The sequence below is a fragment of the Festucalex cinctus genome, chromosome 7 (genome assembly GCF_051991245.1).
Source record: "Festucalex cinctus isolate MCC-2025b chromosome 7, RoL_Fcin_1.0, whole genome shotgun sequence".
Taxonomy (NCBI): domain Eukaryota; kingdom Metazoa; phylum Chordata; class Actinopteri; order Syngnathiformes; family Syngnathidae; genus Festucalex; species Festucalex cinctus.
Window position 1 is genome coordinate 4,239,218 of NC_135417.1, and position 69,107 is coordinate 4,308,324.

At 39.9% G+C, this 69,107-nt stretch overlaps 7 protein-coding genes and 1 long non-coding RNA gene across 15 annotated transcripts in view; 2 read left to right on the forward strand and 6 right to left on the reverse strand.

Moving 5' to 3' along the window:
- The first annotated feature begins 9,247 nt into the window (after nt 1–9,247).
- On the forward strand, nt 9,248–13,336 carry LOC144022180 (hairy/enhancer-of-split related with YRPW motif protein 1-like). The gene is made up of 5 exons (XM_077526755.1): nt 9,248–9,675; nt 9,753–9,828; nt 9,903–9,986; nt 10,633–10,714; nt 12,391–13,336. The coding sequence occupies exons 1-5, from the start codon at nt 9,590–9,592 to the stop codon at nt 12,951–12,953; spliced, it is 891 nt and encodes a 296-aa protein (XP_077382881.1). The 5' UTR covers nt 9,248–9,589; the 3' UTR covers nt 12,954–13,336.
- Nucleotides 13,337–17,283: 3,947 nt separating this feature from the next.
- stmn2a (stathmin 2a) lies at nt 17,284–24,541 on the reverse strand. 2 transcript variants are annotated; one of them, XM_077526757.1, is made up of 5 exons: nt 24,394–24,541; nt 20,686–20,781; nt 20,431–20,603; nt 20,156–20,347; nt 17,284–18,575 (listed from the first exon to the last, which is right to left on the reverse strand). In XM_077526757.1, exons 1-5 carry the CDS (start codon nt 24,410–24,412, stop codon nt 18,516–18,518), a joined length of 540 nt encoding a protein of 179 aa, XP_077382883.1. In that variant the 5' UTR covers nt 24,413–24,541; the 3' UTR covers nt 17,284–18,515. The 2 variants fall into 2 exon arrangements, with proteins under 2 accessions (XP_077382883.1, XP_077382882.1); XM_077526756.1 differs by having other exon boundaries at nt 20,431–20,606.
- Nucleotides 24,542–25,470: 929 nt separating this feature from the next.
- On the reverse strand, nt 25,471–28,844 carry upp1 (uridine phosphorylase 1). 2 transcript variants are annotated; one of them, XM_077526752.1, is made up of 8 exons: nt 28,241–28,844; nt 27,787–27,837; nt 27,444–27,555; nt 27,188–27,346; nt 27,001–27,115; nt 26,170–26,379; nt 25,913–26,059; nt 25,471–25,848 (listed from the first exon to the last, which is right to left on the reverse strand). In XM_077526752.1, the coding sequence occupies exons 2-8, from the start codon at nt 27,813–27,815 to the stop codon at nt 25,694–25,696; spliced, it is 927 nt and encodes a 308-aa protein (XP_077382878.1). In that variant the 5' UTR covers nt 27,816–27,837; nt 28,241–28,844; the 3' UTR covers nt 25,471–25,693. The 2 variants fall into 2 exon arrangements, with proteins under 2 accessions (XP_077382878.1, XP_077382879.1); XM_077526753.1 differs by lacking the exon at nt 28,241–28,844 and adding an exon at nt 28,015–28,230.
- A 114-nt stretch (nt 28,845–28,958) lies between these two features.
- On the reverse strand, nt 28,959–32,184 carry gra (granulito). 3 transcript variants are annotated; one of them, XM_077526760.1, is made up of 8 exons: nt 32,026–32,184; nt 30,973–31,037; nt 30,748–30,903; nt 30,610–30,668; nt 29,734–29,791; nt 29,523–29,629; nt 29,395–29,448; nt 28,959–29,291 (listed from the first exon to the last, which is right to left on the reverse strand). In XM_077526760.1, the coding sequence occupies exons 3-8, from the start codon at nt 30,839–30,841 to the stop codon at nt 29,178–29,180; spliced, it is 486 nt and encodes a 161-aa protein (XP_077382886.1). In that variant the 5' UTR covers nt 30,842–30,903; nt 30,973–31,037; nt 32,026–32,184; the 3' UTR covers nt 28,959–29,177. The 3 variants fall into 3 exon arrangements, with proteins under 3 accessions (XP_077382886.1, XP_077382885.1, XP_077382884.1); XM_077526759.1 differs by lacking the exon at nt 30,973–31,037 and having other exon boundaries at nt 32,026–32,182; XM_077526758.1 differs by lacking the exon at nt 30,973–31,037 and having other exon boundaries at nt 30,748–30,842; nt 32,026–32,178.
- A 193-nt stretch (nt 32,185–32,377) lies between these two features.
- rbm12bb (RNA binding motif protein 12Bb) lies at nt 32,378–36,895 on the reverse strand. Its single transcript, XM_077527638.1, has 2 exons — nt 36,733–36,895; nt 32,378–34,605 (listed from the first exon to the last, which is right to left on the reverse strand). Exon 2 carries the CDS (start codon nt 34,581–34,583, stop codon nt 32,736–32,738), a length of 1,848 nt encoding a protein of 615 aa, XP_077383764.1. The 5' UTR covers nt 34,584–34,605; nt 36,733–36,895; the 3' UTR covers nt 32,378–32,735.
- Nucleotides 36,896–38,531: 1,636 nt separating this feature from the next.
- setd2 (SET domain containing 2, histone lysine methyltransferase) lies at nt 38,532–56,710 on the forward strand. Of its 4 annotated transcripts, none has more exons than XM_077526685.1 (22): nt 38,532–38,947; nt 40,173–40,295; nt 43,133–43,154; nt 43,812–47,671; nt 47,741–47,872; nt 47,949–48,077; nt 48,169–48,292; nt 48,389–48,466; nt 48,549–48,646; nt 48,728–48,860; nt 49,011–49,145; nt 49,221–49,349; nt 49,443–50,456; nt 50,627–50,675; nt 50,756–51,035; nt 51,116–51,881; nt 52,566–52,691; nt 53,140–53,276; nt 53,474–53,582; nt 54,647–54,721; nt 54,843–54,944; nt 55,598–56,710. In XM_077526685.1, exons 2-22 carry the CDS (start codon nt 40,267–40,269, stop codon nt 55,757–55,759), a joined length of 7,689 nt encoding a protein of 2,562 aa, XP_077382811.1. In that variant the 5' UTR covers nt 38,532–38,947; nt 40,173–40,266; the 3' UTR covers nt 55,760–56,710. The 4 variants fall into 4 exon arrangements, with proteins under 4 accessions (XP_077382811.1, XP_077382813.1, XP_077382809.1 ...); XM_077526687.1 differs by lacking the exon at nt 40,173–40,295 and having other exon boundaries at nt 51,116–51,425; nt 51,561–51,881; XM_077526683.1 differs by lacking the exon at nt 40,173–40,295.
- Nucleotides 56,711–56,731: 21 nt separating this feature from the next.
- Nucleotides 56,732–58,856, reverse strand: LOC144022149 (uncharacterized). Its single transcript, XR_013284275.1, has 3 exons — nt 58,761–58,856; nt 57,906–58,024; nt 56,732–56,937 (listed from the first exon to the last, which is right to left on the reverse strand). It is a non-coding gene; the product is annotated as an uncharacterized LOC144022149 (long non-coding RNA).
- Nucleotides 58,857–61,125: 2,269 nt separating this feature from the next.
- nradd (neurotrophin receptor associated death domain) overlaps nt 61,126–69,107 on the reverse strand; it is a 13,960-nt gene continuing 5,978 nt past the window's right edge. The window contains exons 2-6 of the mRNA XM_077527092.1: nt 66,844–66,976; nt 66,381–66,734; nt 64,149–64,356; nt 63,891–64,033; nt 61,126–62,318 (exon numbers count right to left, since the gene is read on the reverse strand). Coding sequence (XP_077383218.1) covers nt 62,005–62,318; nt 63,891–64,033; nt 64,149–64,356; nt 66,381–66,734; nt 66,844–66,976 — 1,152 coding nt within the window. The 3' untranslated portion in view covers nt 61,126–62,004. The remainder of the gene's footprint in view (nt 62,319–63,890; nt 64,034–64,148; nt 64,357–66,380; nt 66,735–66,843; nt 66,977–69,107) is intronic.

The following is a 69,107-nucleotide window of genomic DNA, read 5'->3' on the forward strand; positions in this document are numbered from 1 at the left end:
CATGAGTAGACGTGAGTATAAAGTGCTTGCTTAATAAAATCTGACCTACAATTGTCTAGGAGTTGAATCAATTGTAACTTTCATACTTTCATACAGTACAGTTGATTCTTTGACAGATTTCATAGACACAGAGAGAGTTAATAGTTCAGACTTTGGGACTGTGCGATGATGCTACATTTCAATTAAGGCTCCAGCATCCCCCCCCCCCCCCCCCCCCCCCCCCCCCACACACACACACACACACTTCAACTCCATTGATATGCAAACAATGTTTTTGCTGCGGGCGACACAATGTGTGGCCTTAAAAGTAGCCGGCTCCACGGTCCTGCTTTCTGTGCGGGGCACATCACGTGCTGTCTCCTGTTGCGCTTATTTGGAAAGCAGCCTTGTGATCTGCCATCTCTCCTTTGTGGACTTGCTAAGTTAAGTGTTAATGGGGAGCATACTTGTAAACGCCATAGGCACGGTCATTGTGGGGGGCGACTGGAAGAGCGTGCACCATTGTGAAAAAGACTTTGGAATGGGTACAATGACACAGTGAAAAAGCTTTTTTTTTCCCCCTTTGCGACTGTGAAAAGTTTCACATCAAGATGGTTATGTTGTGGCAAAAAGTACCTACTCATTCACTGCCATTGACGGCTATCGACGTCAAAGATCCATTTTCGCTGGGCTGGCAGTGAATGAACTGAAATCAAACATTACCTGACAATGAGTCTATAACATTTCTTTGGAGATCAGAATTGCTTTAATTCAAGCAGAAACTGCCTTTTTTTAAAGTCATGTCAGAGCATTTCAATTGGATTCAACTTTGACTGGGCCACTCGAAAACCTCCATTTCTTTTTAAAGCCATTCAGAAGTGTTTTGGCTTGTAGTCTTGCTGCAAATCTCAAGTGCACTTCGCTTGATGTCTCAAACTGATGGCCTAACCAGAGGATTTTCTGGTAAAGAGCAGAATTCCAATCACAGAAAGTCGTCCAGGTCCTGTAGTACCTAAGCAGCCCCAGATCATCATACTACTACCAGCGTGTTCATATCATTTTCTTCTTCTGACATGCTGTGTTACATTTAAAACACACACTTCCCAAAAAGTTAAACTTTCATCTTGTCAGATAGATAGAATATTCTCCCAAAAGTCTTGGCAATCATTCTGATGTTTTTTGTTTGCAAATTAAGACCAGCCTTTATGTTCTTCCTTTATGTTCTACCCTCTTCCTTTTTGTTGAGTCATGAATGAACAGAACTGATGTGAAAGAAGCTTGCAGTTCTCTTGACATGATGAGATACTAGCAAGTTCTTCGTCTTGTACCTCTTAGAAATGACTAAAATAAACACACATCTTTACATTAGACTACGCTGTCACTGGACCTTAGCACTGGACACTGCAGTATCCACATTCTCCACTTTGCTCCTGCGCAAGTTTTCTTGCTACCCTCAGTCTACTCTTAAATGTCCCTTTCTAAAACTTCTTCTTTGCGACCTGTTTCAGAAGTTGGTATCTCCAGGCGGCAAATCAGCTGAATGGACCCCATTTTTAGTCAGTGACTGAAGCGCTTGTGGGGCTCCTGTATCCAGAAGTGGAGAATTCAGGTCTAGAAAGTAAAAACCCTGCCAAGTTTGGCTTTAGCCACAAGTGTTATTTACTTTACCGGAAGGTAAACAAGTTCGCTATCTGTGGTAGGTTCTGGACATCAATTCTCCACCACTGCCCGTATCCCTCTGGGGAACGAACATTTTCGAATGTTTGCCAAGATTTGTAAGGGTTGGTTCAAGGTCGCGAATGTTTACCAGACGTTCACCAACAGTTTTTACTTGCGACCATTAAAGCTGTTGGCGAATGTCTTTGCGGCTTTAAACGAACCCTGACAAACTGATGAAAAATCAATATCAGCTACCCTCGCAAGAACTCGCAAACCTTCTCTGCCATAGTTACTTTGGTTCTAAAGTCCTCAACCATGTCTACCCTTAACACATGAATATCCTCATTTTTGTCAGTCTGTTTTCAAAAACTTCCATTTTGGGGTGACTTTTCATATGTTTGCATTTATTTTTTTCCAGAACTGTCGAGTCAACAGTCCCGACTTTGCGTTTTTAATAACATTTGAACCGGTGCCCAACCGCTATCGTGCACAACGCAGACACATATCCTCCATTTTCACCAACAACCATTTCCAGTATTTACACGGAAACAACGATGTTGTCCAATTCAAAAACATCCACTTGGAAACCTGATTTCGAATGTTTGCATTTCCAGTCCTCATAACGGTTAAGCTGGGCCCCCGATTTCTTGCCGTCAAGACCCGTGGCGTGCAAACGCCTCTTTATGTTAATCAACATTGTTTTGTTTAAACATTCTAACCGATGTACAAAGTGGTCATCCAAACAGTATAGGCTGCTTTGATTTGTTTATGTTGTGTGAGTAACTCAAAACTTTGTTATGGCCGCCTGACGCTGAGATGCCGGTGTCATTTGAACAATATGAGAAACTGTCTTGAGAGGAGGAGGGAAAAAAAAAGATTTTGAGAACAAAACAAAGAAACAAGGAAGTCAACACATCTTACCTATCCAAGAAGCACAATGAGAATTGATGCCAACAAAGGCAGGAAAGTGAAGAATGAGAAGTGGGGGTCGGGAGGGGGGTATGGGTCTCAAGCCTGGTCTTTTCCCTGCCCAATATAGAGCCTGGGTGCTGGCTGGAACCAGAGGGGGCAGCCAGGAAACTGTGCTTCATAGGATAACATTGTTGTGTGGAAGCTGTCTGGGAGACATTTCCCTTTGTGGGACCAGCTATTTACAACCAGCATGGGTGGCATTTGCTTTTTCTTGCATAACGCGCCGTAGCTCAAGAGCGTCCGTAGAAGAATCGCGCACCTTTTGTGCATGCGGCTTCATCGAGTCCGCCGGCCAACACTCGCACACACTCGAGCAGTTGTTGAATGGCAGGTATAAGATATCAGCATTACACGCACACAGGATGCAGGAACGGCTGCGAGCGCCGCTGCTGCCGACAGCCTCAACGGTTGACATAGTAAATCAATCCTGATGGGAGGGCGGGTAGCACGGAGGCCAAGGAAGGGGGGTGGTGGTGGGGGGGTTGGGGGTATTTGGGACTCTGTCAGACACGCTCAGCCACTCGGCCGGCCAGAGAGAGGGGGACTGTCGACGGGTGGGAGAACGCTCGCCGGGAAGCGCTCACACGGAGATTGAGTTACCACGGAATTAGATCAGGGCTGTGGGAAACAGCACCTCCTAAACACACTCACGACCGCACACACATAAACACACGCAGACGCACCGGCGCACACTCGGGCCGCACTCTTTGCACACTATAAAGGGTCACCAAGGGAAACCTGAGGGGAGATGGAGGAAGGCAGCTGGGCACACGCCAGTTTCAAACAAATGCTCGCTTATACCTCTTAGTTTCCTCGCTCGGTTTGAGGAGACGTTTCTGCCCACCGAGTTCAGCCGTGGTCAACAGGCGCCGCTTTAAGAAAAAAAAACAATCGATTATCGCATAAGTCAAGTGGAGATTGAGAAAATGTTTGGATGCGGTGAGGTGAAATGTCAAGGATTCTTTGGGGGAAATCCTAATTATGTTTAATGGGCCGAAGGAATGTCAGCACTAATGTGAAGGACCTTGACAGTCAGGTGTGAGGCGAGTGGTTTGTGTCTGCATATAATGGATACCACATGACCCTTTGTGTCCATTGGAGCTGATACTGCTTTGGTACTATAATAGCATCAAAAACAATGCTGAAGTCGTCCCAAATATACTCAACTGGAAAAGTCATTGAAGGGGCTGTTGATGGTTTTGACTGGGTTAAGGGCAAGGAGAGGGCAGACACTAATGGAGCTGAACCTGTCCCATTACTCGCTGACTTTTTAGGGCGACTTTATATATATGTGGACAAAAGTATTGGGACATCTAGTAATACAGGAAGTGGAAATTGAGGAACATATGCTTGCACTCTTCTGGGAAGAGTTTGAAATTTTTGTCTGACCAAATTTCTCTGTCATCCCAAAAGGGGTCAAAGGATTTGATGTCTGGGATCTGAAGTGCTAAAGACCCCTCCAAAAGTATTCGAACCACAAGGTCAATTTCTTTTGTTTTTGTTGTATACTGAAGACATTTGTGTTTCAGATTAAAGGATAAATATAAGACAAAAGGTCAGAATTCCAGCTTTGCATCAAGATGTGTTAAACAACTCAAGACAGAGCACCTTTTGTTTGAAGCCACCCACTTTTAGGTGAGCAAAAGTGCCATTATTAAATTAACTTTAACTCATTTGCTCCCAAAAATATATAAAAACGTTCTATTTTAAATATTGCCATGGTCCCATGGTTTTTTTTTTTATTTGTATTTTTTATACTTTGATGCAGCCTCTGACCTGAAGAGGTCGCTTAAAGCAGTGGTAGTTATTACAAAAATACGGCCAGCAGGTGGCAACCGAGTATAAGAGATCGGGCCATGTTGCAACAAGCTCTTTTCTCCACTGTTTTCAACAGATTTGTGAAGAATGATGAAACATAGCGATATTCTAATGCTAATTGCTGCAAAACAGAAAGAGAGACAAATATCCTTTTTTTTTCTTGATGAAAGAAGAGACTCCAATCTTTCTTTTGTTAGGTTCCATGTTTTATAGCAATAGAACACAATATTCTGTGGGCCTTGCAAAATCAGTCAAAATCCAGTAAAACAGCCGGGAATCAAATCAAATCAAACTTTATTTATATAGCACCTTTCATACATCCATTTTGTTGAATGATAAGTTGCTCCAGATTAGTTTGCATTTTTATGTAAATTTCCAGACAAAATAATTTTGTTAACTTAATAATTCATTGTGTTGCTACCATCATGTGACGACATCACCTCTGTCCAGGTTCGAGTTCATCTTCCACACTAAACTCATTCAAGATTGATTGCTCCTTTTGTTAGAAACGATGTATTATTGCATCCACATATAAAATGTCCGTAGAAGGAGAGGACATATATAAAAGGTGTATGTACTGTATTCATGTTTTTTAAGGGAAAGTGTGTGCTGACAGGAGGGCGATCGTGTGAACGTCTCCCACCCGCTCCACTCACTACATCAACAGGTCGAATGAAGCTTGCACATTGTATCTGTCACCGCCGCAACCTGGCTGACACTCTGGGAACAGCAACCTGCAGTTGCGCCCTCTCGTCTGCACTTGTCTGGAAAACAACTGACCCGGTAGAGGAGCAGGGTGACAGCTGCTCCTCTACAAGCTACTGCAATGGAAGACAGCAGGAGGGTCAGCCTCACCACTCACCCCTTCCCCCACTGATGGCCTTACCAGACTTGTCAGTGCAGGATTAAGCGCTGACATTGTCTACGTCTTTCGTCTCAACAGAAGGGGAAGTGGAATTTGACTTTTCAATATAGTGCGAGTATTTTATTGACATGTCTGTATTTGGTTTTGGTGTTTTATTATTAAGAAATGAGTTGGAGGTTGGGGGAAATTTCTAATAACATTTCTCCAGAAACTCATAAAAAGAAACTTTTTGTTTTTGAGTTTTATGATTTTATTTATATGCATATATAATTTTTAACAAATTACATTTTGTATCGGTATTATGTTGTTATGATAGGTTCATTGAAGACTTGCCATTAGAGTGAACTCGAGTGTGAATGGTTGTTAGTCTATATGTGCCTTGTGATTAGTTTGCAACCAGTCCAAGGTGGGTGTGCCGCGGCTCTCGCCTGAACTCTACTGGAAGAGTTTCCAACTCACCTTTGACCCTAATGAGGATAAACAGTATAGAAGATGGATGGATGGATGGATGGATGGATGGATGGATGGATGGATGGATGGATGGATGGATGATGGATCAATAATGGATGGATGGATGGATGGATCAATAATGGATGGATGGATGGATGGATTGATGGATGGATGGATGATAGATTAATAACGGACGGATGGATGGATGGATGGATGGATGGATGGATGGATGGATGGATGGATGGATGATAGCTCAATGATGGATGGATGGATGATAGATTAATAATAGATGGATGGATGGATGGATGGATGGATGGATGGATGATGGTAGGTGATAGATGGATGATAGATCAATAATGGATGGATGGATTGATGGATGGATGGATGATAGATTAATAATGGATGGATGGATGGATGGCCCTGCGATTGGTTGGCAACCAGTCCAGGGTGTCCCCCGCCTACTGCCCAGAGCCAGCTGAGATAGGCGCCAGCAGCCCCCGCGACCCTTGTGAGGAATAAGCGGTCAAGAAAATGGATGGATGGATGATAGCTCAATGATGGATGGATGGATGATAGATTAATAATAGATGGATGGATGGATGGATGGATGGATGGATGGATGGATGGATGGATGGATGGATGGATGGATGGATGGATGGATGATGGTAGGTGATAGATGGATGATAGATCAATAATGGATGGATGGATTGATGGATGGATGGATGATAGATTAACTCATTCACTGCCATTGACGGAAAAAGACGTCAAATGATGCAATTTTTTGCTGGTCTGGCAATGAATGTGTTAATAATGGATGGATGGATGGATGGATGATAGCTCAATAATGGATGGATGGATGATGGCTCGATAATAACCTAACCTGTCCTTTGTTCAAATATCAACTGAAGCACTCTTGTGTATAGTTTGTAAACACTCCCTTTGCTGAGGTTTCCCCGTGTGTTTGGTGGTTCTCCAAACATTTCAAAACATGCACGTTATATAAATATTTATTGATTTGCTTGTCTATATGTGCCCTGTAGTTGATTGGCGACCATTCCAGGGTGTACCCTTCCACTTGCTCAAAGTCAATTTGGATAGAATTCATCTCACTCGTGACCCTCAAGAGGACAAGCGCTATAGAAAATGGACGAATGGATGTTACGAGTTCTGTTCCTAGTGTGAATTAAATCCTTGATCAAGTTTGCATTGATAAAAGCAGTCATGTCCATCCATCCATGTTTAAATGTGTTTCTGAACATTGTGGCCCCCAAATCTCAACTAAAAATAAAAGGGGCCACATGACGCAATTCAGGTCACCACCCCAGCATTGCCTACATATACACTTTTATGTATAAACATGAACTCAACATGTATCGGTTACACCTTAGAACACAGACGTGGAAAGCTACTGTGTTTTATATAGTCTGCCCTTTGACCCCGGCAGATTAGCAGGGTCAAAATGTTCTCACCTTCAGGAGACCACCCGTGTCCCCGAGCAGCGCTAGATGACTGACACGCTTTCATAGGGCGACGGTGTACATAAGTCGGCGTGTATGTTTGTTCATGTCGCTCATAAGCAAAACCTCCGTTCACACATACGTGTAGCTTGAGCCTCTAAAAACATTTCTCCTCCTCGTTCCCAGCCCGTAGCGGGGCCAACGCGCTCTGATTTGTGGATGAATGATTCCCTGGGAAGCTCAGTCAGTTGACCTGTTTGCAGTTTCCTAGGAGAGCCCGGGCAACGCCGCCTCGCTAATGTCGGGCCTCCCGACCGATTCAGAGCCGCGGCGGAATCACACAGCTGACGGCAAACAATGAACAACACACTCTGCTAATAGGCCGTGTGTCCTGCACAACAGTAAAGAGGGCGACCGCTGACCCCCCCCACCCCCAAACGCTCAGCAAGAGAAAGAGGGCTTCACGCCAGGAGGAACTGTCAGTGGGAACTTCGGTCTTTCCACAGGGAATTTTATGAGCGTGATTACATTATTTAACTCATTCACTGCCAATGACAACTATAGACGTCAAAAATCCAAGCAAACAGCTAGTGTTAATTTAGAAAAAAATAAAATAAAATTAAAAATTTTATTAAAAAAAAGAAATTTTAATTTAGTTTTAGTTATAGTGTTCTGACTAAATATAATTAAAGCCTTAGTCATAACTTAGTCACCTGATTGTATTTGAGTTTTAATCCAACTTTAGTCAACAAAAATAAGGAGCAATTTTAGGCAACTAAATTGATTTCTGGAGGTCGAGACCCAGTTTGTGGTCTCAGTAAGACCAAGACCGATCACTATGCACGACGGTAGCACTTAGCAATGAAATTGTTGTCATTGTTGTAATTAATAACAATGGGGATTAATAACTATGAATGAAAACAATGAATAACTAAAACTAAATTCAAATTTCTTGTCAAAATTTGTCACTGGCTATTTTCTTGGATTTTTGACGTCTATAGTCGTCATTGGCAGTGAATGAGTTAACAGCAGTCTAGCTGTCTAGTATTTTTGGTGATCTCATTTGGCAATGTGAGCGAGTCCAAAATATTGGCAACAGCACTCAGCGTGATGCAGTAAAATTCGACACCGCTGTAAATTACAACCACAATGATAAATACATTGAAAATTATTAACTCTCTGACACTGCCAATCAAAACAAATCAACTGGTCGGTGTATAATCCTGCTAATTGTTCAATATTGAAAACGGTCAACATAATAAATGTGATTTCCTGTTTTAAGTTTACATTTCTGCCTTAAAAACATACTCAGACTGGATCCAGAATGACGTTAAACTTAGTTTAACGTTTCACCTTTTGACCGTTTGTAAACAAAGAAAATAAACAAATGATTTGATAAAGATATAAAATTGTGTTCCCTTAAACAATTACTTTTGAGTCCATGTGTCAAAATATGAGGTTCAAAAAATAAAAAAATAAAAAGTTGTCGAATGTTAAATTTATTTATTTTTTTTCCAAAATCAATCAGGACTGGAATTAATATTGATGTTATGATATTTTAACTTATTTTAGCTTCAGCTGGGATAGGCTCCAGCACCCCCCGCAACCCTTGTGTGGAGTAAGCGGTTCAGAAAATGGATGGATGGAATATTTTAACTTCTGACCCCTACAAAGCATTAAAAAAAATAATAATATTAAAAAAGTTTTTTTAAATGATTGCAAGTAACAAAATGCCACGTTTAAGTTGCTTTTAATGTTATATTATTTTACTCATAACATCACACATGTGATCATGATTTGGATGAAATTTGTTTAGAATGGTAAATGGCAAGCCGATTTTTATTACAATTTTGATCTAGGTTGATTTAAAAAAAGAGTTTAACATGTTAACAAAAAATCTAAAAAAAATAAAAAAAAACGAATCCGCCTGTATAGTTAACCTTATTATTATTATTATTATTATTATTATTATTATTATTGTTATTATTATTATTATTGTTGTTGTTGTTGTTGTTGTTGTTGTTGTTGTTGTTGTTGTTGTTGTTGTTGTTGTTGGTTCAGTTCCCCCTTATGACAGTTTTTGACCAACTTTTTTTTTTAATTGTAATTAATAATAAATAATTTAAAAAATATATATAAATGAACGAAAACAAACCAGCAGTAATAACCTCCATATTAGACATAAAAATATACACCGAAGCTGAATTAATAAGATTACGTCATCCAGTAACTACACAAATTTAATAGGCTTAAATTTGGGCATTCACCGCCCATGTGACCTTGTGTGCCCCGCCCCCCCCAAGTAGCACGTGAGCCCAGTTAAAGTGACGCTGAGTGGACTTGTTGTCACTTGTGCTCTGGTTTCTCTCTTCACTCCACTAAAGGCATCATGAAGCGCAGCAACAACTACAGCTCGTCCGAGAGCGACTTGGACGACAACATCGAAGTGGAGAAAGACAGCGGCGACGAAAATGGGTTCGTTCTTCTCAAAGCACGACATTTCCCAGCCGTTATTTTGCTTGTTTTGCTCAAATGTGATGACGTTGTTGCAGGCCGGCTGATTCTCACGGCTCAATGTCACCGTCCACGACCACCACTCAAGTTCAAGCCAGAAAACGACGCAGAGGAGTGAGTAGGACGACTTTTTCAACTACGTCGCTTAATTATTGCAACCTCCTAAATGATATTGTTTGTTTTTGTAGATAATTGAGAAAAGAAGACGTGACCGCATCAATAATAGTCTGTCCGAGCTGAGAAGACTTGTACCGAGTGCTTTTGAGAAACAGGTAAAAATGACATTAACGTGCTAGCATGATAAACCTTTGTATCAAGCTAAACAAGTGGCCGTTAAATGTCCTCATTTTACGACGCAGTTTGCACGCAAGTCAGAACGTGCGACATAGACTTTAACCCACCCCAACGTTAGAATGAAAGTAAATGTATGTGTTGTTTAAATATAGCTTATTGTGTTTATGTTTTGGGTATTTTTGTAAATAATTAAATAAAAAAACAGCCCAACCGGTTTTTGATCACCCAGGACAGCTTTTAATGAGTTAATGCAGGGTTACTAACAGTACTACATTTATAATGTTTTTTTTTTTTTCATTCTTTCATATATAATGTATTGACATAACTGGCATATATACAAACAATTCTAAATAACTCAGCAGGCATTCATTTGTAATTATAGACATGAATTTTAAATGACTCTTTGTCTGCTTTATGATTAATGAAGTACTTCATTTTAATTATTTGATCTGCCTAATAAAATAATATCACTTTTTTTTTATTACTTTTTATTTAGCTTGAGCTGCTTGTATGGGACTTTTTTTTTTATATTTTTGCTAAATCTAAATCTAAATCCAATTTTTGTGCTGTGAGGTTTAGTTAAGGAAATGCAAATAACGTCTTTCCACTTGCTTGCCCATGCAGGGATCAGCGAAATTGGAAAAAGCCGAAATACTGCAAATGACTGTGGACCATTTGAAGATGCTGCATGCGTCCGGAGGCAAAGGTACCAACTGACACACGTTGACTTATCAGATGACAGCTTATTGCGTGACAGAGTGGACTTCCCTTTACCACAGGGGATATATTAATTGCTTTTAATTCATTCATTAATTTATTTATTACCTAATAAATTCTTGGCAAAACCAGGAAAACCTGGAGAAAGTATTTTTCTTGAAAAATTAAACAAAACCCAAAAATAAATGTCAAAATATTGAAAAAAAATCTGCAAGTAGTTAATTTTAACTATCAAGTATATCATTTTAATTGTCTCATCAAAGTCTGCTAGCTTAATGCTAACATAATGTGAACCATCATAGATGAGCTAATCGAAAATAGCCTGTGATGTCAACTTTTTATCCCAAGCACCACCTAAAAAAATAAAATAAAATAAAAAATTAGTACCACTACAATTATACCATAGAAGCTGTTTACTTTTTGCTGTACTAAAATGAAGTGTAATTGCACATCCACTACAGTAGGTGGCAGGGGTGCTCACATTTGTTTATATGTTTATTTCATGCGACTGCACTTCAAATTTTTACAATTTTGTTACAAACCTAAAAAAAAAAAAAAAAAAAACCTGTCAACAGAGTTTTGCAGAGGTGTACTGATAACAATTTTATAGATGAGGTGGAGGATTGTGGGACGCAAAATATTTTCGGGGTGGGGCAACAGCAATTAATCAATGAATTGAGAAGCACTAGCTTAAGTATAGCCTGCATTGTAAGTGAATAATGATAAAATTAAAATGTATTTCGCATAAAGCTTCAATAATATGGAACCAAAATAAATGTTTTGAAAAAATCCTTAATGATTTAAATTTATTTAATGTAAAAGTGAAATACTTTTGTGAACCACTAGAGGGAGCCTGTGTACCACTTGCCAACTTAAGGCAACCAATGAAAACACTAAAATTCAACAAACAATTTTAATAAAAATAAAGAAATAAATTAAAATTAAAATGCTTTTTAACTCATTCGCTCCCAAAAACATATAAAAATATTCTATTTTAAAATATTGCTAGGGCCCAAAAACATGTTTATGTTTTTTTTTTTTTATGCGAGAGCACACAGAAGGTAGATGCAGCCTCTGACCAGAAGAGATTGCTTACAGTAATGGTAGTTATTACACAAAACGGCCAGCAGGTGGCATCAGAGTATAAGAGCTCAAACAGGACCATTTTGCAACACAACACACAACACAATATTCTGTGGGCCCTGCGAAATCAGTCAAAATCCAGTAAATCAGCTGGGAGTGAATGAGTTAAAAAACGAAAACTATCTGAAACTACATTTTATGGTTAAAGAAAAAAAAAAAAAACTAACTAAAACTAACTATAATTAATAGCAACAGCCAATAGAAAAGCATCTTCAGAGGACGTCGCTCCCATAGTGTTTTTAAAATATTGCGCACAAGTAATACACATTTTTTTAAACTAAAACAAATAAAAACTAACAGAACCACCCTGAAAACTAATTAAAACGAACTAAATTTAAAAAACAAAACTCAAAACGAAATAAAAACTAATTAAAATGAAAATTCCAAAACTATGATAACCCTGCAATGGCCCAGTTATTGGAATATTGTATAAACGATCTCTGCTCTGAGGGAACAATAAATATTAGAATAGGGATTGATTGTCAGATAATGCGTCTAATGTTGTGAGCGTCCCTCTTCCAGGTTACTTTGAGGCGCACGCCCTGGCGAAGGATTACCGCAGCCTTGGCTTCAGGGAGTGTTTGGCGGAGACGGCTCGCTTCCTGAGCATCGTGGAGGGCCGGGACAGCGCCGACCCCCTCCGCGTGCGCCTGGTGTCCCACCTGAGCAACTACGCGTCCCAGAGGGAGGTGCAGGCCGGTCTGGAACACTTAGCCTGGGGCTCGGCCTATGGCGGCACCCCCGCTCCTATGCCCCACCCCCTCCTCCTGCAACCCCCTCAGGGCAGGACGCCCGCGTCCAGAGGAAACAGCCGCCCGCCCTCCACGTCCTCCTCCTCAGAGAGCTCGGCGACGTCCAGGCTCCTGCCCCCGTCGGAGCCTCTCAGGGCGCCCCCTAGCGGCTCGCTGCCGCTCAGCGTGCCCACGTCCAAGCTCTCGCCGCCCCTGTTGTCGTCCCTCTCCTCGCTGTCGGCCTTCCCGCTCTCCTTCGGCGCTTTCCCGCTCGTGTCCCCGGCGGCCCTCGGCGCCCCCTCCGCCATGTCTAAGCCTTACAGGCCGTGGGGTACGGAGATCGGGGCCTTTTGAAGGCAACAACTGGACTGAGGGGGCAACAGCTGAGCTGGGTCACATGACCACATGACCATCTGTTTTCCCAGCTATAATAAACAGGTGAACACGACAAACTGATGGCCGTTATTTCCTCTTTGTTTCGAAGAAAAACTGAACTTTGGATGATTGTATTTTATCAACTCAAATTGATGACTAATTTAGATAACGTGCACTCTACAGTTGGAGGACCGAGACGCATTAGTGGAACAACATCATGTGCTGTATTTAATATAGAGTGAGATAATTCGGCTGGCTTGTTTATATTGGGACTATTTGGAAAACTAACTTTCTCACATTGGGACACTTGCCTTTTTATATCTGTAATATTTTTGTATCAATAAATCTGAATCTGAATCGTCTTTATTGGCCAAGTATGTTAAAATTTGGACTCTAAAGGATCACATTTTAATGTAGTCAGATTACATTACACCAACGTTGCCAAGTTGTTTTATTCCCCATGCTGGGTAAAAAAATTAATAAATATTTGGTTAAAATAAAAATTGGACTGACCTGCTCTTTCAACTCTCTCTCAACTTTATGGGTTGTTTATATAATTTTTATTTATTTTTTTCTGACTAAAATAGGACCAAAAAAATGATTGATTTTGGACACAAAACAATCCAAAATTGGGTCAATTTTGATACAAAACAACGCAAAATATTGAGTCAGTCCAATTTTTTTTTTACTATAGCTGTCAAATGATTTTTTTTTTTTAATCTGATTAATCACATCTTAGAATTTTGATGAATCTTTATTAATCACTTAATTAACAAGACTTTTTACCATAATTTTTTGCCCACTAAATTTGAAGAGCACTTGCATAATTTAAAAATAGAAAAAAAATATGACCCAATATTGTGACTCAAACAAATATTCAGAATGTCATGTGCAAATATTATGCACACAGTTACAACCTGTGCTACCATTGATGTAACCATCCGCTAAAGGATCGTCTGCAGTCAAAATTAATAGTGCGATTAATCGGCGTTCATACTCTATTAATGCGATATTTTTTTGCGTTGAATCAATGAGTTAATGCTTTAACTTTGACAGCACTATTTTTTACCCAAATTTACTTATGGCCAATGTTTTACGTATTTAAAAATATGTTGATTTTTGGATTTTATCTTAAATTGCGCCATTGAAGAAGTTTTCAGGTCACCAAAAAAATTAATTACTATTATTATGGCCTTCATCTACAATAATAATGATGTTAAATTATTGGTAGTATCACTTGCAGCAGGGGTGTGGTATCTTTTGAAAAGTTAAATATGTTAGTCCATATAAACATGCAATTTTATTATTTCAAAATGTTAAAAAAATCATCTATCTGTTTTATGCAATTAATAATTTATTTGTGATTAATTAGCCAATTATTTAATTGAAACATGTTGAAACAACGTTTTGTTCAAACATTTTATTTAAAAAAAAAAAAAAAAAAAGATGTAAATGTAAAAACTGCTCAATGAATGCAACAAATATGACACAACTCTTCATAATGTAAATCTGTGTGCCGGATTTGAAATCAGCAGGCCTTATGTGGCCCCTGGACCACACTTTGCCCACCCTTCCCTTACAGTATCCCAAATGAGCATTATTGTGGAAGCACCCAATGAAGTGTCCAGTGAGTGTATGCAGGTGCACGGCCACCAAAACCCCCATAAAAGCTAATAAGAACGTAATGAGGTCCCATTTATGGAGAGCAGCGGCCATTCCTTCACTGCGTGCCAGGTAAGTAACCGAATCCAAGAGTATTGTTACCCTTCTGAATAGCCAGGAAATCATTAAGACCCACAGGAAATCCTTTACAATGTTGCCCTGACCTCACCGTCTTGGGTTGGTCCAAAGCGGAGACAATAGTGTGAACAGGATGCGGACATTGGAGGGAAGCGAAGCGGTCACCAGTCAAGGCAACACACGCACGGCAGCTGCGGCTCTAAATCACCGCTACACTCCAAGGGGAGATTGATTGATTTATTTTATTTTATTTTATTTTATGTATTTATTTATTTATTTATTTAATTCATTTCTTCTTCTTCTCCTTCTTCTTCTTCTTCTCCTTCTTCTTCTTCTTCATCTTCTTCTTCTTCTTCTTCTTCATCTTCATCTTCTTCTTCTTCTTCTTCTTCTTCTTCTTCACCTTTTCCTTCTTCTTCACCTTTTCCTTCTTCTTCTTCTTCTTCTTCACCTTTTCCTTCTTCTTCTTCTTCTTCTTCTTCTTCTTCTTCACCTTTTCCTTCTTCTTCTTCTTCTTCTTCTTCTTCTTCTTCTTCTTCTTCTTCTTCTTCTCCTTTTCCTTCTTCTTCTTCTTCTTCTTCACCTTTTCCTTCTTCTTCTTCTTCTTCTTCTTCTTCTTCTTCTTCACCTTTTCCTTCTTCTTCTTCTTCTTCTTCTTCTTCTTCTTCTTCTTCTTCTCCTTTTCCTTCTTCTTCTTCTTCTTCTCCTTTTCCTTCTTCTTCTTCTTCTTCTTCTTCTTCTTCTTCTTCTCCTTTTCCTTCTTCTTCTTCTCCCTTTCCTTCTTCTTCTTCTTCTTCTTCTTCTTCTTCATCTTCTTCTTCTTCTTCTTCATCTTCTTCTTCTTCTTCTTCTCCTTTTCCTTCTTCTTCTTCTCCCTTTCCTTCTTCTTCTTCTTCTTCTTCTTCATCTTCTTCTTCTTCTCCTTTTTCTTCTTCTTCTTCATCTTCTTCTTCTTCATCTTCTTCTTCTTCTTCTTCTTCTTCTTCTTCTTCTTCTTCTTCTTCTTCTTCTTCTTCATCATCTTCTTCTTCTTCTTCTTCTTCTTCTTCTTCTTCTTCTTCTTCTTCTTCTTCTTCTTCTTCTTCTTCTTCTTCTTCTTCTTCTTCTTCTTCTTCTTCTTCTTCTTCTTCTCTTTGAGACTTGACTTTGTCCAAAACCATCCATCTTTCATAGCGCTGGTCCTCTTGAGGGTTAGGATAAGATTTTTATTTTTTTTTATTTTTTTTTATTTTTTTGCTTTGTACACTATATTGTTATTATTATGATAATATATATATAATACGCACTTCATTATGGATTTTTTTTTCCAAGTCCTAATTCTTTCAACATTGAAATTTAGCAGATTTTGCTCCACTTTCTACAGCATTTTTTTTTCTCACCACTTTTAAATGTCAACTTTACAGATGCCATCTGAAAAGTAATTGTGCCATCTAGTGGTACCACCTTTCATTACGTTTGAGGTGCTGCATTTTTTTTTTTCATCAATAGCATGGGCTGCTATTAGAGCAGAGGCCCTAATTGAAAGAAATATAATAGTTATTATGAATTTTCGGTTTTAATTGTTGATCTTCTTTGTTGGTTGGCCAGAATGAATCGGGCATAGCTGCATCATAACAAGTATAATGCAAGCTCCGCTAGAGTCACGAGTGACAAACAAACCGTGCTCATGCTTCACTTCACAAACCCTCTTCATCGTTAAAACCAGTCTTTCATTTTTTTTTCGTTTGTTATGACGTCTTAAAATTTACCAAACTGAACATTTACCCTCATAATGGCACCATCAAATGAATATTTTTACTGCCTCCTCCTGGTGGTTCATTGCACTGGATTTTAATTGTCAACAAAATAATTAGCAAATAATTATCATAACATGTCATTTTTAAAAGTGCATACCTATATAAGGTGACTGGTGCACTAATAAAACAAGAATAGTTACTTATAGTAGTTACTTATTCCCCCAACTTTAGCTATGCTAGCTAACACTGCACTTTTATAGGCTTGGGGGAGAAAACTGGAAATGAGTGAATTAAAAACAATTGCACATATAATAGATTCATTTAAAAAATGCCTAAATGTTTAAAAACAAACAGTTTTTCAAAGTTAGATACAAACGTTAGCTTCAAAATTAAATACTAACCCGAACTTGGACAGTGATTCTTTTGCATGCCACTAGAGGGAGCCTGCGGACCACACTTTGGTCAATCAGTGGCCAAAGACACATTTCCTTCGAAAATACTATTTTTTTGGGTTATTATTTATTTTAAAATCGCTTCCATTATTGTGTTTTATGCTCCATCTGTACAGGACTGTATTATTGATGCATTTAAAAAAAATGCTGTAGAAATAAAGTAATCATGTAATTCTGACATCCTACTTCAGAATTCCTTCCTAGCTACGATTTGAATACATCAAGTGGTGAAAATATGACGATAATATATGTAGTTTGGGCAAAATCACTCCTGCACAGAAAAACTTTCCGAGGATCATAATATTTGACCTTTTATTCGGCAGTTGACACACGCTCACACGCTCGTCTCCTAGCACAAAAAAACTCATTAGATGGTGCATGCCATATTCACAGAACCCCAAATCTTTATTAAGCAAAGCTTTCACAGAGAAATTCATGAAGGACGGGGAAGAAAAAACACAAGCAGCAGAGGTCGCAGGCAGATATCAGCGGTGCTGTATAATAAAAAGAGACTACTAGTTCGGTGTGCTGAATGTATAGTAGCATCCCGCATCCTAAATTCAAGGCCAACCACGCTTCGTGTTAAGCTCTATTCTCTTGCAGCCAAGCAAGCACGCACACTTTTTTTTCGTCTTCACGTAATCAATATTACAATCAGAGAATACTCTCTGAATAGAGATGCATGGTACCGATATGTCAGTACATTCTGGCAAAGGACTCAATAAGGGAAGTGGCCTTTGGAATCTGCATGTATGTATAGAAACAGTTGCCGCCTTTTTTTGTTGTTGTAAAGACATTCTTAATCATAATAAAGCACCAATTAACCATCGGGCTCATTGCAAATGGACATTTTGTATTACATTCCAAGCGTGCGTGAGGAAGATACAGGTGGCTTGTGTTGGTTTCGTCTACTCTAATTACCTCAGGTACACTTTACACCCTACATTCTTCACAAAGACACAAAAACATCATCATCATCATCATCGTTGTCGTCGTGACATCATCGTCATTATCGGGAATACATTGCAAATGTCAGTCTACATCCAACTCACAATTCACAAGAAACGGTGGCATCCAACAAAAATATTGTACAGTGCAGTACACAGAAATCAATAGTTAGCTAGCTAACTAGCTAGCTAGCGAGATAGATAGATAGATAGATAGATAGATAGATAGATAGATAGATAGATAGATAGATAGATAGATAGATAGATAGATAGATAGATAGATAGATAGATAGATAGATAGATAGATAGATAGATAGATAGATAGATAGATAGATAGATAGATAGATAGATAGATAGATAGATAGCCAAAACTAATATTTACAAAATAAGACAGATCCCTCTCTAAAATCAAGAAATCCTTGCAGCTCTCAAAGATGAGTGACACAGATGTTTGTCATCATCGATAATACTGTTTTAATAACCGATTGATTGCTGAGTGTTGTGATGTTGTGGTGAGGGGCTCCTCCACCTGTTGGGGCGCTCCAGGTTTGCATGTCTGTTCGGGAGAGGGTCGGAGCAGGTCAAGGAAGAGGGGATGGATGGATGGATGGATGGATGGATGGATGGATGGATGGATGGATGGAAGTCGGAACTTTTGTGCGGCGTTCATGCTGTCATCACTTCCCTCATCTCTTTGTTTCTGCGCACCAACTCTGCGTGTCTCTCCTAGGAAAGGTCAACACAAATGCTTAGTCATGACTACAGCAAGTGGCCACCAGATGGTGCCATTTCTTCATCTATTTTATATATATTTAATAGCGAGCAATAAGTTATTTATTTTTTTATGGCCAATGAGGCAGCTAATGAATGATGAGCGACAAGTGAATGTTGTGGCTTCATATAGATATTTTAATTTTTCTTTCACTAATTTTACTGTCATGAATTATTAGTGTTTGTTTATAACATTATTGTTGGTGAACAAATGAGACGAAGGGTATCAGATAATACATCAGATAGTAAGAAAGTAAAATATTTTATTCTCGACGATTGATATATAACCCGCTGACTATTCTTTTAGCTGTTCACCTTTACTTAACAGGACTGTCTCAGAAAATTAGAATATTGTGATAAAGTCCATTATTTTCTGTAATGCAATTAAATAAGCAAAAATGCCATACATTCTGGATTCATTACAAATAAACTGAAATATTGCAAGCCTTTTATTGTTTTAATATTAGTGATTAAAAGTTTTGTTTTGTTTTGTTTTTTACTTGGTCTGAGGAAATATTCTAATATTTTGAGATAGGATATTTGAGTTTTCTTAAGCTGTAAGCCATTTTCAGCAATATTAAAAATAATAAAAGGCTTGCAATATTTCAGTTGATTTGTAATGAATCCAGAATGTGTGGCATTTTTGCTTATTTAATTGCATTATAGAAAATAATGGACTTTATCACAATATTCTAATTTTCCGAGACAGTCCTGTATATGTGTGCAGTAGTACATTTATTTATCTATATAGTTTGCCATTCTAATCTGCATATACGGTATTATTCATATACAGTTGCCAAGCAAACTGCTGCTCTGCACATGACCTGATGCTGTAAATACAGTATGTAGAGTATATTTGAATATTTTATATTATTTTAATTGTATGCCGCTGTTATCAATCTTACTGCTATAGAATTTATTCTATTCTATACTATAGTATTCTATTTTATTCTGTAGCCTTCTTGTTATGTGTATGTACAGTGAATCTTAAAAAAAAAAAAAAAAAAAAAAAAAAAAAGGCAGGAAAAGCCTACTAGAACATCTTAACTTTGTTTAGGGTAAATCAGATCACTTTAGAAGGCAGACTCCCATTCAATGTAAGTTTGAAAGTGACTGGTTAATTCTAAACCCGGCTGCACCACCGTTACAAGAGGGTGTGCACACTTTTGCAATAACAGTATTTCAGTTGTTTATTTTTATTTTCCCACTCTAATTTTTTTTTTTCAATTGAGTGATCCAGTTTATAGGTCACATAGATAGAAAAAGCTATGAAATTATTTCTGGTCATATTTTTTAATATCACAAAAACTGGGTATTTGAACAAGGGTGTGCAGACTTTTTATAAACACTGAAGCTATGTCTCGGTTTTGTTCATTGTGCAATTCCTTCTTGAAACAGCAGGGCTGCAATATTACAAATGTGTCTTGTAAAAAAATATGACTTTTCTTATATTACAACTTTGCAACAATTTGTTTTTGATCTATAAATAAATATGACTTGATTTGACTTTTAGGATCGAGTAGCGCATGAGTCACCTTCTCCTGTAGACGCTCCAGCATGGCTGCCAGATGGGCGTCGCGGTTCTCCTTGATCTGCTCCATCTTCATCTGGAGCTTCTCCTCGGCCATCTTGCTGAAGTTGTTGTTCTCCTCCAGCGCCTTGAACAGCACGTCCCGCTCGTGCTCTCGCTTTTCGGCCAAAGCCCTCAGCACCTGTGTCTCTTGGTACTAAAAACAAACGAAAAACACAGTCATTCGTAGCGGGTGCCTCAAAATGGCCGCGTGTCTTCTGGGAGGTCGTAAAAAGTCACCTTTCTCCGCTCTTCGGCCGCCTCCAGTTTCTTCTCAATGTCGTCCAGGGAGATGTCCTTCTTGGGGGGAGAAGCCAGATTGTGGACCACATCTGATACCGGCGACAGGGGCTTGAGAATCACTTCAAACGCCTGCCCGGAGGCTCGCTTGTTTATCGGCTTCACCTCGATGTCTGCTGCCGGTCACGTTCGTTTGGTCAGAAATATCAGAAGGGAGCGGCTGGGGCGCACGTATTTGGAAGATCCGTTCCTTACCTTCCAACTCATTCAGGACCTTGTTGCGTGCTTCCGGGTAAAAGCAGGAGCAGATGAGCGAGAGGACGGAGAGTTCCTTCATCTTCTCCTTGTATGCTGCGGGAGGAACGTCAACGCATCATCCAGGTGAGTCATCGTTACAGGAAAATAACAAAGTCATGAGCCCACCAAAAGCGTACAGTAAAAGACCGTAAGAGCCTTGTTAATAATTCATTGCATGCTATTATTTTATGTCGATGGTTAAGCAAGCGGTTGGCTTTACTATGGGCAGCGTAATGGGAACCCGGGCACTCACGAGCAAATGAAATTAAATACTGAGATGTATGTGAAAGTCTCATTTAAAATAAAATAATTTAAAAAAAAACAGTCCAGTTGTTATTGATTCTATCCCTGAGAAGAAAATGGTTTGGATGAACGGGAATATTTACAAGCAGAACAGTTCTACACCATGACAAAACACATCTGCAATAATAATAATTGAAGCAGCAATAAACAAGCCATCGTTGCACCTATTTCAGAAATTAAGTATGTAAAAAGCAGACAAGGAATTTGCCGAGAAACATGAAAAATAAAATTGACCTCAAAACAATCATCAAACTTCGAAAGCATGCAAAATAAGCATTCGCAATTTTGCGAAACTGTACTGTACTGGGTGGAAAATCCAATTGCACTCGAGTGGTTTGAGTATTATTTATATACACTACAAATATGTACTGTTATCGTCTGTCTATGCCACGTATATTGACAAGCAGATTAATTAAATACTCTTCAAATAGATCAGTGGTTCTTAAACTTTTTTACACCAAGTACAACTTAAAAAAAAAATACTTGGCTCTAGAAAATTACCAACATGAAAATAAAACATTCATTCATTCATTCATTGTTCATTCATTAAAAACAAGGTTGAGGTTTTAGTCCTAAAGTGTTATTGTTTAATAGTTAAATAAAACGTTTATCGAAATACATGTTTGTAAACAGATTAAATGCAACTGAATTCTAGGGCACATAAAATATTACAAGTGTCACCCTATGAGATTTTCTAATGTAAAATATGTGCTCAATATGTAATATTAGCACAATAAATTTGGGGGAAAACACTACTCTAGAATACAATACTTGATTCCAATTGGGGATCATTTGGGTGAATGCCCAAAATGGCTAGCCTACTATAAAACCAAAATGGCTGCTACAAACCAAAATGGCCGCCTTCCTGTTGATTTTTTTATTTTTATTTTTTTTATTATTATTATTGAAAGAACAATACAATAAAACAACAGCCAGGGGGAGACAAATACATATGAAAATAAACTTCTACAAAAATAAATTATACAGTCCACATAAATATAGGGTTTTGCTTGCTTTCTTATTTGTGGAATGACCAATAGACTTAACATATTGTTTGACTTCATTTTCGAACATGAAACTTCCTGTTGAATTCCAGGTAGACTTATGGCTCGATGACACTTTTTCGTACATCCTCTTATGACAGATGAGTCCGCCAAATTTTGTGTTGACCTGTGAAACTGGTTAAGTTTTGAGATTTTGTGCTGAGGAGCTCTATCATACATATATTTTCATTCACAAAATTGTCCAAACTCCAGCTGTTGGATCGTTAAAGCCAAGACAAAAGTTTTCAGGCATGTTTATTTGAACAAGTAGGGCCTATGCGAATATAAATAGTTAAAATTGGCAAAATTACAAAAAGAGACCAATATTTTAAACTTAACAAGATAGATTTATTAATCGATAGCAAGATGAAAGCAGCTAACATTGCACTTCCTGTTATCGCTCTTAATCTGAAACCTATTCATACCACTTCCTGTGTACTTACAGGACTGACGCTAACTTTACGATCACCACCGTCAACGTCATGTTTTGTTGCCGTTCCAAGTAACACTTGTGACTGTGTTTTACCTCTTTAATTTGTTATTTTGTACTAACAGAGTGTAAAATAGTTACAGTGCTGTTATTTCTAGCCGTGTATTAAATTATTGTGACTTGGTGTCATTAGTAGCAAATGTAGACAGCCGGTGCTGTAGTACCGCCCCCAACAGTTTACGGTTCAGCAGAAAATGGCCAGCACGTTTAGATTCGTCACACTAGGCCTGCTCAGCTATAAAAAAAAAATAATAAAAAAATGACGGATGGGTTCCAAACGAGTCTAACTATATTGTCCAATATCTCTTGACAGTGCCAATCAAATGACTGTGCTGGCAATTTTCTAAACATCTATTATATTGGATCTCATTAGATCCCTTTGCGGTCGAGCAGTGGAGTGATAAGGAAGCTGACCATGTGTGTAGTGTAATTTAATTTCCTGCGTCGTGTGCACTTTAATCTGAAGGGCCAGTGTGTCTTCACCTGCTGCTATTGTAAGGTTGTACAGTATGTGATGAGGTTGCCAAATACAAGTGCAGTTCTCACTGCAGGGCTGGCTGGCTCGCTTCCCACCCCCCATTATGGCTTCAATGTTAATTTCTTTTCTTAATCAAGCAAGTTTCATGTTACACTTGTTCCACTGAAGTCCAAAATATATGTGCAAAAATCTTTACCTGCTTACTTGCATGCAGCTAGAATGCACTTGAGAATTATTTACGTTAAAGATAGAGCAAGAGTGGGGAAGACCCAGGAGAGTATTTGATCCGGCTCGCCCACATATACCCATAACACTAATAAACATCCTTTTGATTGTTACATCAAATTTTCTCATTAATGTAGTATGACCCTCTTGAGAATTGAAAAAAAAAATGAAATGGCCCATGATAGGCAAAAAGATTACCTATGATGTTTAGAGCAATTTAATGGAGTCAGCCAACTAATTATCAAAGAAAACAGCCTGTGACACAAAAGACCCCTTTGGGACGAGCATCCCACGCATCATGTTGTCACTTAATGCCCCTTGAGCAAGGCACCTAACCCACTCGACTGCTGGAAATCATTAAGCTCATTTTAGATAGCATTCTATTGTGCAGGTGTCCATTTGGTGTATACAAAAAGCTACACCTTAAGTAAAACCGTTTAAAATGATAATACAACACACTATTGTTGAATTCCCAACAGTTGCTACATGTGAAACAAATGGCAGCTATAATAACAAAGGATCAGAAAGAGATCTTTTTTTAACACCTAAAATGAGTCATTCGTCGTTTCTATCCACAAGAGTTAATGGCAAAAAAAGGTTGTTAAGCGTTCATGTTGGTAGCTTAGCATTTGAAAAAGTGATGACGCCCTCTCAGGCCTCAATGGTGGGCAGCATCAGCATCTTGGGTGGGGTCCGTCTGCATTATGCTGCATATTGGGGCCGATGGAGTGATGGAGCGCGGGTTGTTCAGTAAAACACTTGCTAAAATGCACTACTGCGAACATCTGCACGATATTAATTCGGAGACAAATGGCATAATTGCGCATTTAATCGAGACTAAAATGGCTAATTGGTTCGTGCTTGCGTTGCACGGCCACGGAGGTGATATCATGGAATTATCACCATCATAGTCAAGAATATACATCCATTATATGTTTAAATATCACCGCATGTTTATGCATCTTTCACATATGACACCAAATAGGTGATTTGATTACGCACAATCAGCGGCCGGTAGACGACACACACGGAGAGAACCAGAAATGTAAAAGGAACAATCAACAATTTATCAATTTTTCTTTTCTTTCAACGTGAAATGCAGGATAAAAAAAAAAAATAAAGCTTACCGGTCGCTGTTTTGGCCATGGCTGCGGGGGTTTGTGCGGACTGGATGTGCGTATGCTGCTTGTGCGCTGCTGTGCTGCCTTCAGGTGAACTGCGAGAATGCTCAACCTAGTCGGCACTGAGTCAGCGGCAGAACGGGTGGCGGCGAGGGGGCGGGCCCATGTCCTTTGACGCACGCGCACACGGATGCACAGTGCACAGGATGAACCCACTGAACCTAAAGTCAACCTTAGAAATTAGCCCAAGGCAATACAGTAGATTATCAATTAAATTAGAGAAAAATTGTAGCATACTAAAAATAAGGGCAGAAACATGTTTGTTGGGCCATTAAAATGGTATCGTCAAGCTGTAATAACAAAATGACGCGCCTGGAGAAAGACCAACAGCATTCATTTTTGAAAAAATATATGACGTCGACCAAATTTGGACGTCGGTTTCAGCTGACACCCCCGATATGTGCCTCCCACTTTTTATGGGACCGAAAATAATGTGACAATTGGTTGCAAAATGTATGGCTGCCAATTGAATTAATGACTTAGATATCTGCACATGTTCAAAATGCTTGAGAATGCAATGGACGGCGGTTCACAGTGCAGATGGACAATGACCCACGAAATACTGCAAACGCAAGTCAAGAGTTTCATAATACTGTACACATAAAAATTCACCAGTAAAGTTTAGCTTAAAAATTGATAACAAAAAAGATTTTTTTAAATAACTATCTTATACTTAAATATAGTTAACTAATTTGCTCCCAAAAATGCATAATTATGTTCTATTTAAAATGTAAGTGTCCCAAAGACATACTTATACGTTTTTTATGTTTTGTTTTGTGTTTTAATGCTAGACAATACAAAAGGCTTTAATGCAGCCTCTCAACTGCAGAGAACGTATGAAAACTGGTAATAATTACAAAAATGGCCAGCAGATGGCAGCAGAGTATAATAGAGCAAACCAGGGCCATGATGAAAACAAGCTGTTTCCCCACAATTCTAAGCAAATTTGTGAATAACGATAAAACTTAGCTATATTCTAATGCTAATTGCGGCAAAACGGAAACAGATAGAAATATACTTACATACGGTAGTATCTTTTTATTAAACTGATACGTTGCAGTCAAATAAAAGCAAAGCAATGTGTAACAATACTGAGAAATTGCGATGCTTCTCTTGAATATGAAAGCACCAGCACAAAAGACATTTCATCAAGTAAAATCTGCATTTATATTTCAAGTTAAGACCTCAGGAAGTCACAGTTAAGATCACAAAATGTAGTCATAAAAGTGTGGTAAAACCAAAGTGGTCATCCCTGAAGTGCTTTCAGTGCCTTGAGCTGCTTCTTAATGTAATGTCCCACGAGGATCTGAGGCCGCTGCTCGTAGCTGTGGAGTTCGTCCTGAGAGCTGCTCAGCTGGTCTCCTTTCAGACGGTCCAGTAACGTTGTGCAAACTACAGCCGCTTCAATGTTACAAAAAAAAGTCAAGGTTGTCACCCGTGAAATTTTGCTGACGTCATTTCTCACCTCGCAGGCCGCTCAGTTTGCACATGGCAGCAAAAACGGTCGACTCCATCTCGATATTGCAGACTCCTGCTTCCTTGGCTTTCGTCAAATATTTGTGCTTGTCCTTCTCCGTGTACAAGCAGAACGCTCCGTCTAAACGGCCTTGACCTACTTGACACCACAAAATGTGATTCAAGTTATTTCCGGGACGATTGTGGATTTTTCTTTGATATCAACAATTCTGTCCGCGTCTACACGTCAACATGAGTGCGTCGGACCTTCATAGAAATCCAGCGTGCACATGGTGTTGCCCACCACCGTGTTGAACTGGCCCAGCTCCTTGCTGCACTGAAGCAGTTCCTGGGCCAGGTTGTAGTCCAGGTCGGTGTCGCGGACCACCAACTCCCCCAAGATCAGCTGCTCAAATTTGGGCGCGAATGTGGCGTCCACCGACTGTTTGGTAATCACGACAGTACCAGGCTCAAGCCCTTGAAACCAAACGAGAAAATTAATACGGTGGAATACATGAAAAATAAAGTACACATTTGTTTTACACTAGTATGACAGTGATGGGAAAAAAAAACAACTTTAAATTGTCTGTACTGCTAGTAAATCTCTCAAAACATAGGCTTAAAAAAAAAATGTCTACTGTTGACATTGTTCAAGTGTAAGAGCTCCCTCTTGTGGCAATTAGTTGAAGTCCAGGTTGGCAATGGGTTATGGAGGACCAAAACTGCCAAAATACTAAATAAATAAAAGACTCAATAAAGAAATAAATAAATGACTAAAATTTAAAATAAAAATGAATATAAAAATATAATTCGAAAACTATATCTAAAAAAATAAATATAAATGAAAATAAATCAGTTTTTATTTTCACTTTTAGTCATTTATTTATTTACTAATTTATTTATTTATTTATTTAGTCATATTTTTTTATATCAATTTTTATTTTCACTTTTAGTCATTTATTTTTTTATTTAGTCATTTATTTACTTCGAATTTCGGCAGTTTTGGTCCTCCATAATGGGTTGCCAATTAAAAAAATAATAATAATCCTACCCTGTCTATCAACAAATAAAGACAAATACAGTATTAATTAAGCTTACCTATACCACCTGATGTTCCTATGCGTATGATTGTCACGTCTGTGCAACGTGCATGATGGAGGAGCTTTATAAGCTCATGCAGCATTATTGATATGGATGGGATTCCAATTCCATGCTGCAAAAATACATACACTATATACTATACACAACATATGTCATCACATTTTACTCATGTAGTTCCACTTACACTAACAGAGAGCACAGGACCAACTTTGTACATGGCATAACGGTCAGTTCCAGCACAAATATTGGGGTAGTCTGATTGGGGGTCTTGCATCCCGAGCTCTGCGGCGATGTACTCAATGAACTCTTTCATTCGCCAAGCACTGCCCCCAACACACACAAACTGGAGGGGGAAAAAAACACACAAAAACGATTATTCAATTGTGAAGTTTATTTTTTTTTTTTTTTTTTTTTTTAATTTAATAATGAAAAATTCTTACTCTGACGTCCCCAAAGAGAGCAGGAAGGTTGTGGGTTCCTGTTCCCAGGTTGAAGTGGTACAGGATGTCATCTTTCAGGCCACAGAGGTGAGGGTTGTGTACAATTACAGGACTTGAAGGTGGGGAAAACGGGAAAATTATACTGACAGACAAATGCGCATTTACTGTTTATTTACAGTTATGTCATTATGTCTTTCAGCATTCCCACAATTAAACCTGCACTCGTTTTACCAGAATATTTTTACACAGTTACTCTAAGGCTAACACTGTCACTTGACAAAGTTTCTTACAAACATTGTAATACAACTATTCGATTTGATAAAAATGTGACGGATGACCTTACCTGCTCGTTTCCTTGATCTTCGTGTTCATCTTCTATGTCGGGAAAAATGAGCTAAACAACCAAAATCATAACAAACAAATTAAAATACACGATTGATCGCCTGTGGAACGTTCAGCCATTTAAAATAAACTTCCCTGTGACCAGCAGGCGAAATTTAAGAGATAAAACCGCATTTTCAAGGCATCGCTGGATGCGGTATTTGCTTATCCCCATTCAAAAATGGATCACCTGAATGCACCGTGAACCCGGATGGTCAACTCGGAAAGTTGGAGAAAGTTCGCGACCCCTGACCTGACCTCAAGGTGGCTGTCTACATGTCAACAACTAACCAACTGAAATGTGGACATATCTATATATTAATTTTATAAGAGAAAGGCCGTAAATGTAACTTGGCTGAAGCAAAACGGTGCTTTGCTGCTCTTAGCTCACGTTTTAGTTTTAAGTAAATACATACCTTTTAATTTAGCCGTTTAATTAATCGATCACGTTAGTTTTGTCTACTCAATCCAATGATCTTTGAGAAAGTTTTCTTTCATCTTTTTTTTCATTCACACGTCAGTTTTTGCAAATTGCATGCTTCTTTAATCACTTTCATCAGCCTAAAACTAGATCTGTATTAATTCCCAAGCTTGATACATTCACATTACAAAAAAAATTACTTTAAATTCACAAAAAAAATTACTTTTATCTCATCTTAATGTACTCACAAATTAAGCGTTTTCCTCATTAAGCAAACTTCTTTCTGTAAGTGTCTATGTAGAGGAAGACATTTAATGTTGATATAAATATTGGGACAATTGTAATAGGCTACTTGCAGTGATATGAGTAGAGATGTGCACATAAATGTGGATTTATATTTTTGGGACATCAAATGACATTAAGCTTAATGCGAAAGAGAAGGCTTAATTCTCATAAAAATCCTAAATTTGGGGGCAATAATTTCTAATATTTGAATTGCACATGAATGTGTAAAATTATGTTAAAGCATGCAAAGGACCAAGAAAGTACCTAACAAGACAAGTGAAGTCCACATGATGCAATAAGTAGAAAAGGACATTGTCAAAACAAAGAGGTTGAATAAAATTCCTAAGATTTTAAAACGATTCTGAGGCCTAGATTAAAAAAAAGAAAAAAAGAAAAAAAAAGAAGCCACAATCATGAAGCCATCCATCTTGGGTCTATGACACATTTCACAAATGTTTTATTGAACATTGTAACAGAATACGAAGTGGCAAAAATCAAAATGTGCAAAGATACGAGATGTAATGGAACACTCTTTCTTGGAAAGAAAACAAATATGGGTAAGTAAACAATGGGAAACTACAAAAACTACCAAGGTGCATCACTGATGGTGTAGTGATGTGGCAAACAAACGTGGGTTCACTTCCCACTCAGTGACGGTGTGAATGGTCGTCACCATGATGTGCTGTGACTGGCGACCAATCCACCCTGTAGTCGGCCTTTCGCCAGAAGTCAGACGAGATGGGCTGCAGCTCACCGTGACCCTGAAACAGGATAAACAGCCAAAGCTAATAAATACAAGTTAGGTCTCATGATTATTCATAATTTGGATCTGCAATCAATGTTGAAAAACAAAACAAAACTCACACTTCTTCCTTTGTTCCCACTGGTTTCATTTACCCTCAAATAACTTGGATCTCTCTGTTGAGGCAGTATCAACAAATACACTTTCCATCCAGACATAAATGACATTTTTGTTTTTCATGTGGACTTACTGCATGCGCTAAGACTATGGGGTGCTCTGGTAAAAACTCAGGCCTCTTCCTGGCTGCAGGGCAACTCGCGAGACCGATTAAAAAATCTCGAGAATAACACAATCTCACTGCAAAAACATATTGGGAATTAATAACAAAACAAAAAAAAAGCATCAAGATGAGACAAATCAGTAATAAATAAATAAATAAATACATAAACCATGGATGTCACCTTTTTTCTGGTCTTGGAGGTTGACAATCTTGAGGAACTGCTCAACTGTAATATTTGACTGCAAAATACAAATAATGATTAAAACTAAGTTTCATTAAGTGAACGTAAAGCCAAGAGAAGCCATGGCAAATTGATGGAAGATCATTAATCCGTGTATAAATGAGGAATTTGTGGGTGATTGAGCGTTGTGACCTTTGGAAAGGAAGAAAAAAATAAAAATTAAATAATTAGAAACAAAGGCAAAAAGTAACTGTAAAATGTCCAAAAAAAAAAACAAGAGAAATCCCCAAAATTATCATATAATGTACACGAAATTGTCAGAAAATGTATTTTTAAAGTCAGAAAAGAAAATGTTTAAAACGTAACTATAAAATGTCCAAAAACAAAAGAAGAAATTCAAAAATATTGCCATAAAATGTCAGAAAAAAATGAAACTGAGAAAGACAGAAAAAATGTAAAAAATAAAAATAAAAAATAGCCATAAAATATCCAAAAAATGGAAGAAGAGAGGCAAAAAACAAAACCATAAGTCCATACTGTTTTGTTTATCACAATGTTCATAGGTTTTGCGGCTCCAGGCAGATATATATATATTTTTTTTTTCATTTATTTGGCCTAAAATGGCTGTTTTGACAGTAAAGGTTGCTGACCCCTGAGGTAGAAGCAAATTGCCACAAAGAGAGTAAACGGGCGCAAATAATAATTGTGTGGATATTTTGAGAGCCTGTTGGCAATAATCGATTGCCCCACTCATTGACTATACTGTACCTGTATTTCGTAAGGGATTTAAAAATATATATTACTATTCTTTAAAGGCGAACAAAGCTGAAGTTGACCACATTCCGATAGTTTGCACTGCCCTGAAGCTTTTCTTACCTTTTCAGCCATAATGTCAAACAATGACTGTCCACACAGAGCAGCATTTTCTGTGTGTTCTAAACCAAAAATTACACATTAGAGGGAGAGGAACTTGATGATAAATACACAAACGCCCTTCACGGATGTGTGTTTTACCTGTTGATCCACCGGTGTCAAGAGGAAGGAGGCGGCGAAGGGGTCTTGCAGGCTCCAGGTTCCTGCGGAGATTTGGTCGCCTCGATACCTCCATTCTGATGTCAGTCAGGTTCAAATGTGCTTTTAGTCTTGCTCATGACAGTTTATCTGGCATTTCTAGAAGTGACAATCAGCCTTTGTGTTTGCCGTAACTGGGGTTTAGTAGTAGCAGCATCTGTTGCTCACCATTATCTATTACTAGATTCATAAACACATCCATATCTCTGCAGGGTGCTGATGAGCTGAGGGGCCTGACAAATTTACAGATTTTTAATGAGTAACTCCTTGAATTCTTGTGAATGAGAAAAGAATGTATTCAAATTAATCATTACTTGTTGGGGCGTGCTTCTGGTATGAATTTGATGACAAAGGATTATTTTGTGGGAGTAGTTTGAAGTATAATTTGATATGAAACAGTGATTATGAAATTAACAAGGTTTTCTAACAAATGAGGTCAGGTGGTACAAATGAGGTCAGGTGTTGAGCATGTACCTCCATGCTGCCCCCCAAAAATGTTTTACGTTTTTGAAACAAAGTAGACTTTAACAAATGGAGCTAAGCAACTGATATTTACATTTTGAACCGAAAGTTATTGCCTGCTCATTTAGTTTACAGATGACTGCCATGTTAGTTTCTTCATGGACTGTGTTGCACATCACTCGAGGCTAAAGCGTGACTTTCACACAAGTGTTGGGAAATGTAGTTTGTCAGTTTTAACTGTATTTCACAAGTTGTGCTTCGTAGTGAGCGTTAAGTACCAACATTGAGAACTTATTGTATCAAAAGTTGACCGTTTCTTTACGCAGTGCAAAATTGTGCTTAGTTAGTAGCTACGTTAGCTAAAAGATGGAGCCCCTAACACGGTCGCTACGTTAAATGTTGTTCCATTCCAATGTTAAATGGGATTTTACTTTTATAGGAAGCATTCGATAATAGGCTTTTACATTTTAAAATGTTTATCATGTGTTGTTGGATAAACGCGACCGTCCTTGATCTAAGTGCGTGTTGCAAGGATGAATGCTAGTTCTGTTTTTTAGAAGTTGGGAGTTTACTTACGAACGTGTTTACACGGTATTTTTCCATTTTTTAACGATTAATTTAGAACTACAAAGTTTGAGGGTACTCTTTACTGTTCGGAGATATTAAAAATGTATGCTTATGTAAAACCTATGTCAGAGTTTTTGTTGCAGGCCCACGTTAACTTCTTGACTTACACTTTATAAATATGTCTTAAATCACCTGCAGTGGGATTTCAGTCGCTCCTCCGTGTTTAGTCTGGTACCTCACCTACAGCGGCAGAAAGCTACTAAAACACGTGACATCCGGTATAGTTTCAAAATAAAGCAACGCTTCAAAATAATGCTAATTTGTCTATTATGCTCTCGTAATTTGTTCTCTACATACGACAGCTATCACGTATTTTATGTAACTTAAAAGCTTTATGTAATTCAAAATGCCTCCAGTTTTTTTTTTTTTATGTTAGCGTATCAAATTAGTTGGGTTAAACATGCAAATTTATTTCTTGTTTTTTAGTTTTTTGTAAAATGTTTATTTTGTAAAAGCAGAAGCAAAAAGTCAGGACAAGAACCAATGGAGAACAATGTCTTTTTAATAAACATCACAATAAGCATACAGAGCTCGATGAACTGTATAACCCTCAAACAGTAAACAATAACATAATGGGACTCCCCTTGGATGCAGTCAAACACCATGCAAGATGGTAAAAGTAATTGGAAATGCACACATGAACAATAAACAGCATTGTACTACCAGTTACCATAAAAAAGGACACAGGAGATAAAAAAAAATAACAAATTAGAGGGTGGGGGAAAATTAGAGGGGGTTGAAAAAAAAAAAATGAAAAAAAAGTCCTCAAACCGCATATCCCACTGGAAGTGTTCAAACCCAACCATTTGAGCCTGCTGGCCATCAAAATCCCAAAGTCACTCTCAAACCAACAGTAGTTGAATCTTTCGAGCGCCGATTGGCCTCCCATTCAGTTCCTCAACTGCTATTACCGCCTCCTCTCGAGTCTCAAATACCACAGTTGCGGTACCTTTAAATGCCCTGCTCCTATCATACTGCAAGGTGATGGATCCTGGGATAAGACGATATCCATGGCAAAAATCATAGATTTCTTCTATTTTTATTTGGAATGGTAAATTAATTAGCTTTACGCAGGAGGGCTCGGTAAGCTGCTGGCTTGATGGACCACCACTGCTATGCGCACCGTTGCCTTTGTCAAGTGGGTCACCGTAAGACTCGTAGCCTCCTTGGCTTTGAGGCCCCGCATTCATTGGCATATTACCAGCATGAGAACCCCGGAAGTCAGAGTACTCGCTGTCACTGGCACCTTGGAACTCCGTGAATCGTTGCTGTGGCCCGGCGATCAACTCCCGCATCTGATCCCGTGTAATGTATTTGAGAGCAATCTTTTCTCCCAGAAACCTTTGTCCGTCGAGAGAGAGGGCATTCATGAAAGCTGACTCGGAATGGAAGAGAACCAAAGCCTTGCCGGTCCCTGCACCTGTATTGTCACGGAGCAAGTGCACGTCATCTTCAGGGACACCCATCCCACAAAAGAAGTCCATGACCTCCACTTTATGCACATCGAAGGGAAGATTTTGCACAAGCAAGCACTTCTCGGGGTCAGAATTATCCCTGGGGTAGGATGGAGGCCTCTCATTCCCCCTGGAGTTTGCATAAGAGTCGACATCCACTTTGTGAGAATCCATGATGACTCTCATTTTTTCTCTCGAGATTGGCCGGATTTGAATCATTCGATTGAAAAAGGGTTTCGTCTCCTGGTCTAATGCCTCGCGATACTCTCGCAGAGTCTTGAAGAGTACAAACGCAGACCTACTTTTCCGATCGTCAAAATTCATGAACAAGATCTGGTCATCATCGAGTCTTGCGTGCTGAAAAAGTCTTTTCATGTCATCGGTTTCCACTGCAAAAGAGAGATTTTCCACCATGATGCAGTACTCCTCACTGGACGATGACACCCTCTGGCCCACAGGTGACTGTGACCTCATTTGGTGTTGGAAATTCCTCTGACCATATGGAGGCGATCCACGTCTTTCAGTGTGGTTGCTTCGTGGGGATGCGCTCATGTGTTGCTGTCTTCTGCTTGACCGACGCCAGTCGTCTTCTGACGTCGGACAAATCTCCACATACCGGGGACCGATGTACCCCCGATCCTTCTTTAAGGCTTCCGATACTTCTGCAGGGCTTGAAAATCTCACCAGACCCATTCCGTTATGTTTTCCGGCTCCATTTTTCAAGAGGATAATGTCAACGATATGTAAACCACTGAAAAACTCCGTAATCTCTCTTTCGGACACACGGAATGGCAGTCCTTTGAGGAACACACACATGGTTTCTTCATTTGCGTTTGATGTTCTCTTTTGGCGGGGGGGAGAAGTGATATCGGCTCTACTTGCCGACGACCTCTTGTTCGTGTCCGCCTCCGCAGACCTTCGGGCGCGCCTTGCGTCACTTTCAGCATTTTTCTTTTGCACCGTCTCCGCATTGATAGCACTTCGCTCAAACACATTCTGCATCTCTGCTTTGCTACTGAGCATCAAAGTCACCGTCCCCCCCCTGATTTGCCCCCCTGAGCGCGTCATGGCTCTTCTCGCATCTTCGTCGGAGGCAAAAATTATGAAAGCTTCATCCTGCTCGCCTCCAATTATGTGCACACCACCGTCTGGAATTTTGAGTCCTGTGAAGAATTTGCGAATATCCTGAGGACCCGCAGTGATCCTCAATCCCTGTAAACGGATGACGACTGCCATGCTGAAGCACAAACAACAGCACCTGCAGACAGAAGGGTATAGAATATAGAATTATTCCCTTCTTAGCTCTACACTCGCTGCCATTCCAACATGTCACCACATAACCTGATAAGCAACTAGTTCTGAGGGATTTAATTTAAGACAGTAAAAAAATGTATTGACGCCCAAAGATCAAAATGGCAACACTTTGCACAACAACACTGAAGTACTGCAGTGGACAACTGACCCTAAGATTAGCCCCCAAGTATCAATCCCTTTGTTTTCAAGGGACTATATTCACAAAGAACCTAATAACGAGATTCATGTGACTGCCCACCTGTGACTCCACTTTACTCACTCACACAGACGCTGGTAGCACACCAAACAGTGGTGCCTTGATAGTCCATAAGAAAAAAAAAACAGACATTTTCAAATATATATATATATAAATATTATACGGCTGAGAAACTAATCAACATTTATTTCAATCGCACCACTGCTATTGCCCAATACGTAGCTTGGAAACAGAACGAGGTAACTGGTTTGGTGAGGAAACTTCAATATGATTCGAGTCCATAAACATGAGACCCAATAAAGCAACCATTTCCCCAAATGTCTCCCATCCACAGAGAAATCATAACCACCTCTTGTACAACCCTTTCTCAAACCATGACTGATTGATGAGCCACCCAGAAGTTGTCCATCATGCTACAAAAGTATTTTTTAGGAATCTACTACAATTGTCTTTTGGGAAGAAAAAAAAACAAAACAAAAAAAAACCTTCCATACATCATGCATTCAGACAGGAAAAGCAACTGGAAGACCATCCTAAAATGTTCAACATTTCCTTCCAGGCCAGCCCAAAATAATTTCATATATAATCAAAGCAGGTCTGTACATGTAGTTCAAACACCTAAAAAAATAAATAAAAAATCAGTCCTGCATATCAAATTCACCCGAAACATATTTACACTGTTTGTACATTTTCCAGCACTTGCCTATTTAAATACTGCAGATTTCAAAACAAAAACTAACCAACCAATTGTCAAAACTGAATTGTGTGTGACTGTGACCACCTCTGTCCATACCACCATCAGTACCAACGAAATCCTCCGTGTCCCACAATAGAACATAAAATTCCAGTCGCAACCAGTCACAATTAAGCAATGCGGGTACCCTCCCTTTTGTTCACCAATGTAATCACCACACAATAGGGTAATAAAGGGCACAGGAGAATATGACCCTCCACCACTTGGGTCAAGTGACGCTCCATTACATACACAATTCTTCAACTACTGCAATACGGACCAGTAAGTCATTGTCATGCACAAGTGACTCCCAACCACGATGTGCCAAAGCTATCATTAGGTGTGGCACAGGATTAGGGTTTAACAATTTTGAAAAATAGTCAAATGCTATTTATCCACCCTCATTTTTTTTTCAAGGTCGTCCCCCAACTTTAAAAAATAAAAATAAAAATCTGTAATACCATAAACAGTACCATCTTTATTATAGGGCTGAGCAATTAATTGCAATCATTTCCATGTTGCATTCTCTTGATTGTAAAAACAAAAGAAAAAGGATTGTGCCAAACAGCATGGAGTACCCTGAAGGCACTATGTTACTTGCGCAGCAAGCATGTGAAGTTATGTGATTCTGAGCTCTCTGAAAGACATCTTGGCTCAGTAATGGTTGGGAATCACCATCACCACGCATTTGTATTCAAAAACCAAAGGATAAGCTTAGAATGCAAATTATGACCTTTAAATAACAATCCGGGGATCTTCCTCAGCATACATTCAATAAAAACTCCACAAGATGCCAGTTCTACCCTGCACGTTACTGCAAAGATGACGTCATATCCACAAGCCTTTATCCGCCATTACAAACGTTGAGCACGCCCCAACAACACACATCCAGAAAGCAACGTTGTTTATCCAATACCCATCCATCCATCCATCCAGCACCGCCCATCCCACTTGTCGAAGAAATTACTTGAGCGAACCCAACGCTGAAATGGTGCTTGATCGTCAGACAAAACGACTTAGCAAAATGCTAACACACGTTAGCCACAACCTCACCAAGGCCTCTCGCAACAATTCATTCCAGATCCAAACAATAGGTACAGTATAACAGTAAAATACCCACATTAACCAACAACACAACTTACACAAGCGACAAGGGGAGTCTTGTGCAAGTATTTGGAACAATGCTAGGAATATTTAGCACCGCCTCGATTCGCCTGTTTCTCCACAGCCGTCGTTGCTCGTCTTCTTCGGTCGGAAAAAAAATGCTTGCAACATTTCAGAACACGTATACGCGGCGCCATCCGCTGGCCACAAAGCGCAACAAGCATACAGTACTTGTATTTCAGGACATTGTGGAAAAGGGTATCTCTTATTTATGTATTTATTTATTTATTCATTTATTTTCACATCCCTTTGACCTCCGTATCCACAACATCCGCAACAACACAATCGTGCTGATATCTAGCCCAAATATTTTTTTTTTCCCACTATAGGCATGATGTAGTGCTGCATATTTTTTTAATTTTCAAGTTGTTGAATCTGTTTCATCAGTCCACGAAACAGTTTGTCAGTACAGCTGTGAAGTGACTCTGAAAATTTCAGGCATGCAGCAGTGTTCTTTTTAATATCTCCTAAAATGTCTATTTATAAATTGTTTTTATTAACTCTGGAATGAATTACCAAAGTTGCTAAAGACTATAAGTTGTTTTTGGAGAAAAATCTTTAACATTACATCACAAAATATTTACATACTTTCTTGCTATTGCCCCCTGTTAGGAAACCCCAAAGCAATGAATGGTATCACTCTTTTGGGATGCAAAAACTCTGCCTGCCAACAAGTCGTTTGGTGGTTGTCAATTGTCATTCTGGTGAATATTCCATTTAGTTGTAAAAATGGATGTGGAGACACCTGAAGGCTAAGGGGATCTTGGGATGTGGCTCAATAAAAGTTGAGGTTTTTCAGGAATCTGTGTTTCACTTGCATATTTATTTTTCTAACAACTTGTTCCTTACATTTGAAAACATGTGTACTTTCTGCTCCTGTCTTTGTCAAACTAGGCTTGTGTATCCCCCCCCCCCCCTTCCATGGATGAACACATGGCATAAAAAGATGTAAATAGAAAGAAGTATAAGTTGTGTTTTTGTTTTCAGTTGTGTTGTTGTTTTGTTTTGCTCATGCACGACATGTCAGTTCAGTCTGATTATCCTTAGTTAACATTGTAGTAAAAATTACAAACAGAAATCTACTGTCTATAGACTACCATCTACCCAGAATGGAGAACAGTAAATATTGATCAAATGTTACAGATGGCTGACAATAGTCTTGGAATAATCTCCAATCTAAACTCAGTCACTCTTTCATCTATTTGGCCAGCTTCAAACTTAAAGATAGCAGCGATATGTACCAGTACCACTAGCTGCTCCTGTCGTATAGTGTAATTTTGAGAATTTTACACTGTGTTGATTCCTTACTGGTTTGCAATACTATAAATGGGGACATGGGCTAAAAGCACACCTACAAGGCACTCAAAAGTGCTTTAACACTGACTCCTCATTCACATATGACGCAGGATGGTTTAGTATCTTGCTAAAGGAGATTTAGACATGGTACACAAGGCCCAGGGATCGAAAACAACAACCTCTGGTTTTGGGAGATGACCACTCTACCACCTGAGCCATGCAGCCCATACTACCTTTATTTATTTATTTATTTATTTATTTTAGATTGTAGGCCACTTGGTGAGAACCAAGAAAGTTTGAGAACCACTGTGCTAAAAATGTTTTGTTTGTTTTTTTCTCAACGTGTTTCATCGGACTATTATTATTATTTATTTGTTTATTTATTTATTTATTGTATATTTCAGAGTGTGTACTTTTTCCAACCCACAATGACCGGCCGGTGTTGAGTGTTTTATTGTTCAGTGTTGACGCCAGGCCAGGCCAGCTGTGTCTGTGCATCATGTGACTTCGCCGCAACAAGACACATATGCTGCAAAGGAAAATGTAAACGGGGATATATGTATCTCGTCCTGCCTCGTTTGTTCCAAGTGGACCGAAGCGTCGGATAGGTCGAGGGAGGCATATCGTGGGAGGGCTTGTTATAATGTGGATAGAATTACTTTGGATAGGCACTACTAGTACGCTCAAGTGTTAGCTAAGTGTGAGCTAATGCTAGCTGGGTAGCACAACATTCACTGAGGCGCAGCGGAGCCACTCAGCAGTAGCCGGAGCCTCAGCCGACCATCACCTGCCTTCGACAGCCCCGGACGGATTTGACGTCGGCACGCATTGGGGCTTGATGTTCGTCTTGGGAATTTCGAAAATGGAAGAGTCTCTTCACCTTAAACACTTTCTAAAGTGAGTAACCCATAAAAGAGACGTCTGTTTACTTACGTTGTATAGATTCAAACGAAGCATACACGCAAGTGAGCTAAGACAAAACCCTCCCCCCTGCTAGCATGTGTGGTGATACCGGATGGACGGTTTAATGAAACGAGGATGTGCGCTTATGTATAACACCGGCATAACAAAATTCTGCAAACTTTTAACCAAACAATGCTTGAAAATCAAACGAGATGAAGAACAAGCTCTGGAAACGGTTCCCCCGTTAGCCTACATGCTGCCAGTAACATGTAACCTAGTTAGCCGCTAATGCTCGCCCAAGATTAGCCTTCTAGGCACAGAAAGACAACCGATTGTTCCCCTCTTCGGCCAATAAACACAGAAATACACAGATCGCCTATTCAAGCATAACATGTAGACTTATTGGACACATTTGAACCACAACAAGCGAATTAACCACGTCGCTGCTAATGTTAGCTTACCCAAGTTAGCTTGGTTTGGACATTTTTATTTTATTTTTTGGTGTGTGTAATTAACATCAAAACGTAACTGGTACGGTATTAATGCGCCTGGTTGCCCATTACGTATAATCACACTTTATATTTAAAGTACAACATTCACAGCGGAATGATGTGGAATTGGATGAATTGCCTTGTTGTAGCCTACATTGCACACTCGTTTTGAAAATGGACAGGAACTGGCTTTTAAAAGGCCATGTTGGGCTGCACCAAGGCTTCCCGCACGGGCCATGTTGTGCCTCCTTGCTCGTTGCAAACAGCCGCTGTTTATTTAACAACGTGCTATTTTTGTATGGTAACAACGAGTTATGTAACATTACCTTTTACATTCTAGAGGCAGTTTATTAGTTTTACCACTAATAATCTTGACTCTATTTTTCATCTTTCTGATTTAATCTTGGGACCAATTTTGTTTTTGTATTTATTTTTCGTGATGCAACGCCACATTCACGCTGAATAAAACCGATCAAAATAGAGTGATAAAGTCTGCATGAAAGTGTGCAACGGCTTTGCTCTGCAGCCATTGATAACCATCTTGAGAGAAGGTTTCAGTGGAAGTTAGCCAACCCAACGGTCAACAGCATGTGCTCTCTCGACATGCATAAGCTAACACTATTCACTAAGTTCCCCTGTTTGATCAGGCAAAAAGCTTGTTGGACTTATTGTTAGCTATTCTGGACACACACCACAGTTCATTGCAAACCTATCTTTCTTTTTGCCAGGTGTGGCGTCACTTTGGAGGGTTCGTTTCTCTGATTTGGATTATTCTTGGCCAAGCAACGTCTTCAGGCCCACTAATCCTAGACGAGTTTCTCAATGGACACTCGGCTCAAGTCAGAAATCAGGTATTAGATGGCCGACAACACAGAATTCACTGTGTATGAGTTGTTTCGATTGGAAAACGTGGACGTGAGCGCCATGTGACTAGGATAGGGTATTGTTAAGAACCTCATGATTCACTTTTGATTCTTTAGGTTGTGACTCAATTTCATATTGATTCAGTAATAAGTAATAATACACAAATAGGATTAAATTGTGACAATTTTGCTGAAGGTCATCTGGAGGTGTTGTGATCTACCGACCCGTGACCTTTCTTTTAAATGAGACACCACCTGGCGACCATGTGGCCAAATGAAGTCTCTGCAACTGTTCCAGAGGAGTACGTAACTGCCATGATTTGGGAATATATTAAATCCATTTTCATGTTTGGAACTGTGTTGGTGGAGAGGACTAGTAAATCGGCAAGTGTAAAATGTCTTATAGGTGTTCAGTTCTTTTGAAAGCTGTTGGTTACTTATGCCAATGTGCAATTTCTTACAATTGCAGGCATTCGTTGAACTCATTTTTGATATGCGCTCATAGTTGATCCGGTTGAATCTGTTCTCGGATACTTTTATGTTGACTTCTAATTTGGAGAGATTTTATTTTCCCCCTTGAAATGAATGGAAGGAATAAACTCCAGTAGGAATGGGTGAGGCCGATACTCGGCCTTATTTCAAGGTATTGGTACTCGCGACGTGGCCGTGTTCTTGTGGACATTTTAGGATCAGGGACTTAAGGCACTCATATCTGACAGATGACCATTAAAAATGTATTTATCTAATTTCATTTTATTGTGTGTTCTATACAAATTGTATAGTTTATGAACAAATGTAAAAAGGATAATAGAAAATTGCCTTAAATGTCATGCAATTTTAAGGAATAATGCTAGATTGCGATTCCTTTAAAATGATCTCTTATTGGTTTTTTGGGATTTTTTTTTTTCTATCAACGGTACTAGTGGTATCGTATCAGTATCCACTCAAGAGTTTAGTGTATCGGTCTGAAAAAAGATCGTATCGAATAGGGCTGTGCAATTAATCTAAATTCAATTACAATTTCAGTTACGCTCCACAATTACAAAATCAGCATGATTGTAAACAAAAATAAAAGATTATACTAATTTTGAGTTTGTTTAAATTTATATATTTGCACCTTTTATTTTAAAATGACTAATTTAATCTTGTTTGAACCAAAAGGAACTAAGATGAGTACGAAGAGCCCTGACTGTTTTACTCTGCACCTATCAGCTTTTATCTTCCCTTTACAGTAGAATGTGCCGACCCCGCACACTCCACAGTGTCTTTGGGGAGGGGAGGGGTGGAGTGGTGGAGGGTGACGTCATGCGCGTCCCCGCAGAGTAGCGGACATGTGGCGTGCACTTAAGATCGAGCACGTACTCACACGCGCGTCATGAATGAGCCTGACACAGATGCTGCAGTTACGCTTTGGGCCAGAGTTGGCAGTCAGGGGTAAAAAAGTGACAAACTGCACAAAGATCCTTGTAACGAATATTCTCTATTGTCAAAAAATTAGCAACCATTAATAGTAAAATTTAAAAGCGATAAAACATGTATTTTAACTTGATAACCTTGACAACATGTATGTATGGTGGTGCTGAAGCTTTACTGTTTTGATTGTGAGACTACTCCGAGCAACTTGTGGTGCATCATTGCACATGTTGATGAGGCTGCTTGTTCTTTTGGAATAAGTGTCACCTTAATCGCTGGTCAAAGGTTACCTACAAAACGTCATCTTGAAAGATTGCTGTACCTTGGTGCCAAGTCATATATGTACCTGTGTGATGAGGGGTGTGTGCATATAATGTTGGCAGTAAGGGTCAGTCGGGTCAGCGTCTAGGTTGCATAAGTTTAGCCTTAGAATAGTGTACGTGTAGGCTTTTTCTCGTGCTTTCCTGCAAATTCGTCTTGAATGCTGCATTGGCGATTGTGGAAAAATCCTAAAGGATCAAATGACCCAGATACCAAGCACACATACTGAGCCTGCCCCAAGGAAAACACTCGACACTTTTATCAGCTAAATGAGAGCGAAAGAAACATAAGCTATTTAATTGCATTTTCTTTTTACATACACAGACATCTCTTTGATATTTTGTCAGGTGTTATCAACGCTGTTCAAGGTTGGGCTTTCAAAATCTTTAAAAGGGTTACATCTCGATTTCTCTGAACCATATTTACATAAGCTGTTGTACTTTCCATTATTCAACTTTGTCTTTTAAAGGCCTTGATACACCAAGCCGACGTTGATAAGCGTCCGGGTGTCGGTATGCGCCATCTGATGACCATCGTAATGTTAGGTCCCGTTGGGTAGCAGCTAGCATCATTTTCGGCAGATTCAACATGTCAAATTGGCGTCGGCCTTGCTATGATATTTGATCATTATCTGATTGGCTGTTAGCTAGCAAATCAGCACTTGGCCCAAGAACAGGATGTGACAAATGCGGATAAACAGGAAGCCTTTACAATGCACAGACTTTCATATGTAAGTCCATGTCACGATATCGCTCGTTTTGCACATTATTACCCTTCGCATTTGGACCTAAAGAAGAGAAGATGTATTCATCACTATATGATATATCATGGACTTTTATAGTACACAATACTCTGTAAAAAGCCTGAAGGTTGTGCTTTGCGTGGGAATACATTGTAGGTATGCATTGTTTACATTTTTATATCCTGCCCCCGTAACAGCTCTTCGAACTTAGTAATACACATTCCATGCATTCTTGGGCAAAATGTGCATAAAATGCAAAAATATTGGTGAAAAGTCTACTAGGGGACGTGTATTCATAAATGTTCTTCTCTGTTTTTTTATGTCTCCATGCTCTTCCCATGTATCTCAGAGACGAAGGAAGTGGTGCATCGGTAAGTGCATTTGATGAATATTTTTGGGGACCCGAATTTTACTGTTTCATAGAAGTTAAGAATAAAAAAGCCTCTAAAAATGTGTGTACAGTATGTTAAAAATGCATTTTCAAATTTGTTTGATTGACCGGCAAATTCAAACAGCTAGCTATGACGTCCGCTACAGCATTATATTTGTTTACAGAGTAGCTACTAGCTAGTGACTAGAGCACAAGTGAATAACATAGAACTAGGGCTGTCACAATAGAATATTTTTAGAATCAATTATTCTATTGATTATTCCATCGACACAATTCCAAAACCTGGGCATAATCCAGAGAGAGATAATTACTGGAAGAGCACAACGTGCAACCGACGGCCACAGCAACAATTGTCCATGCAGAAAAGCGTAACGCCTTAACATTATTATACAGGGTCGACCAATTTTAGTGGTCGACGCAAGCAAGTTTTTTGATTCTACAGCCCCCACATCCCCTCCCTGGCCCTATCTGCGACACCCAAATTGGGTCTGTGGCGCGCTTTTGGGTCCCGTCCCGTGAGTTGAGAATGACTGTCATAGACAAGCCAATGTTCTCATCAGTGCAATTTTTTATTGTACTGTATAGTGTGAATAATCGATTCAAAGAGTTATAGCTTCTATGTCTCTTTTGACTGTAGGTAAAGGTGGAGGGCCTTTCTAAGGCAGCCCTCATCAAAAGTCTATCTCCTAGAGTCATGCTGTCCAACCATCTCTTGCCTAAAGGGACCAAGATGAAGGTCAACCTCGAGGATCAGAGTCGTCAGAAAGTGTCCTTCAGCTTCTCGCAGACCAAGAAGCCACTGCACAGCATTTTTGTTATCCCTTCCAGCCCTGAAAAGTCTGACACTGAACCTCACACTGCCTCGTCACAGCCCACAATCAACAAAGGAAGGGCTAGTGACAGTAAAAATGAACAAAAGCAGACGCGTGCAGTGCCAATTTCAATAGAACAGACATCTTCCCCCGTTCAAAGCTTTGCTGCTAAACTGAAACTGGACTTAGCGAAGATCCATTTCAAGAAGCAAATACTTAGTGTGTCTGTGACTAGAGAAAATCTAACATCTTTTCTTCGAGAGGATACACCCACGTCTGTTTTGCAGAAACCGGCAAGTAACAGCGAAACCAAATGTCCAACTTTGCAGCATCAGAACCCTGTAGGTGTCTGTGCTTCTGAGGATTCTCACCGTCATTCCTCTGAGAGTCGAACAGTATCAAGTCTCAAGAAATCTGCTGTATCCTCAGGAAAAGAGGAAGAAAATTCCAGTTATGAGCAGGATAAAAATGTATACAAAAGGAAAACCAGGTCACAAACTGACACGCGAACAGAGACTGAAGATCCAGTCCCGATGTCTTCCAGACGCAAATCAGTTGATTCCAAAAGTAAAACAAATTTGGAAAGCGGGAGCAAAGCAGTAACAAAAAGGTCTTCCTCTCGCTCACAAGGGGAAGAAAATGAAAAAAACTCATCAAAGCGATCTGAGAATCATGAAAGGTCATCCAGTTATACAAAATCAGACCGTGATTCTAGATACACATCGCGGTCACTACGATCAGGCAAAGATCGTAGAAGATCCCGATCAAGGTCTAGATCAAGGTCTAAATCTAAAGGCTCTCGTACCAGTTCATCTCACACAAGATCTGACAGATCAAGAGGCGATAGAGGGTACCGCTCGGAAAGGTCTTATTATCATGATTCCGATCGCAGATCGTACAGAAGTTCTCCGCGAAGAGATAGACGACGATCTCGTTCTCGCAACGACAGAACTCGGGACAGTTCGGACTCTGAAGATGACCATCGCAAAATGAGGACAAGGACAAGTGACTCCAGTAGATCATCCACCTATTCAAAGTCCTCTTCCTACTCAAAATCGGACAAAGCATCTAAATCTAGTGATTTGCCACATTCGTCAGACTCGGCTAAAAGAAATCAAACCTCATCTTCAACGTCAGAAAGGACTCCTTCAAAGCGACTGTCAGACTCTGACCACCAGCGCAAATGCTCTCCAAGTGTAGAAGCAAGGCATCATAAGCCTAGCACCCATCATACAGTAGAGACCAACAGAAAATCCAACTCTTCCACTCAAAATACTCATGTGGATATTGAAAAACATGAACATGAGAATCGCCGGAAAAGCAACCCTAGTGACACAGAGTCTGATCAAAGGACAAAAACACAGGCAGGCGCTGTTTTAGAGGAGACATGTAAAGAAGAGAAAATTACCCAGGTCGACTCTAAACAGACCACCTGCTCCAGATCTTCAGAGGACACCAGTGAACATGATAGACAATCAGAAGACAGATTTCAAAACCCCAGTGATGAACCAAAACTTGAAGCTAACATAGAATCATGTTTGCTAGGTGAAAAAGAAAAGGGCAATGTCAGTTGTACTCAAGAGACAAGTCGAGATAACCATCAGGATAGTGAGTTAACAGATACACATTGTGAGAGATTAGATGGACCAAGCTCAAATCTGGAAGTGGAGAAAGAAATAGCACCAGCTATAAGCTCAAGCGAAAGCATGCTGCATGTAAATGACACCCTTGAAAATGTAAACAATGTAAAGGATAGTCTTTCGCCTGAAAATATACCACATGTGACTTCAAATGCAGCTGCTGAAAGTTTATACATTAGTAGTGATGGTGTAGTGTGCAGCATGGACATCAAAGATGTTGACTCTCCTCCACAAGGGTCACCGTCTACTGTAGTTGATGTACCCGCCTCACATGATCCTCAGACCTGTAAAGCACAAGATGAGCTGTGTATAGTTGCGACTGCCACTGACCCAGCGCAAACAAATGCACCACTGCAATCAGAGCAACTATGTAAAATTGAGAATCTGATGACACCTGAACAAAACATAGACAATGCTAAACAGAGCAGTCCTACTAAAAAGTCCCGGTGGGATATCGTTGGGCAGAAAAGTGCAGTGAGTGAAGATTCACAGCAGACACTTTGTGCTGAACAACCGAAAAAGATGGTCTGTGTGAAAAAAATTGAGTTTTCCATAAATCAAAGTCAGATAGAAATTATACAAAACACGCAGGAAACTGAAAGACATTCCATACCTGGGCAGGAGATTGAAAGCCTAAAGCAAGCAGATGGTTATGACCATGGGGAGTCTACACAGGGTATCACTGGCATTGACCATACTCAGAAAACGAACTTAGACCAGTCTCTGTGCAACCGTCATGTAATACAGGTCAACAGTGCGGCAAAGATGGAGAGCTGGAATGGTAATATTCCAGAGAAATCTGAAGATAATACCCACAAGAATGAATTAAATAATACCAGTCTGGAATTCGGAGAAGGACTGAGTGAGGCAAGTGATAGTGACAATTCTGAGTATGACTCTGATTGCGATGAGGCAGTCAAACGATTGCAGTCTGTAGTGGTTGTGCCAAAGAATTCTACCGTAACAAGTGAATCACATGCCACTGGACCTTCCTCGTGCAGTCCAGTTATCTCAGAATCCCTCATTACTAATGACATGACCAATGTCAATAGTCAGAAAGTCCAATATCAAGTCAGCTCTCAACAAAGACTAGAGGGTGTTTCGTATCACACTAGTGCTCCTTGTCAATCCCAGAGTAATATGATTGACAGCACTAGTCACTTAGAGAGATCCAGTGCTACTGGTGTTTCACAGACTTTTGTGACTTGTCCTACCAATGTCCACCAAGGTATCACTAATTTAACGCACAGTCTTGACGGTTCTGGACATTATGACCAACTGCAAGGCCAGCATTATGTTAACAATGGAGGTGAACTGATGCTCGCACATTACCATCATTCTACCAGTGTTGACGTCAATGACGGAGGTGGATTCAACCCAAGCTGGAGTTTTACACAGCCAGAGCAACCCAGTAGTACATATCAACAGCCAGACAGCAGTCATGGACCATTATTACCAAAATCAAAACTTTCAGAAACCTTTCCTAGTGCACAGCAACACGGAAACAACAGTGTCTCTTGGAACCACCAAACCTCAGACATGCAGACGAGCAAAACTCCCTACCTCCAGCCTTATCAGGACCTTGCAAGTGAAATCCACCCGGACTCACTCACTAATGACCATGACGATTATTGCCGAGCTAAACCATCCAATCAAAGCAAAGCGACTGTCACCCAGGAACCTCCGGGGGTGTCCGGTTTTGTACAAGGTCACGAAATAAGCAGCAACAGCAAGTGCTCTACTGTGCCTGACCCCCCAAGGGAGGACAGCTTCAAGACCCACAGAAGCAGGGGTCCTCCCAAGAAAAGACGGCCAGAGATAGAGTCCGATTCGGACAATGAGGCTGAAGCTGGACCTGCTGCCAAGAAGGAGCGTCAAGGAGAAACTGTGGATGTTAAAGAAACTCAAGTCAAAGTTGAGGTGGTCCGTCCATCACTCACTCTCCAGCACTTTCAAGACGCTAATCGATGGAAAGATTTTGCCAAGACAAAGAAGATGCCCCCTTATTTTGACCTTATTGAAGAGAATCTGTACCTAACTGAACGGTAAGATTTTGTCAACAAATTCAAATGATCAGATAGTTTCAGACTTAGAAAGTTTTTAAATGTTTCTAGAAAGAAGAGCAAATCTCATCGCGATATCAAGAGGATGCAGTGTGAGTGCCCAGTACTGCCCAAACAGGACCGTTTAAGGGGAATGATGGCATGCGGGGATGACTGTTTGAATCGGCTGCTCATGATTGAATGGTGAGTTAAGATGCACAGAAAGCGTCATGTAAGCTCTACAGATAAATAGAAATATTATATATATTTTTAACCTTAGCTCCTCACGGTGTCTGAATGGACACTACTGCTCAAATCGACGCTTTCAAATGAAGCAGCATGCAGACTTTGAAGTCATCCTCACTGAAGATAAGGGCTGGGGTCTCCGTGCAGCTAAGGACTTGCCTTCGTAAGAATTCCATCTGCAGGGATAGCGGTTTCATCTGCACTGTGGAATGTCACCATTATCTTTACGTACATGTGTTTTGATTCTATCACAGAAATACCTTTGTGCTAGAATACTGTGGAGAAGTGTTGGACCACAAAGAGTTTAAAGCAAGAGTAAAAGAATACGCACGCAACAAAAACATCCACTACTATTTTATGGCTCTAAAGAATAACGAGGTAAGTCAAATGAATTCAGAGCACATTCATATTTTTCATACAATTACCTGATTTAGTCAATCAGAAATGCTAGATGGTGCAATATGTCTTCTCCAGATCATCGACGCAACACTGAAGGGTAATTGCTCTCGGTTTATGAACCATAGCTGTGAGCCCAACTGTGAGACCCAAAAGGTACGTCAGCCAAAGGAAGTAGTTTGATAATACTGTTGTTGACATGCTCATTCACTGACTATTGATTTGATTCTCACTTCAGTGGACGGTCAATGGCCAGCTGAGAGTCGGGTTCTTCACCACCAAGGAAGTCAGTGCCGGAACTGAGCTGACATTTGACTACCAGTTTCAGAGATACGGGTATTTCGTTTATTTAGTCTTGTGAAATCATAGCAGCATATTTAAATGTGTAACTAATACTTTAATTGTCCTCTGCTTTAGGAAAGAAGCCCAGAAGTGCTTCTGTGGAGCTCCCAGCTGCAGAGGCTTCCTGGGAGGGGAGAACAGAGTCAGCGTCCGTGCGGCTGGAGGGAAGATGAAGAAAGACCGGACTCGAAAGAATGCTCTCACCACAGTCAGTTCACTTACTTCTGGAAGCGGTTCAAATCGCTTCTTTGTAATATTTTTGGTTTGTGTATTGACATATTGAATACAATGTTTGAGGTAATTTGAACAAATAGAAAAGGATTTTCACTTATCAGCTTTGATCCCTGTTGTTCTTTAGGTTGACGAGGAACTGGAGGCGCTACTGGAGAATGGCGAAGGACTCTATGATGGCAAACAAGTTGTGTCCCTGTGCAGGCTTATGGTCCGCGTAGAAAACATGGAGCAGAAGCTCACCTGTCTCAAGCTCATACATGTAAATCAACGTAAAAAGAAGGTTAATGTACAAGGTGCAAATTGCTTTACATAATCATGTGTTTGTGCCATGCAGGATACACAAAATCCGTCATGTTTGAAGCAGTTCTTAGATCATCACGGCTTGTCTTTGCTTTGGATATTCATGGTTGAGATTTCTGAAGCCAAGGGCAACTGTGCCAATAACATCAAACTACAATCCGAGGTGAAATAATTGTAGTCTTGCCGTACATTCATTTGTTGTGTAATTTATGTATTTTTTTAGTAATATAAAAATGTACAATCCATTTGTCTCCAGATTATCAAGACCTTGGCTGTGCTACCCATCTCCACTAAGAACATGCTGGAAGAGAGTAAAGTCCTGACCTTCATTCAGCGATGGGCCCAAACAAAAGCACTCCCTCAGCCCACTGAGATGGACGGTTACTCCAGCGAGAACACTTCTCGTGCTCAGACGCCACTCAACACCCCTGATGTTTCCTCCTCCAAATTGGGACCAGAATCTGACAGGGACCCCTCCAAACCTGCTGTTGATCGCCGCCTTAAAATCATCAGTGAAAACAGTCTGGACAGTGCACTCTCAGATGCCAGCAAAGCATCTGATGGCAAGGAGGAGGAAGAGGAGGATGATGATGAGGAAGAAGAAGACTCTGAAGACAAACAACAAAAGGTAGACACTGTCAATGAGGCTGCTAATCCAGTGAAAGAAAGTTCAGAAGAGGTGGTGAAAGATGTCAAAGTTGAGAAACCGGAAGAGACGGAAATGTCTTTAGACAGTCGGGAACAAGTTCAGGTAGATGAGGTAAAAGACCAAGTTGAGTTGGAGGAGAAACCCTGTGAGGTGAAAGTGGACATGAATGATGAGCCAAAGGAGGAACTTGAGGTATCTGACAAAACTAGCGGAGAAGAGCAAACCATCCAGACACCAAGCGAAATGGCTGAAATTGAGATTGAGATTCAGCACTCTGAAATTGAGTCTGTTCAAATGGATGTTCCTGAGGCTCCAACTGAACAGTCAGTTGAGCAGGTAGTAGCCAAGATGGAAACGGCTGTGACTCCTCCTACTGGTCCTGAGGCCCAACTGGATGAACCTGCCCCTGTCGCTCCCCCAAGCTCTGATACCCCAGAGGCCAGTATGCCATCTGAAGACACACCAGCACCTACGGAACCTCCAGCGATAGAAACACCTTCTCAGGATGAAGAGGAGGGTGTTTCCGATGTTGAGAGTGAGCGGAGTCAGGAGCCGCAAGTCAGTGCTTTGGACATTAGCAGCATGGCAGCCAAGCTGTTGGAGAGCTGGAAGGATCTCAAGGTGAGCTCGAGAGTCGAAGTGAAACACAGACAAATGAGTTTGTCTGTAATTTCTTTGATTATAAACTGGTAGTGCTGCGGTACATTCTGAAGCCTTTCACGCAAATGGTGTAGATTGATGGCCATATTTATTCTTGAGAAAGTCAACAATTTTTCTTTTTTGTCTTTCAGGAGGTGTACAGAATACCAAAAAAGAGTCAGGTAGAAAAGGAAGCCAATGGTAAGTGAATTTTCCAACTCTTCTATCAGTTTCGTAATTATTTGCGAAGTGTGATTTGTACCAACTGCATTATCTCACAGCAGATCGCAGTCGAGATCGTGACACAACTTTGACTCCACGCAACACCTCAGGTAGTCGCGAGCGTGAAAGGGAGCGTGACAAGGAACGGGACAGGGATAGAGACCATGACCGGGATTGGGAAAGGGACAGGGATCGAGACAGGGACCGGGAACGGGAGAGAGAAAGGGACCGAGACAGGGAACGTGATCGAGACAAAACTCCACGCAGCACTGAGAGACGGAGGCGCAGGTCCACATCCCCACCCTCCTATGAGCGCAGCAGCCGACGCACTGAGGAACGGTAAGAATTCCTGACATTTTTTACCTTTCTGTTCACCGGACTATCGAGCAGTGTTGTTTTTGTACTGTGGATTCTTTCAGTTTTGACCCGTCAAAGACACCGAGGGGAGTTAGCAGCAAGGAGCGCAACAAGCTGTCTACAGAGGAACGCAGGAAGCTGTTTGAGCAGGAGGTCGCTCAGCGGGAAGCCCAGAAGCAGCAACAGCAACTTCAGCAACAGCAACAACAGCAGCAGCAACAACAACAGCAGCAGCAACAGCAGCAGCAGCAGATCCAAGCTATGACCTATGACCCTGCCGTGGCCTATGCCTCCACATCTGGCTTCATCACCTACCCACCTGGTTACCCCCTCCAGACATTTGTGGATCCCACCAACCCCAACGCAGGCAAAGTACTACTACCCACGCCTACCGCTGACCCCAACATGACCTATGAACAGACTCCACCCCAAAGACTTGTCTCAGAGCTTGGGCTTCCGTCGCCATCATCAACTTCACAAGCCACTCCTGTTTCTAATATCTCTCAGCACATCGCCACCGCCAACCTCCCGCCTGCAGACACCAGGCAGTACGCCCAGCCCGCCGTCGCAGCCCAGGACCCCAGCGTGCCTGTCCTCTCCGTGCCCGCCCAGACGACGCCCCAGGTCCAGGGCCAGCAAGGCTTCGCCACTCTGTGGGATCCCACCACCCAGCAGGCAGTGACCGTGCAGACGCAGCCAGCACAGCAGTACGCCGCAGCCCCGGCGCAGGGTGCCACGCAAACAGCCATCTACTACCAAGGCCAGCCGTGCCAAGCCATCTACAGCATCCCCACCGCATACCCTCAGACCAACACGCCAGTCATACAGGTGGGCTCGTCATCATAATACATACTGTAGTTACTTAAGGCTCAAAATAACTTTTTTTTTTTTTTTTTTTTTTTTTTTTTTTTTTTTTGCTATGAGTAGCTAATTTTGCTAATAAACAACGTTGAGGAGCAATTTAGTAATTTTGAAGAGCAATTTTTTGCAGGTTTGATTAAATGAGACAAATACAACAATATAATGGGAATATATATATTTTACTTCATACATTTAGCTTTATAACAAACAACCAATTCATTATCTTTTTTTTTTTTTTTGGAAGTGGCCCTCGACTCATTTTCTAAAAATTAGACTCTATCGTACCTGATCAGTTTTGAGTTGTAGTAATTCACCAAGAAGTGGGGTGCATCACTTCCGATTGCATCCACTCTGTCTATTCCATCAGAGCGGAAGGGAAGGCATATACAGAACAGCAAAAGTAAAATAGAGAAAGAACATAATGTCTTAGACTTGACTTGACTTCTGAAGATGCCTTTGGTGACGTAAGGATCATGTCTCTATTTGTTAAAAGTGTATTTAAATCGAAAAATATAACATTGGGTCAATTATTATTACAAATTCAAAATAGAATTGTGACCCGTATTTACAAAGCCTCTAATGAATTTAAATAACGTCTTCAATGTCGTCCTACCGGTAATTTGTTAGTCTTTATTTGATGTGCTTTTGCAGGCGTACTCTGACCCTTCAACCAGCTACTTACACGGTCAGACGGTGTATCCTGGCCATCAGCAGGGTGTGGTGGTGCAACAGGGAGGCACCGTCACCACCATTGTTACCTCCCAAACTGTACAGCAGGTAATAAGGCCACTTCCATTCACAGTCACAATTATTTTCTTAATTTCTAAAAACATGTCTACATTTTTTCCATTTATTGTAGCTGAAACATGAAGAAGAGAAACTTCTTTTTGCAGATTCATTGGGCAATATATTGGATTTACTCTTTTATAATTTTTTTCTGTGGCACTGCCAAGGCTGTTGCCAGTTACAACAAATGGCAGGTGGGGTCAGAGTATTTGAGCAAAAACCACTAGTTTGCAGCATGCTGCATTTGGTCACAAGGGGGTAGTATACATCTAAATTTCTGAACACTACCAAGTGATTTGTGTAGTCATGGAAGACTTTAAACCACAGTGGTCAAGTATAATATTTCTTGTATGATGATTATCTGATGATTCTCATTTTCCATGGCAGGCGCAGTAGTAATTACAGGTGGTAAAAATTGACGACTGTTTCTTTCCTCTAGGAAATGATCGTACCCAACAATGTGATAGATCTGCCTCCTCCCTCTCCCCCGAAACCCAAAACTATCGTTCTACCTCCCAACTGGAAAGTGGCGCGGGACCCTGAGGGAAAGATCTACTATTACCATATTGCAACAAGGTGAGTCATGTGTTTCTATAGAGTCCTGTATGTAATTTAAACTGTTTTTTTTTGTTTGTTTGTTTTTTATTTTACTGTATTTTATTTTTTGTTATTTTTATTTATTTTGTTATTTTTTGTTATTATTATTATTATTATTATTTATTCAAGATGTTATTTATTTCCCTCTAATTTATTTATTTGTTTGTTTGTTTTAGGCAAACTCAGTGGGATCCTCCAACCTGGGACGGAAGTAGCGACACCAATCTGGACCATGACTCTGAGATGGACCTGGGCACTCCCACTTATGATGAAAATCCCTCCAAGGTCAGCTCTTAAAAAACACATGGGAGTGTTAAAAAAAAAAGAAGAAGAAAAAAGTGTAATCTTAACTGTGTGTTTAACTTGTTGGTAAATCTTCCTTGTTGGGGATGCGTCTTCTTTGCTTTTCCATTCGCTTCCCAGACAGTTTGAGGTTGGATGCGAAACATGATTATAGCGTTTGTTCTTTGGGGCCATTTAAGATGGCGGACTACTGATTACTTTCAGCTGTGTTTTATGGTGGGGAACAAACGTCATCACGGCACCATCTCCAGGCGCTTATATGAGCTTCTCCTCGCATATTTGTCTCACAAAGACAGTCTCTAAACCATGTTCACCACTTAGCTGAATGTCCCCTAGGCTCAGGGTCATAAAGTCAGAATGAGATTTTGCTCTTCTTGTCTTCCACCACCTCATTTGTGTGCCCCTTTTCTCGTCTATCCCCGCTGGGGATAATGAAAAGCATCTGGACTAGCCAGAAGTCATTTTGTGGCGCTGTCTTAAATGTCCCCTCATTGTCTCTCTGTACTCTTACGGCAGAAACGAAACCGAGATGCATGTTTACATGAACACGTGCAACAATGTCACGCAGATTTCATTTCACAGCACTTGAACTTGTGACACATGCGTCTTATTATAAACTACTTGACTGTCCCAGCACTGTGCATGTGCACGCTGTTTTTTTTTTGTTTGTTTTTTAATCATCACACTTGGCCAAGCCTCAGCTGTTCTTTTCTTCTGGGTGGTTGTCACGGCGATTGGACATCCTGCCAAGGATATCCTCGCTTTGTGTCAGGTGCTGTTTGATGGCATCGGCTGAACTCCATGGCTACTTTTCGGGACGCCAGCTGCCATGTTGGATTGGTGGCACAGTTGCGCTCGCTCTAGATTTGAATTAGAGATGGCCACCACTGTGCTACTTTTTAACCTTTTCGTCATAACATCAGCTGCAGCTGAGAAAATGCCTGAAGGAAGTTCAAATTACACTTTTAAGGCCTGTCACGTGAAATCTTATATGAACCTGAAGACATATAAAATATTAAATGGTTGCTGTTTTATTTTTCCCTCAGTTCTCAACCAAAACAGCTGAAGCAGACACTTCCAGCGAATTGGCTAAAAAAAGTAAAGAGACATTCCGCAAAGAGGTAGGCAATATACCCTTATGTGCTCGCATTTTTTTTAAATTTATTTATTTATTTATTTTTTTTGGGGGGGATTTGTAATATCACTTCTTAACATGTATGCATATGTGTTTATGTCACTCAGATGTCCCAGTTTATTGTGCAATGTTTAAATCCTTACCGGAAGCCAGATTGCAAACACGGCCGCATCAGCAATACAGACGACTTCAAACACCTGGCAAGAAAGGTAACATTTTACATGATTAATAATTGGCTTGCTATGAAAAATGGTGCTTCTTTAAACTCAATTGTAAAACGTTATGGATAAAGAGTCCATGGCAATGAATGTGCAAATCACAAGCACTGTCTCAAATCTCAGGAGAAAACCCTGTTCAGATTATAACAAATAATTTAGATTGCAAATACAGTAAAAGCAAAATTAGGCAAATAATAAAAAACACAATTTAAGCAAAAATTGACGTTGCTGGATACAAAACACTTTTGATGTTAATTTTGTTTGTTTTTGTATTCTTTTTCTGCTCCGTATCTGTTTAATATTTCAGTTTTAAAGATGTATTCAATCCCACCTATTGTTTTACATGATTTCAGTTCATCACTGCAGCTGTTCCATAGTCTAACTCCTTTCATTGAGACACAGTGAAGCTTCAGATTTGTTCTAACTGGTTGTTTTTTAAACATTAAAAATCCTCTGAGATTGTTTGCTTTCTCTCAGTTAAAAAAAAAACAACCCCTTGGTATCTGCTGATTTTTTTAACTTTATACCTCACCTGGATCTATTTATTTATTTATTTATTTTACATCACCAGTCAAAGGTTTGGACTCATGTTCTCATTTTAATGGACACGTAGCCTACTAACACAATGTGTTTTTCTGCGCCAGCTAACCCACGGCGTCATGAACAAGGAACTGAAAGCGTGCACCAACCCTGAGGACCTGGACTGCAACGAGAACGTCAAGCACAAAACCAAGGAGTACATCAAGAAATACATGCAGAGGTTCGGCGCCGTCTACCGACCCAAGGAGGACACGGACGTCTACTGAGCGCACACGTTTGCCTTTTCCCACCCGTGACCTCCGATCGCGCTTTATTTATGATGCTACGCTGAACCCCGGAAGAGGTCCCGGACACAGACGGGGTGCTACATACAGTTTCCATGGATTGATTGCGTTGTAGTTCCTTTTTGTTTGTGCTTTTTAAATGGCTGTGAATGAAGAACAAGCCAACTTGGTTTCTGTGACACTTTCCACTGTTGAAAATGGATCAATGAACAGTCTGCTTCATTTTCTGGTGCTGCTTTTAACCGCGGAGGTCCAAGCTTCCACTCGGCGAAAAACGCCTGCAGGACCTTTGAGAGACGCTTTCCGAGCATCTGTCCACTCCAGTGGTCTGGTCATCCATATTTTGTCACGAATTTGATCTTTTTATCTTTTACGGCACCGGGAGCACGGTTTGATTGCTATGTTTGATGTGCCACGCCCCCTCCTTGTACTCACCCACTCTTAACTTCCTCTTCGGACTGGACTCATGCAGAAGAGTGTAGCATTGCAGTTTTAACTTATACGCTTTAGTTTTTAATGTCAATATGAGGAACTCGGCCTTTTTATTCATTCTGCCCCTTTATATCTCACACACCATCGCAGCCTATTGCATTGAGTGTTGATATATTAAATAGTAGTTTTGGGAATGTTTAAATTAACAGGAAACTTTGTAAAATGACTATCAGTTCATGGTTCTCAAGTGTAAATATGTTGTTACAAAATGTGTATGCAGGAGCCACAAGTGACCAGCTCGACCCTTACATTAAGACTTTTCACCCTCGCTGGCACATGCCAGCAAAGGGGTGACAACTTCATTTCCCCCCCCCCCCTTATTTTTTAATGTACAAAGTAATTTTCACCCTACTCGACTGTAAGTATTGTGCAAGCACATTGTCATACTGAGTGTACAAACATTTTAAAAGATAATAAACAGTTGCTTTTGTACACCCTTGATTTACCTTGTGAAGTGGGACGTTCACTCACGGGTGTCAGTGGAGCCAACCCCTTTTTGATGCAGTGATGGAAATTGCTGCATGGTGAAGATTAAGCCATTTATCGCCTTGGCCCCTTTAAACTGAACCCTTTGAAGGGACCACCAGAACTGGGACCCAGCATGGATGTGTGGTGTGACATCAGCATCCGGTATGAGGTGTTAAATAGGAGGAAAAATCTTCAATAGGCTGTGTAAAAATAAATAAATAAATAAATATACATGGACGGACAGGCCAGGTAAAGGCTAGTCGTTGCCATTGCTACCATATATAGCCCTCTCGTTTATAGCTGTCAATGGCAGAGAATTTTAATGAACCAATTTCAGGAATAAAGGACCACATTAATGCATTAAATGCTTTCAGCACAAAAGGCTAGGAGAAGCGTGACATTTTAAACGCATCTGGCCTGGCGTTTCCTCGGAATTCCCCCCACAAGTGTTTTTGCATATCCATTATGCCTCTGATACTAAGGACTGGAAAAATTCCTGGGTTGACTTTGAGCCACATTCTGTGTCAGGGCCAAGTATTCCCTTGGAAATGGGCAGTGTGAGAGGGGCTAGAGACACGGCATCGTACATTGGGTAGATTTAAAGCTTGACAATGTTTCACTACTTCGTAGTAAAACGTTGTCCCCCATTTTGTGTCGGTACAGTTTATTTAAAACAGCGACCTGATGGGGAAAGCTGGAAAAATGGCTTTTGCAGGTGGTGTGAAAGGAAGTTGTGAGTCTCCAGCCAGGTGTTTGGCCATAGTCTGGAATCCAAGTGACGACCTTCATTAGAGACATTAGCTTCTTTTTTACTGCCAACATTTTTTTTCTGACGATTTTCTTCCCACATCGTTCTTTAGAAACGGCGCTGAGATGGAAAGGAAGTGATGACGTCAACATGATTGATTTTTTTCCTGAATTTGGTGCTAGTACCAGTGTGCTTTGTGTTCGGGTAAGATGACAGGTGTAAAGTTTATTCTAGCTTCTCCCGCCCTGTTTTGCTGACAGCAATTTTCACTTTCCAACAATAATTTCTGCGTCACACCAACTCTGGCACTGACTGATGTCATCCATCATCCATTTTATGTAGTACAGCGCTTGCCCTCAAGTGGTGCACTTTTCTGCTGGCCTAAACTATCAAAAGCACTGACTTAAAATTACAACTTACCTGAGTTTTGTATTAATTTATTTCCAAAAATCTTCTCTCTTCATGGCGTGAGTCTTGGCTGTGCAGCGTCCTGTTGTTTATGGGTTAATTTTTTTTATTGTCCAATCAGATTTCAGCTTCTATACGTTGCCATGTAAAGACAACAACAAAGAAAACAGAAGAGGACAAAATGTTGGACATTAAAAAGTCGTTTTCAATGCGGTCTTTTCCTCCCCAAGTTTAAATGGACATTTTGAGGAAACTTCAATGCTGGCTGGCGATACAATTTGCCACTTCCAGACTTGCTAGCTAACACAGCTAGCAAAAGCGGATGGATTTAGTCTAAAATAATGAGCCTCTGTTGAGTACGATGTTAAACTTTTGAGGTTTTTGTCATGGGGTAGTATGTGTCTTCCTCTCCAGTACATAGGTTTTAAGTTCATGGTTCACACTGGGTACAATCGGAACTAAATGTAAAACCAACCGTTTTATGTTTTGTCTAAACAGGGACAGATTTAAAGGCATTAAAAACGAAATATCGACAGCTTTATTCTTTTTCTGTTTAGGAAAGTGTAACAATTATTTTTAAGAAATAGATGACAGTCACAGATTTAAAATTGAGTCATTATGCCTTAAAAACACATTATACAATACCGGTATATATATATATATATATATTATTAGAATTTCTCACAAAGGAGTTAATATATATATATATATATATATATATATATATATAAAGATCTTATCCCCTCCCTACCTTGTGGGAACCTCGTTTAAGGCTAACTAAGGTAGCGCTAACTAGCGGTGTTTATACTACAGGTTCCCAGGGGTTAACATTAACATAAAATAATTTAACCTGACAGACCAATTTACCTTCACAACTTATCTTGCGACGCGGACTTTCTCCTCCACCTTCTATGGGGGAAAATGCGCGAAATGCCCGCGGTTGTTCCTTCTTGTTCTTCTTCCTATTAATGTCGGATTGACATTGCATACCGCCACCTACTGTACAGGAGTGTATAGCACTTCCGGGTGGGAATGTTGTGTTGTGACGTAAAGTAGGGAAGAGTTAGCCTGTTAGCTTGCCGGAGAGTGAGAAGTTCCTTTTTCTTTTCTTTTTTTTTCTTTTTTTTTTTTTACTACCCTTATGTCAATAAAACGTCAGCCTTTAGCGTTGTGTTTCAACACTCCGCCTCCGGCCGTCACTACACGTACATAATCTTGTCCGCAAATAATTCCATAAAAATACATTAGTTTTATCACAGAACATCGAAATTGATACTAAATTGATTAAATAATATTAACAATGATGATATTTGTCATTTAAAAAAAAAATCATAACATGACGTCCCATTGATGTCCAAATGAGGTCATAATTAGACGTCTAAATTTTGGACGTAATTTGCACGTCGTTTTGTAGTCCAGACTGGTCTTCGACCGACCGACGTAATATGGACATGATCTGCACGTCCATAGGACGTCCAATGTTTAGTGGACACGCACACAAACAAAGACATTTCTTATTTCTAGCTAGAACCTGAGCAGCTACGTGTTTGTTTACAGTGTGTGGATAGAGCACCTGACAGTTCCACTTCCTGTCCTCTACGTAATACGGCTCTGTGTGGGAAGTCTACTAATTGCGGACTTTGATTGACACGTGGGCATTACCCCATCAGTGCACACAACTGTGGCAATATCCCACCTTTGCTTTGTTCGGCGTGAAAAGGGAAAGACGGATCAATGGCTCACTGCAAAAGAGTCTTTTGAAGGCTCTCTCTCTTAAAAAAAAAAAAAGTAAAAGTGAGAGAGGTGTCAGAGGAGACCTTGCCTTTATCCAGCCACATGAGAAGAGAAAGGAAAAAGATCATTAACATATTGGAGCTGTGAGAAGAAACTTTCCTCCACTCTACAGTATTTTCATTACAGCCTTATTAAATACCACTCTCCCTTAGGCTTCTATTGGATAGGAAATGTTCTGATGCACTTAAATCCCTTGATATGGGGCAGCGCAGTCCAAATACGTTTGGACTTAGCCCAATCCTCGACCCCTCCTCACTGTGTAATCCATCAAGTCGGTGTGAGTGACAGTTGGAGGCTGCAGGCCAACTCGACAATCACTTTCACATTTCCAAGAAGGTCAAGAGCAAAACGAAGGAGAAGAGTGTGCTCGGATGACAGGAACGAACACTGTGAAATATTCAGCAAGAAGCTTGATAGGCTAACACTGAAGCCTGCGATTAAAACTAAGTGACTCAGAGTTACTGGGCTTGTTGAATCATCTGCAGGTACACCTGCACATTATTACAAGAACTCTTGCCGCAAGGAAAGAGAAACAGATTGGTCAAAGATCTTGTCCAAACAAGACATAGGTCATCAACAGTTCTTTCTAGTACCGGGAAACTGAACTGCATCACACCAGTCCTAAATTGTATACACTGACTTCCAGTGTAATATACATAATTAGTTTGCAGTGGTGCTGTTTCTAACTCAGTATGTTGACCCTCATGTACCAAATGAGGTAATTAGCACTGAACAAGTAATCCAATTCAAATTAACATTTACAATGTTGATTACAAAATTTACAAAGGCTAGAAAATATTTCGAAAAATAGCGAAACAAAACTCATATTCATTTATTGGTAGGTTGGTCTACTTTATTTTTTATTATATAAAAAAATGTGTCGTAATGTGATTGATTATGTTTATGCTGTACTTGTTTGGTAGAACTTTGAAAAGATTTTATAATCAAGGTTTAAATGTTTACTAAGTTAATAACTCTAAATGAAGTAGATAAACTTTCTTTCATGTTAATTCTTTGTCAAAAGCCTAACCTATCGCACCAAAAGTTTATGTAAAGTAAATCTGATATTATTATAATACAGATTAAACCATTGCTTGTTTTTGTTTAAAACAAAATCCTGTAGGATCATGTATAATAAAACTGATTTATTATAATACCTACTAATTTATTGTTTGTATTTGTAAAAAAAAAAATACATGGGAAGAGGACCTTGAAAAAAATATTCACATATGCTAAATTGCAATATAGAGCAAAAAAAAACAACACACACAATTAGATTATATTTCAAAATCGTTCAACATGATGCAGTACAGATCTGCAAACACATACAGTACATGTATTGCTACATTAATACATCTCAAAATGTCTTTATGGTTACAAAATGTCATTATACTGTATACTAACGTTTATTAAATAATAATAATAATAAAAAAGACAATTCAGTTTTATTACAAATTATTTATTCACTGAATGACACAAAACAGGAACAGTAAAATGAACTACACACAAAAACAAACAAACATATATGACCGGCATCAGAAAAAAATAACCTAAACAATATGAGACACATAGTGTCGCATACAAAGATGTTTTGGAGTTGGAAGGCTTGAAATGGTAGTAAAATAAATACAGGAAGCAAAAAGGGAAGATGTTCAGTCGTAATATAATCCCTTACATCATAATTTGAACCTCACTGCATGCTACTGAGAAAAAAAAATCGGATATTAATGATAGTGAGGAAGAGCTCATACCTGATGGTGTTACTATCATCCATTAAACTGCCTCATTCTTCATGTTTGCTCGTTGTAAACAAATACCAACACAGAACAAAACAATAAAACATGTCACACACCAATAAGGATATTTTAAGTGTTTTATGTCATTATGATCTCCTTTCTACATGCAATCTAGTTTGGAGTCTTGAACAATTGTCACGTTATATTAGACTCCCTTGTGAGAAATTCTAATAATTGATTATCAATCACTTTGTGGCCACGTACGACTTAAAAATGGCCTCCCGTGTAGAACTTAAGACGTGGAGAGAAAAAAAAATATTACAAAAGAATGAAATGTCCACATTGACAGTACAGATTGTAGATACAATGTATGGTATATTATTATAGATGAAAACAAAAGGAAATAGTTTGTTGATTTAGGATTATGTTGATGAAGGCACTTGTGAAGATTCGTAAGAAAAACGGCACTTTGTGGATATATTATTTTTTTCTGTTGAACAAAATGACTCATAATGGCGTGTTCCATAGTCATAATGATGCAAGTGGGCCTGTGAATATGTGCGTTGGGTGCGGGTGCTGCGTCACACGAGCGAGACGCCCTGCGAGGGCGAGTTGAGGGCCGAGACCACGTCAGGCCTCTCGATGCGAGCCAGCGCCGAGCACAGCAGTCCCAGAGTGGAGCCTTCTTTCAGGGCCCAGTTGGAGAGCAGCGTGTGCGCGGGGGCCTCGCCGCGCCCAAACAGGTCCAGCTGTTCGCTTTCGCACCCCAGCGCCTGGCCCAGTTGCCGCCAGCCGCGGCCGGCTCCTTCCTGCAGGAGGCGCTCCACTTCTTCCTGTCTGTGGGGCGCCAGGTTGATGTACAGGCGGGTGTCCTGCTTGCTGTCCCTCTTTGTGCCTGTCGGGGTCAGGGGGGGGAATAATAACATATGAAGAAGCCAGTACGCTAATGGCTGTAATTTGTTTCATTGTAATATTTTGACTTTTTTTCAAAGATCATTTTGGCAGTTTCACCTAGGGGTGTATTCACTTTTGTTGCCAAATATTTACACTTTAATTGCTGTGGGTTGTTATATTGAAGGGATAGTAAATATACATTATTACACAAGCTGTAAAATTACTAATTAATCGTAATTAACTCATTTGCTCTCCAAAACGTATAAATACATTCTATTTTAATTATTACCATGTTCCCAAAGACGTATTTATACGTTAAAAAAAAAAAAAAAAAAATTATTTTATGCAAGAGCATACAGAAGGCTTTGATGCAGCCTCTAAACTGAAGAGAATGCTTGAAGCAATGGCAGTTATTACAAAAACGACCAATAGGTGGCAGCCGAGTATAAGAGACCAACCAAGGCCATGTTGTAACAACTTCTTTTCCCCACAGTTTTAAAAAGTTTTGTGGATAATGATGAAACTATATTCTAATGCTAATAGTTTTTTTCTGGGGAAAGAAGAGACTTTAATCTTTCTTTTGGTAGGTTCCATGTTTTTATAGCAATAGAACACAATATTCTGTGGGCAGTCAAAATCCAGTAAAACAGCCGGGAGCAAAGGGGATTGCTTCAGTGAAAATGGCTGGTAGTGAATGAGTTAATCACATGACTTCAATAATCAACTCACGATTAATCGCAAATTTTATATCTGTTCTAAATTTACAATAAAATGTAAAATAAGACTAGATGGCATTATTGCATTTGTAGGACATTGGTGACAGCTCAGTGCATGTTTTTCATATTAAGAAGAAACTTGTGAAATTCTGCACATTTTTAAAATTGTAAAATAAAACCTGACCCCTGTCTCCACAAATATATGCATTATTATTACATTTATTACTGCTAAATTTTGACGTGGATGTGCCTACTGCATTGCGACTGAAATTCCAAAGGTTAGTGGCATTAAAGGAACTTTAACTCCAAATTAATGCATTAATTTTGACACTCCTATTTAATGTATGCATTTTTAGTAGGGATGTAACGATATCCAAACATCACGATACAATATTATTACGATATGAAGGATAAAACAAAAAATATATACAATAAAAGGTCAGAATATTGTAAAATAATATTGCCAAAAAAATTAGCTCATACTACAAAAAAAAAAAAAACACATAAAATTGTGCTTTTGTACATAACAACAATGCATATAAACAAAGTACAATCTCAATGTGTGCTTGCATTAGACTCGGTTCACAAGCATTACGTGCCCCTTCATCTGAGCATCAGCGTGGATTTTAAACATAGAAGGGCCAAAACAAGCCCTGTGAAAATTCAACTGCACTAAAAAAAAACAGCCACCAGAGGTTGCTAGAACTGCACAAATGAAAATCAACCTGACTTCTTTAACAGATGCCGTTATTGTTGCATCCTCAATTTTTAGTCGGTAAAAGATGGAATTTTTCTTTAAAACATTTTAAAAAATAAAATAAAATAAAATAAAAAAAACTAATATAATTGTACCGCACCTTTAGAGGTCTGATTGTCTTGCAAACTCTGTGAGTCGAGAAAAACTCCACTGTCACTTTGCAACTTCTCTCCCTCTGGAGACGCCCCCAACTCGGCCGCACGCGCCTTGGACAGGGCCTTCTTCTGTTTACACGATCTATAGCTGCGACCAGCATAGAAAACCATGTCAGGAAAACTAGCTGCAGTTTTTTTTTTCTTTTCTAGAATCCTTCTTATGCCCGTATAAGGACACACGCATGTCGCTGATAAAGACTTACCACTTGTAAGCCACGTAGACGAGCAGGCCCAGGACCACCGCGGCCAACACGGACACGTAGATCAGGATGTTGTTGCTACCTTTCTCATCCTGGGGGGTAAACTTGGGCGTCCCTGGTGCAAAACTTTCTCCGCCTGGTGTCACATCTTCCACACCGGACCAGCTCGGGGTGTCACGGGATCCATCAGAGAGAATGTGCAGCTGTTTATCTGGCGACATAAGTGCAGTTATAGCATCTGTAGATCAGGACTTGTGAAATGTGTTCATAGAGACCTTCCTTTGCTTCTCTGCATTTTGGCCGTAGAGACAGAAAATAACATGAAAACGCGGTGGAGGAATCAATGCATTCAAGTTAGGCGCACTTAGCAAGTGGCAACGTAAGATGGCCGCCGGTGGCTTCACTTCTCACTAAGGTGAGCCAGTCACATTTGTGGCCCATTCATATGCAAGTCCGTGCCATTGATGAGCTCCTTCTGGTGTGTGCACCTTGGCCACCAGGGGGCAGTATAATACAGATGAACAAAACGCAAAGACGAATTTCAATACTAAGTGACTCAGTTAACTGCAGTAAAAGTCATTTCTTTCACAAAGGAGAAAGTATTTTGTTTGTCTACACAATTTATCTATGATGTTTAACAATGTGTGTTAGCATTGCACATGCAGACTTTTGTAAGTTGTGATTTTTACTTGAGACACCAACAACAACAAAATCAGTGTCTTGTATTTTCAAAAAGTCGTAAGTTGGGTCATTCTAGGTCGAGGTGTTAACAGCTGTTCTGTTTCTTTAACGGTTAAAGGTGGTGGTGAATATGATTGACTTTATTTTAAGATTTCATGTGTTTTGTCAAGTTTTTAGCCAAGTATTGGCTAAAGGTCCATTACCAAATGCACAACGCACCATTGATTGATAATATCAGCTGTTGAGCTCCATTGAGGTTTGAAAACCTTCCATTACCACTTTCCCCCCCCCCCCCCAACAACGGTCACCCTCCTGTGGTTAGACTATTTTAGGCTCAAACACCACCGGCTACTGTGGTGACCCCTCGTAGGTCAAGGAGTCATGACATGTGTACTAAAGATGACCTTACGCCTGTAGAGTCGTAGTAATTTGGAAGCCAAGAGACGAGCTGGCTGGCTCGTCTCCGATTTGGCCCTGGGAGCAGTTAACCCCCAAGCACTTAACTAGTGCTCTTTTCTTCACTGCCGCTGCTTGCTGGTTCTGCAGTTCTGGTGAGGTGTGGATTCAGATGTTGACCACATGTCCATGTTTTTCCTCTGAAGCCCTCCCACTACTTTTGAATTTTTTTTATCTCTCAGAGGCCATTTTCGTGACACTCATTTCAAGTGATCGAAACTGTCGTTTTGGCCGTTGCTTCACACGACATCAGCACTTTGGAACGTACATGTGAAAACAGTTTTCAAAGAGGATGTTTTTGAAAACAAGATCATTACTATTTCTAAATGAAAACGGCCATCTGCGAAAACGAAGGGCACGCACATGAGGGTCACAATGGAGGAGCCCAGCCTGGTAAAACTAAGTGAAATTGGATTATATGCCATGACACGCTAATGAGTTAGCTAGCTAGTTAGCTAGCGATAGATAGATAGATAGATAGATAGATAGATAGATAGATAGATAGATAGATAGATAGATAGATAGATAGATAGATAGATAGATAGATAGATAGATAGATAGATAGATAGATAGATAGATAGATAGATAGCCTGATGATCTCTTATGACACTCTAATGAGCTAGGTAGATGGAAAGCTAGCAAAACAAGAAAAAAAAAAAGATGGAAAGCTAGCTGTCTAGCTTTTAGCTAGCTAGCTAGCTAGATAGATATATAGATAGATATATAGCTAGATAGATAGATAGATAGATAGATAGATAGATAGATAGATAGATAGATAGATAGATAGATAGATAGATAGATAGATAGATAGATAGTCAAAGAATTTATTAATTGTTAGCTTGTCCCATAGATGGTCAATGCGCATCCCTATTTACAGTAAAATGGAAGGAAATTAAAACATTTGTCATGTAACTTTTTTGTTTCATTAAATTTCAAATTACAAAGTTTCTCTGGTTTGCCATAATGTCTCTTTATGGTGTTTACACTGCTCCATGGTGGACAGAAGTGTAGAGCTTTGTTGTTGTTTCTCCAAGGTCATTGTGGTGTAAACACGCCCATAGTGTGCTGCCTTTTCTTCTTATTTTCCTCATAACTTACCCATGCAGAGTGTGTCCGAGTTGGCCATGCAGGCCCGGATCTCCACCTCGCTGTCCGTGCACTGGGTGCAGGCCTGGCACGGTTTGGTGTGAGCGTGCTCTTCGGAGAAGGTTCCCAAGCCGCAGATCCGGCACTGCGTGTCCCCCTTGGGGCCGCACTGCTGCGCCGCGCCCTCGCCACGCTTGCATTTGGAACAAGGCGCGCACAGGCCGTAGGCTCGGAAGTAGAAGAAGCCGCTGTCGCACTCGCATTGCGTGTCTTCAGCGGCGGAGCACGAGGCCAGTGTAGGGACCCCGAACGGGCATTGCGAGCACGGGAGGCAACGGCCGAGGTCTTCAGAAGAGGAGAAAGTTCCTGGGAGGAAGATGACACCGGCGGCGTTAGTCTGACATGTGCCTCTTGCACAGACAAAGGCAGCAATTGATCTGTATTAGTAGGGTAACATAAGAAAATAATTGCTTACCCTGCGGGCATGGTGCACATTTGGTATCTTCTTTTCCACACTCCACCGCCACTCTAAAACCCGCAGGACACACACTGCAACACTCGCCGGATTCGGTCAACTGTCCGCTGGCGCAAGCATCAGCAAAGACAACCTAGGAGAAAAAAAAAGTATTATTATATCTATCAAGGAGGTTATGGTGTGGCCAAGTTATTTAACAAATAAAACAATGTCAGTTTAAAGGGGAAGTCAACCCCCAATTTTTTGACAATAATATGTTGTATGCAGCCCGACTCATCTAAATATGGTATTCTGGTTAATATTGCGTTAGTGGAATATGAGTTAAGCAACAAAATCCAGTTGTTTTTATCCATATCAGGGGGCGGCCATTTTGCCACTTGCTGTCGACTGAAGATGACATCACAGTTGATCAGGTCTGAGGTAACAACAAATCTTAGCTCAGCTTCAGAAAAGTGGTGAGTTGTGATTGGTCATTGCCAGAGCCCTGAGCAACTGTGACGTCATCTTTGGTAGACAGCAATTGGCAAAATGGCCGCCTCCTGAAATGGACAAAAAAACGGCTAGATTTTGCTTCATAACATATTCCACAAATGTAATATTAATCAGAATGTCATGTTTAAACTAGTGAGGTTACATGTAACATATTATTGTCAAAGAATGATTAAAGGGATACTTGACTCATTGAGCCATTTTTAGCAGTAAAAAGTTAACATTTTGTCTATAATTAATGCGGTAATTTCATTATTTTTCTTGTATAATTAAAACCTTTAAAAAGTAATTTTTCTACTTGCTGTCGACTGATGATGACATCACCTGTGCTGAGGAAGTAGGTAATGACCAATCATGGCTCTGTTTACTGACCAAACCCAGAAAACAGGTGACCTACTTACTTCCTCAGCACAGGTGATGTCATCATTCGTCGACAGCAAGTAGAAAAATTACTGTTTGAAAGTATTAATTGTACATGAAACATAATGAAGTTATCTAATTAATTCTGGACAAAATATGAACATTTCACTGCCGAAAATTGTTCAATGAATAAATTATCCCTTAAGGATAACTTCCACTTTATTAAGCCTTTGTACTGTGAAGCAAAAATAATTAGTAAACACGTGTAAATCCCATCAAATTAATTTTCTGGGTAGTATTTTGTGAACAGTTATAAACTAAACTAAACAAAAAACAAATTTGCTCTAACATATTCATTCATTCATTCATTCATTCATTCATTCATTCATTCATTCATTCATTTAATCTGATCGGAACAGATGAGTAGCCTGTATAGCTCACAAGGGATCGGACATAGTGATTTACAAGGAATGTTTCAGAAGTGATCTGTTAATCATTGTTAATCATTACTGTGAGAAATTAATAATAATAATGTGTAATTTGAGCACATTTGTTATTTCAGAAGTATGTATGAAACTGGTAGCCTATTACAAGCCAATAAGTAGCTTTCAGTTTTTTAAAGTAAAGTTGGTGACCCCTTATTTAGATGCTAGATAACTTATTTCATCATCTTTTTATTATTTATTATCTAGGATTTCATTTTTTACTTACATTTTTTAGTAAATAATGCACACATGTCAATGAAAAAAAAAACTACAACAACCTTCCAAAAATGCATTATGCATTGCCATTTTAAAAAGCATATTATAACTGGCATGTGGTTTAAGAAATTTATAGTTTAATTTTAATGAAGCCCAGTTTTTGTCTGCTCATCATTTTGGGTTATTTGCTCTTTTTTGGCCTTACCCACATGTGGGAAATGACACTCCTGAGCAATAAAAAATCAGGGCAGTGGGTGACTGGAATGGGGTCTTTTTTCCCCTCCCCCTCTGTTTAATCTTTCCATCTGCCACGGTTTTGGCCCCCAAAGTGCTCGGAGCCCTTATCTACAAGTGGGTAATGGAGAGCCCAGCGTGAATTATGACATGAGGGATAGATCAGACATTCCTAACAGATTGTGCAGTGGGGTTTGGCGCCTGACAGCAGAGGCTGGCTTTAATCAGATGGCTTTGGAGCGCTGCGAAGAATAAGGGGGGGTTGGCGGAGGGGTAAAAGAAGGAAGGAAGAAGAGCTTCGACACCTCCGGCTCACCGAATGACAATGGCTGGACTTTTTTTGTGTGTGTGATTTCTCCGGAGAAAGAGGTGGGAGGCGGGGGGAGGCATATCAAGGGGACACCAGCAGCCTGAGGCCCGGGTGTCGGTTGCAGGCGGCTAGCCCAGCATGCGAGTGTCTGTCTGGGGGAGAGCGAGACC

What these genes read in the sequence shown, in the direction of transcription:
- stmn2a (XM_077526756.1), bottom strand. An exon ending in CGGCCGAAGAGCGGAGAAAG is followed by an intron (nt 20,348 to 20,430) that starts GTGACTTTTTAC and finishes GTTTGTTTTTAG; the next exon opens with TACCAAGAGACACAGGTGCT. An exon ending in TGGAGCGTCTACAGGAGAAG is followed by an intron (nt 18,576 to 20,155) that starts GTGACTCATGCG and finishes GACCTTTCCTAG; the next exon opens with GAGAGACACGCAGAGTTGGT.
- rbm12bb (XM_077527638.1), bottom strand. Translation starts at nt 34,583, where the DNA reads ATGGCAGTCGTCATCCGTTTACAGGGATTGAGGATCACTGCGGGTCCT.
- LOC144022180 (XM_077526755.1), top strand. Translation starts at nt 9,590, where the DNA reads ATGAAGCGCAGCAACAACTACAGCTCGTCCGAGAGCGACTTGGACGAC. An exon ending in CCAGAAAACGACGCAGAGGA is followed by an intron (nt 9,829 to 9,902) that starts GTGAGTAGGACG and finishes TTGTTTTTGTAG; the next exon opens with ATAATTGAGAAAAGAAGACG. An exon ending in CGAGTGCTTTTGAGAAACAG is followed by an intron (nt 9,987 to 10,632) that starts GTAAAAATGACA and finishes TTGCCCATGCAG; the next exon opens with GGATCAGCGAAATTGGAAAA.
- upp1 (XM_077526752.1), bottom strand. Translation starts at nt 27,815, where the DNA reads ATGAACACGAAGATCAAGGAAACGAGCAG. An exon ending in AAGATCAAGGAAACGAGCAG is followed by an intron (nt 27,556 to 27,786) that starts GTAAGGTCATCC and finishes CCCACCTTCAAG; the next exon opens with TCCTGTAATTGTACACAACC. An exon ending in AGGAACATCAGGTGGTATAG is followed by an intron (nt 26,380 to 27,000) that starts GTAAGCTTAATT and finishes TTTGGTTTCAAG; the next exon opens with GGCTTGAGCCTGGTACTGTC.
- gra (XM_077526760.1), bottom strand. Translation starts at nt 30,841, where the DNA reads ATGGAGGTATCGAGGCGACCAAATCTCCGCAGGAACCTGGAGCCTGCA. An exon ending in TGACACCGGTGGATCAACAG is followed by an intron (nt 30,669 to 30,747) that starts GTAAAACACACA and finishes TTTTTGGTTTAG; the next exon opens with AACACACAGAAAATGCTGCT. An exon ending in CCATAGTCTTAGCGCATGCA is followed by an intron (nt 29,449 to 29,522) that starts GTAAGTCCACAT and finishes CTGCCTCAACAG; the next exon opens with AGAGATCCAAGTTATTTGAG.
- setd2 (XM_077526683.1), top strand. Translation starts at nt 38,889, where the DNA reads ATGTTCGTCTTGGGAATTTCGAAAATGGAAGAGTCTCTTCACCTTAAA. An exon ending in ACATCAAACTACAATCCGAG is followed by an intron (nt 49,350 to 49,442) that starts GTGAAATAATTG and finishes ATTTGTCTCCAG; the next exon opens with ATTATCAAGACCTTGGCTGT. An exon ending in ATGATGAAAATCCCTCCAAG is followed by an intron (nt 53,583 to 54,646) that starts GTCAGCTCTTAA and finishes TTTTTCCCTCAG; the next exon opens with TTCTCAACCAAAACAGCTGA.